General features: G+C 36.3%; 1 protein-coding gene and 1 pseudogene across 2 annotated transcripts; both read right to left on the bottom strand.

Annotated features, from left to right (window-relative positions):
* Nucleotides 1-14438: 14438 nt before the first annotated feature.
* On the bottom strand, nt 14439-62112 carry LOC110937110 (protein ZINC INDUCED FACILITATOR-LIKE 1). Of its 2 annotated transcripts, XM_022179521.2 has the most exons (17): nt 61466-62112; nt 26706-26746; nt 26560-26620; nt 26280-26382; nt 26081-26183; nt 25930-25983; nt 25710-25772; nt 25296-25345; nt 25121-25196; nt 23056-23235; nt 17416-17503; nt 16907-16992; nt 16679-16786; nt 15894-15938; nt 15707-15795; nt 15109-15152; nt 14439-14744 (listed from the first exon to the last, which is right to left on the bottom strand). In XM_022179521.2, exons 1-17 carry the CDS (start codon nt 61614-61616, stop codon nt 14653-14655), a joined length of 1434 nt encoding a protein of 477 aa, XP_022035213.1. In that variant the 5' UTR covers nt 61617-62112; the 3' UTR covers nt 14439-14652. The 2 variants fall into 2 exon arrangements, 1 of the variants encoding a protein (XP_022035213.1); XR_004867216.1 differs by lacking the exons at nt 14439-14744; nt 15109-15152; nt 15707-15795; ... (11 more) ...; nt 26560-26620; nt 26706-26746 and adding exons at nt 50438-50739; nt 51288-51371; nt 51532-51902 and having other exon boundaries at nt 61466-61575.
* On the bottom strand, nt 43340-46814 carry LOC110937111 (annotated as a pseudogene).
* Nucleotides 62113-72089: the final 9977 nt, after the last annotated feature.

The following is a 72089-nucleotide window of genomic DNA, read 5'->3' as shown; positions in this document are numbered from 1 at the left end:
ATTTTTAATTATTTTTAACCTACTCATAACCTACGGTTATGGCATTGATTCGGTAAATACCGAATATACCCTTTTCGAACATAAAATGAGTTCTACAAGGTATTTTAACCCGAATCCAGTTGCTACTGATTTTAAATAATAAATAGAGTATTTTGGACTTTATAAACTGTTCGGAAAACTCAGATTTCCTGTAGAACTCGGAAACCTCTTTTATAATCTTTAAAATGACCGAAATACCCCTACGGGGCGTATATTGGGATTAAACTCGTTATGGGCATAATGTAAGGTATCCTCCTAATACCACAACCTCTTTAGAGCATATTAACTTAGGAAACCTGTGTAGAACTCTTACGGTTACCCGTTACGCCTTTTACGCGTACGGTTCGGTTTATGTAACTAGTTTACATAAACTGGCCGAAACGGGTCAAACCTTATCGTCTTTACTTCAAAATCCAGAATGTGTATATATTACCCACATAAAACAAGTCTTCAAACTTGTTGGGTCCAAACGACATTCCATTCCCGGTTTTCGCCTTTCACGCGATTAAACCGTATTTATCATTTGAAACTGACCGGTCTAAGCTAAGTCTAAATTAAAGACCCGTTAGGATCCTAATAGGTTGTTATAAACCTTCGTTCCAGAATAGGAGACCAGTAAAAGATACTTGCATTTGTTTATTGAGGTTATTACTTGCTCAGGTAAATACTTTTAACTTATTTTCCGTTATACGGGCTTGGGTTACGGTATATAAAATACCGCTTGGTCGGGCAATTGACCCTAACTCATTACTAGTTGGGTATTATCGATGTGACCCGTTTAAAAATTCGTTTTGTTGGCTTTACGCCTTTGGGAGCTTAATGACCATGTCCCGGATATCCTTGGCAGCATTTTACGAAATGGCCACGACCTTGACACGCGGGTGTAGGCGTACACCCGACAATGTGTCTATATTTATAAAGGTATAACCGTTGGTTTTTCCGCCACGGCTTTATGCTATGTGGCGTGTCTATTAACCTTAAACCCGGTACGACCCGGGCGACTGAACGCATAGTGAACATGTAATTCTTTTACAAGATTTGATTGATTAATTATCCCAAGTTATAAAGAGTTTGTGCCTTATGCATTCAAATCAATTTTATTAAACCTTTTACAAAAGTGTCGGTTGAATGTATTTACCAGTGTAAACTGACGTATTTTCCCCAAAAAGATTAAATGCAGGTTCTACACGAAATAGGCTGGCCACTCCTTAGCATCGTTAGAGTCTCGCAAGCTTGGGATGCCACTATTTGTTGAACAATATTTCTATTTTGTTTTGATCCCCTGTGGATTTATTTCGACTACTTGTGATACTTGGATATTACATTCGATGGTTGAAATATATCTATCTTTATGCTTCCGTTGTGCATTTAAATATTGTGTGGTTTGACTATATTGTTGCCTTTCTTGTCAGTTTCGTTTCATTTTCCTTTCTCTAACCCGCGGTTCCTATTCTGCCATGGCTTTTTGTTCCCTCGGTTACTTCCATTTTCAGCAAAGAGTGCCTTCTCTTCCTCCTGCTTAATCGAGGTCCCTACAAACTGTTTTATAAGAGCTTCTTGTCCACTTAGGAGGTTTTCAAGTTTGGTTAACGAAGGTTGCGTCTGCCACCCTTAACCCTGTATCACTACAATAAAACTACAATAAAACATCCGAGCTTCTCTAATCCTTGCTTGTGGGTCAAGTCTTGCAATTTCACGACACAAGGTTTTTATCTTGTGAAAGTATTGAGAGATTGACTAGTCTTTCTGGCAGATTCCTAGTAGCTCGTTTTCAAATAGTTGAAGTTTGGTATCATTTCGTTTTGAAAACAATGAGGCCAAAGCATCCCACATCTCTTTCGGATTCGCCAAATCACGTATGTTATCAAGAAGCTCTTCTTCTATAGTCGTCTTTAGCAGAAAACGAAGCTTTCCCTGCCTTCACCTTCCACTTTGCTGTCGCCCCATTCACATCATTTCTTGGTATATGTATATCGGTTCCATTAACCACCTCCCATAGGCCTTGTCCCTATATAAACGATGTTATGCAGGTAGACCACTGTAAAGTTTTATGAATCAACAACAACAAACAATAACACAAGAAATAGCGACAAAAAACAGTGACAAAATCTTATTTAACCAACCCAAAGAACTTTACCCCCCAAATACCCAGAGGATCTTACCAAAGTAAGATCAACAATACAAGATACAATCTGTACAAAGATGATCATCAACAGATGATCATCAACAAAGAAATACAAACAAAATACAAATCAAACCAAATGAATATACTCTCAGATACAGATGAGAGTTATTCACAACCAATTTACAAAAACCAAGAAACCCTAATCGGAGCAAACGAACAGAGAGAGAGATGAAGACTTCAACTAACTCCAATAATGAAGTAACACTTCCTTTTATATGAAGAAACTTTAGAACTTCCAGACTAACCCATATCTCCAAGCAAGTGAACAAAATAGTCCCTGTATTTACACAAAACACCCTCCAGATATTTTGTTATAACCGACTTACATAAGCCCATATGTAACAACCATCAACAGCCCAAATAACAGCCCAAATATATAGACCAAACGTATAATATATAAGCCCAACCAGATGAATGATATAATAAGAAATGTAAACTCAAATGTTTTTAACATCCCCCCTTCATTCAACTGGTTTAAACAGGTCAACAAGACCCAGTTTTTCACAAAATACCTCATGTTGATCAACACTTAGACCCTTTGTAAATATATCTGCAAGTTGATTTTCTGAATCAACTTTGACTGGATTAATAATACCATAAGCAACTTTTTCTCTCAAGAAATGAAGATCTAACTCAAAGTGCTTAGTTCTTTCATGGAACACAGGGTTAGCTGCTATAGACAAAGCAGCTTGGCTATCACAGTTTAATAACATAGGAAGTTGACAGTCAACATTTAACTCAAACAACAAATTTTTCAACCACATCAATTCACATGTAGCAGAACACATAGCACGATACTCAGCTTCAGCTGTAGATCGTGATACAGTGCTTTGTTTCTTACTTTTCCAAGAAACAAGGCACTCTCCCAAAAAAATACAAAACCCAGTTACAGATTTCCGAGTAGATAGGCACTTAGCCCAGTCTGAATCAGCAAATCCATACAAATTTAACTTATTTGACTTCTTAAAAGTCAACCCTTTACCAGGATTTCGTTTTAAGTACCTTAGTAATCTCAAAGCCAAGTTTAAATGCACTTCTTTTGGCTTGTGCATAAACTGGCTTAGAAACTGAACAGTGTAACTAATATCTGGCCTTGTCAAAGACAGATATATTAACTTTCCTATCAATTTTTGAAATCCGGTTATGTTTTTAAGATCTTGCTGATTTTTTTCAAGTTTAGATGTAATTAAAGAACTTTGTTCAATCGGAACACTAACAGGCTTACAACCAAGGTACCCAAACTCACTCAAAAGTTCAAGACAATACTTTCGTTGACTTAGACACACAGTTTTGTTTTCATACAAAACTTCTATACCAAGAAAATATTTCAAAATTCCTAAGTCTTTAATTCTAAAAGTTTCATGCAAAATATGTTTAATACGCTTGATTTCAACTTCAGAATTACCAGTTATCACGATATCATCGACATAAACAAGTAAAAACACAGTTATCTCAGATTTAGACATCATAAACAGAGAATGATCACACTTACTTTGCACATAACCATTTTTAATTAAAACACTTGTAAGCCTCTCATTCCACTTTCTAGGTGCTTGTTTAAGTCCATACAAGGACTTAACAAGTTTACAAACTTTGGTTTCACTTTTTGAATAATAACCTTGAGGAAGTTTCATGTAAACATCCTCACTAATAGTACCATGTAAAAAAGCATTATCTACATCAAGTTGGTATAAAGACCAACCATAAAACACAGCAAGAGTAATAACAGTTCTAACTGTTACCATCTTAACAACAGGTGAGAATGTCTCACCAAAATCAAGTCCTTCTCTTTGGTTAAAGCCTTTGGCAACAAGCCTGGCTTTAAACCGTTCAATCTCCCCATTTGATCTATATTTTACCCGATATACCCACTTACACCCAATAGGCTTTCGACCTTGAGGAAGATCAGCCAAAATCCAGGTATTATTCCTGAACAAAGCATCCATCTCTTTGTTCATGGCTTCTACCCATCTGGGATCACTAGCAGCTTCCTCATAAGTTGAAGGCTCAATAGTTTTATTAAGAGTAGAGGTAAAACATCTATTTTCAACAGATAAACACGAATAACTAACAACTTTGTTCAAACTATACTTAGTTTTACTATTTAACACATAGTTTTCAAATCTTTTAGGTAATACAGATTTTCTACTTGACCTTCTAAAAGAAGGACTTGTTCCCTCAGATGGGTTAACCTCTTCATTTGAGACACTAGTGCCCTCTGCCCTACCACATCCTTCACTACTACTACTTCCAGTTCCAGGATCAAAATGTTGGTGATCAACATTAACATTCTCTGGAACGGCAGATGTAGAGGGGACTGGTTGCTGATCACCACCAGAAACCTCATAAGGTTTATGACTCCCCTCTTCATCATCGGGAACAGCAGAACTGACTGTTAATATTTCAGCATTATCAAAAAAATTTAAATGATTCAATTCAGTTGGAAAACTACTATCAAGATTACTTAATCGTTCAGACTTAAAAGGAAAAACACTTTCATAAAACTTAACGTCTCTAGAAAAAAATTCTCTTTTATTATCCAAACTCCATAACTTGTAACCTTTTTTAACATTTGAATATCCAATTAGAACACATTTTTCTGCGTTAAAAGACAACTTATCTGAATCATTTAAAATCGTGCTAAAACATAAACAGCCAAATACTCTAAAATGTGCAAGAGAGGGTTTAAAACCAAAAACTAACTCATATGGACTTTTTCCTAAAAGCACAGAGGAAGGTAACCTGTTAATTATATAAACAGCAGTTAACAAACATTCAGACCAAAAATTTAAAGGAACTCCACTTTGAAACAACAGTGACCTTGCCAAGTTTAAAAGATGACGATGTTTTCTCTCAACCACCCCATTTTGTTGTGGGGTGTAAGAGCAGGTAGTTTGATGTAAAATACCTTTGGTCTTACAAAAAATTTCCATTTTATGATTAACAAACTCTGTTCCATTATCACTTCTAAAAACTTTAACTCTTTTCTTAAACTGAGTAAGAAGAAGTTCATAAAAGCTCTCAATGTTTTCAAAAACTTCAATCTTACTTTTTAACAAATAACACCAAACAGTCCTTGAAAAATCATCAACAACAGTCAAAAAATATTTGAATCCTTCCTTACTAGCAACTTTATATGGACCCCAAACATCAAGATGAATAACATCTCCTACACCTTTTGACTTATGTTCACTTAAAGGAAAAGGACTTCTAACTTGTTTAGCCCTATGACAAGTTTCACACGTTTGTTTTGTAACATCAACAATACCTAAGTCATTTTTTAAAACTGACAAGACCTGGTCAGCAGGATGACCAAGCCTGCTATGCCACAGATTACTGTTGTTCAAACTGTTAAAACAAAAATTAACAGAATTACCACCTTTGTTTATAAAATATAATCCATTATCCTGTTTACCAGTCACCAGGATTCTCCCTGATTTCGAATCCTGAAGAGTACAAGTATTTTGATTAAAAACAACAGTAATTTGATTATCTCTAGACAACTTATAGACAGACAAAAGGTTAACACTATAGGTGGGAACATAAAACACATCAGTTAATATAACATTCTCAGCTAGTTTTATGTTACCAATTTTAGAAACTTTTGCCTTAGTACCATTAGGATGAGACACAAACAAATCAAACTCAGATACATCAACACTGTCAAACATATTTAAATCTGTTTTAACCATGTGTTGATTGGCACCTGAATCACAGATCCAGTTACAATCAAACCCAAAATTAATAAGACTAGAACAACAAACAAACTCTCCTAATGAATTAAAACTACAGTTAGACTCACCTCCCATGTTAGAAGGCTGAGCATCAGAACTGGTTTTTTCATTAACAAGACTCAAAAGTTTAGCCACCTGTTCAGGAGAAAAAGGAGAACCAGCAATAACAGATGACATATTTGTTCTACTATTAGATACACTTTTACCACTTTGACCTCCTGGTTTCTTCTTGGAACCTGAAGGAAACCCAACTAACTCATAACATCTATCAACAGTATGACCCAATTTATTGCAGTGAGTACACTTAAAGTTAGGATTTGGACCCCTAACTTCTTTTCTTTTTTGTTCAAAGTTCTGACCAGTTTTAGAAACAAAAGAAACGTTCTGAGTTTTGGTTCCTACACTAGAATTTCTATGAGATTCCTCTCTAGAAACAATTGAAAAAGCAACTTTGACTGAAGGTAATGGCTCTCTTGTTAACAAATTTGTTCTAACAGGATGATATACATCATCTAATCCCATTAGAAACTGCATAAGCTTGATTAAAGTAGAAAAGTCATTGTAATCTTTAGCTGCTTGACATGAACATGAAGGCAGTTGAAGCACAGCATCAAACTGCTTCCACATTGTATTCAGTTTGTGATAATATTCAGAAACTGAACTACCATTTTGAGTAATACAATTAATTTTTTTGTACAAATCATATACTATTGAGCCATCAACCTTGTCATAAGTTTCTTTTAAATCTGTCCAAACATCAGAGGCTAATTTAGAAAACACTTGTCCTAAATATAACTCCTCTGAAACAGAGTTTAACAACCAACTTAAAACTACTGAATTACATCTGTCCCACTGACTGCTTAATACTTCATCCTCAGTATTCTTTTTACACTTACCATCAATGAAGCCAAATTTATTTTTGGCTTCTAAAGCTAGTTTCATAGCACTAGACCAGACCCTATAGTTTTCAGTTCCTTTTAACTTTATACCAACAATAGTCAAGGAACTCGAATCACTAGGATGTAAGAACAAAGGATCACCAATATCCAACTTGCTTATCAAGGTCTGAGAGGACCCAGAACTATCACCCTTATCACTCATTTAAACAAGACAGCAAACACACAGAAACAGATGCAAGCAAACAGACCAACAAAACAGAACAAATACACAACAACTAGAAACCCTAAATGGCGAAGCTGAGTCAGTGTCAAGATTTCAGGTTCATCACTCACAGGTGCCTGAACATGTCTTAACTCAGAAGCCTTAACTCTATAACAGATAATATTGCCAAACAAAAACACCAAAAAGACAACAATGTATCACTAACAATAACGATCAAGAAAACACCAATCAAACAATAACAAATAAGTGCCGATCCTCACTACCCCGACTTCAACTAAATCAACCAACAGAAAGGAAAAGAGAGGAGTTAGAATGATCTCACAGTGGGTGCAAGCACTCCCAAATAATACCAGATCTAACAGATCTGATGTCAGAATCAACAAAAAACTGGTTAGTTTGCCCTAAATCTTCAAGGATTTAGAGACCAACTCAGCTCTTCAACCCAACAATAGAAACCCTAGGAAGGGTTTTATCCTTTCAACCAGACTTCAAGATCCAGAAGATCTCAACAGATAGAACCAGATCTGCAACTAATAGCAGACCTACACACAAAACAACACAAGCATCAGATAAACCAGCGGAAACAAGAACGGATCAAGAGCTCAGAGCTCTGATACCATGTAAAGTTTTATGAATCAACAACAACAAACAATAACACAAGAAATAGCGACAAAAAACAGTGACAAAATCTTATTTAACCAACCCAAAGAACTTTACCCCCCAAATACCCAGAGGATCTTACCAAAGTAAGATCAACAATACAAGATACAATCTGTACAAAGATGATCATCAACAGATGATCATCAACAAAGAAATACAAACAAAATACAAATCAAACCAAATGAATATACTCTCAGATACAGATGAGAGTTATTCACAACCAATTTACAAAAACCAAGAAACCCTAATCGGAGCAAACGAACAGAGAGAGAGATGAAGACTTCAACTAACTCCAATAATGAAGTAACACTTCCTTTTATATGAAGAAACTTTAGAACTTCCAGACTAACCCATATCTCCAAGCAAGTGAACAAAATAGTCCCTGTATTTACACAAAACACCCTCCAGATATTTTGTTATAACCGACTTACATAAGCCCATATGTAACAACCATCAACAGCCCAAATAACAGCCCAAATATATAGACCAAACGTATAATATATAAGCCCAACCAGATGAATGATATAATAAGAAATGTAAACTCAAATGTTTTTAACAACCACATATGGTAATTTGAGTGATTAAATTTTTTAAATCCTGCAACATACTGCAAATCCGCCAAGATGTTGAACGGTTTTGGGCTTCTAATATGATCTTCGGCTGTAGTTTGGATTGGAGACAATTAGCACATCAATTAGCAGTCAATCAGATGCGCTATTGTTCAGATATTATTTATAAAATCACAACACAAATGTCTTTTATCAATTGACCTTTAATCTATACAATATAATAAAAGAAACCATTGAGAGACACATGGTGCTCTATGGAATGATTTCAATTATATTTTCCCACCTAAATAAATAAATATTATGACTATTAATTAATTTAAGATAGTCTATAAGTTAGTTGAATTATCTTTTTATTTTTTACCCTTTTGTTTTTCCTATTTATTTATCACATATGCACTAAATTAGGAAGTGATAATTGTTATGTGGCAGTTGCAACGTTGAGAGGTGGGTTTTTGATAAACCAAATTTATGTAATTTGAAAACTCAATGGATGGAGATAAATTTAATTGGTTTAAAACTTTTTCTAAGATTATTAAAGAATTATTTAAAATAGATAATGATAATAATAATAATAATAATAATAATAATAATAATAATAATAATAATAATAATAATAATAAGTAGCTACACTAACGTACGGACTTTGGAATTATAATTGATATGCAAATCACAACTATTACAGTAATAATAAAATAAGTATAAATAATCTTTTTTAATACAAAATATAAGTGAAAACACAAGTAATAATAAAATACATAAATGATAACCAAGCAAAAAGTAAATTTTTAAAATATATGTCTTGCGACTATATGTATTAATCGATTACATTATATTCAACTCGTACAATACATGTATTTTTTAAAAATATAACTCTTTTTTATTTACTTAGTGTGTAAAATTATATATGTTCAAAATTATATCGTATGCATTCAATTTACATCTATGTACAAATACTTATTATTGTTATTACTAAATTTTCAAATAACTTAATTATCTGTTATAATTATTTAATTTACAATATTATGTACAAATAATTTTATTGTAGTTATAATTAAATTTTCAAAGGGGTAAGTTCAACATATGTTATATATTCATTTTATTATCATAGGTGGCATTTTTTATATAATGGAAGTCACGTTTTAATTGTAAGTCATCCAAAATTTGGTTTAACCGTCTGTTCTCATATTAAATATTCAATTTCACGTGTCAATTTCTAATGAACTACAGATTTTAAAAACTATATAACATGTTATATAATTAATATTTAAAAAAACATTTATTCAACCTTTGTAATACACAGGTCCCTAATCTAGTTGTTAATATATTTTGATTTCCTTCGTTTTAAGATATTGTTGTTACCAATTGACCTTTAATTGTTAATATATTTTAATTTCCTTTGTTTTAAGATATTGTTTTATTATTATTATTATTATTATTATTATTATTATTATTATTATTATTATTATTATTATTATTATTATACCTTAACTAGTTTGGGTTAAAAGTTGACAAACTTTATAGACACTGAAAATCCAACATAATAATAATATGTCACACTACTTATAACATTTATTATATTTGGGTTTTCAAAGTTTCGTATATTACAATCCCAATGAACGTTTTTAAGCGATATCTGGAGGAGTTAAACGACGGAATTGGATCTTCTGCGTAGGAAGAAAAAATGATGAAGTTTTACCTGGAATTGACGTGTTGGTCGGAGTGTCAGCGGGTGGCACTTTGGGAGTAGGTAACAGTGGTTTAGATGAGCCCAAATAAGTCCGGCCCATACCTTTCTCAAACTAGATCCTCCGTTCATGTAGTTGGGCCTTATCCATAGCGTCTTCTAACGTACTAGGCTGATGACAAATGACGGATTGCTTAATATTGGATCGAAGACCCGAGATCCAGCAGCAGGGCCGTCTATCAGGGGGTGCAGGAGGTGCCTGCGATCAAGGCCCAAATCAATATAGGGTCCGAAAAAATTTTAAAATTATATATATATATATATATAGAGGAAGGTTAACGTACATTACGGCTTAACGTACATCACGTACGACAGGTAATTACGCACATTCATTTTAAAATCACGCACATTATAACTCAAAATCCAAAATCACGCATGTTGAAACACAATAATCACGCATGTTATAGAACAAATCACGCACGTTGTCGTACGTGAAGTACGTTAAGCCGTAATGTATGATATACTTTCTCTCTCTCCCTCTATATATATATATATATATATATATATATATATATATATATATATATATATATATAGGGGACCGCTAAAATGAAAACCACCTCCAGTTGTAAGAACCGCGAGAACCAGTCTCAACCAATCAGGTTATGCCAACATAAAGGGTATGTTGGTCATTTACCACAAATGTCAAATCTTCATTCTCTCCTTAATTAAAGCCACTGACTCTTTATTTACTCTCTCCTCTCTCCTCTCTCCTCTCTCCTTTACCACCATTTTCTACCTCAAATCTGCACACTAGTATACTTAAAAACCCAAATGACAACTTAAACCAAACCAAAATCCTCTACACACACATCACAACACCTTAAAACACCCCCTCCCTCCGGTAAATACCTGCCAACACGTTCACTCTCTCTGGTCCGAGCTCCGACGAGTAGTTCCGATGGCCAATGATGATTGTGTTGCTGTTGTTGACGGTACTCAGCGCCACCGCCGCCGTCGGGTGGTCTCCTCGGTCACCGCCGTCTTTCATCATCAACAACAACTTCGTCACTCCATCTGCATCAATATCATCGTTCCCATCATCAACATCATCTTCAACATCAGTCTTCATCATCATCTAAAAGGAAAGGAACTGTTGGAAATATGGGGAAGAACCTTGTTTTGTGGCTGCTGGAATCTCTGTCATCGCCGCCGTGAGCGGCGGCGTCTTCGTCTTCCACCATCGCCGGGTCACCTTCAGTGATGACGACCGTCATAGGTTGTCGCCGGTCGCCGGCCAAATGCTCGACCAGAGAGAGAATATGAGCTAGATGTTTATGGTTTATTAAGGTGTATTGTTTGAGGTAAAATAAATATCTAATCGATTGAAATGGTTCTTTTTTTTTCTTATTTGAATCTGTTTACTTGAATGTACACCCATTAGGTATTGGGGGTGTGTGTGTTTTGGGGAATTGAATATATAATTTCACCCTCTGATTTCATGGTTTTTTAGTTACTTTTTCTTGTGGTTGTCTGGTAATTTTTTGCCTGTGTTTTTTATTTTTCTAGTGTTTTTTCGGTGGGTTTTGATGATTTTTCTGCTTGAAGTTTGGTGGGTTTGGTTGCACATATGTTGAAGGTTCGGTGGGTTTTGATGATTTTGTGCTTTTTGGTACCTTTTGATGGTTGGAAGTCAGGGATTGTGTATAAAACAGGGACCGCAAACTTTTTTAACGTAAAATGTAAAAATTTTAACGTAAAACGTAAAATTTTTAACGTAAAACGTAAAAAAATTTACGTAAAACGTAAAAAGTTTAACGTAAAACTTAAAACGTAAAAAGTTTAAAAAGTTTAACCTAAACCGTAAAAAGTGTAAACAACAGCGCGTTAAAAAAACGTCAAAAAACGGCGCGTTAAAACGACGTGTAAAAAACGACGCGTTAAAAAAACGTATAAAAAACGACGCTTTGAAAAAATGGCGCGTAAAAAAGAACGCGTTCAAAAAATGACGCTTGGAAAAGGCCGGCGTAAAAACGGAGCGTTAAAAAAATGTAAAAAATGACGCTTTGAAAAAACGGCGCGTAAAAAACGTCGCATTCAAAAAATGACGCTTGGAAAAGCCCGGCGTAAAACCGCCGGGTTAAAAAAACGACGCTTGAAAAAGCTCGGCGTTAAAACGTTAACGTAAAAAAACCGACGCGTAAAACGTAAAAAACCGGGGCGTCAAAACGTAAAATAACGTTAACGTAAAAAATTGGCGCGTAAAATGTTAAAAAAACGTTAACGTAAAAAAACGTTTTTGTAAAAAAAAAAATTAAACCGTAAACTTGTTAACGTAAACCGTAAACTTTTTATCGTAAAACGTAAAAACGTGAAGCGTAAAAAGTGTTACGTAAATTTTTTCGTAAGTTTTACGTAAAATGTAAAACGTAAAAAGTTTTTCGTAAAACGTAAAAAGTTTTACGTAAAACGTGAAAATTTTAACGTAAAACGTAAAAACTTTTACGTAAGACGTAAAAAGTTTAAATTTTTAACGTAAAATGTAAAAAGTTTTACGTAAAACGTAAAAACTTTTACGTAAAACGTAAAAAGTTTAAATTTTTAACGCAAAACGTAAAAAGTGTACAAAAAGGGGCGCGTTAAAAAAAGTGAAAAAAACGGCGCGTTTTAAACGGCGTGTAAAAAAACGACGCATTAAAAAACGTGAAGAAACGGCGCGTTTTGAAAAAACGACGCTTGAAAAAACGACGCGTAAAAAACGCGTAAAAAAACGGCGCGTTAAAAAACTTCGGAAAAACCGCGCGTTAAAAAACTTCAAAAAAACGCGCATTAAAAAACTTCGGAAAAACGGGGCGTTAAAACGGCGTGTAAAAAGCGTGTAAAAAATTTGGCGCGTTAAAAAACGTGGAAAAAAACGGCGCGTAAAAAACGTGTAAAAAACCGCGCGTTAAAAAAACGCCGACTGAGAAAAACGACGACTTAAAAAAACGGCGCGTAAAAAACGGCGTTAAAACGGCGTGTTAAAAAAACGCCGATTGAGAAAAACGACGCCTTTAAAAAACGGCGCGTGTAAAACGACGCGTAAAAACGGCGCGTGAAAAACGGCGTTAAAAAACGGCGCGTTAAAAAATCGGTGCGTCAGAAAAACATAAAACGTAAATTGTAAAAAGTATAAAAATCTTTTAAAAAAATCTGAATTTAAAAATGTTTTTAATAAAGAAATTATGTTTAAAAAATAAAAGTAATTAAAAGTAATTAATGAATAGGACAAAAAGACAATTAAATATAATATATATAAAAAGACAAAAAAAGTAATTTTACTTAAATACCCTTTTCAATTAAAATATTAAAGACATAATAAGACAAAAAATACTTAATATTATTTTTTAATACTTTTAATCTTATCCATTCATCATCTTGATCTAATGGCTAGAAAGTGGTTCACGCAGTTCTTACAACTGGAGGTGGTTTTCATTTTAGCGGTGCCCTATATATATATATTTAAAAAAATCCTGAATGTTTGTATAAATAAGGGCCTGCTAAAAGACCCAAAGTTTTCTAACTAAGGGCCTGCTTAAAAGTATAAAAAAACGGCCCAATTAACAAGCCCAAGTGACTAGTTCAAACAAAAATAAGGACCTGCTAGATCAGGGAAAGGAAACAAAACGTCACACTATCGCATGCAGTTTAGTATATCTCACATGGAATTGGGACGAGGGAAACCAGAAACAAAACGTCGATCATATGTTTTTGTCATTTTGATTTCATATGTTTTTTGATGTCATACCTTTTTGATTTCATAATATAATACTTTTTGATTTCATAATATAATAATATGTGGAAATCTTAATATGTGTGATTCTGATTTCATATACTATAATACTTCATGTGATTGATGTGATTGAATGAATGTTTTTGGTTAATATTTAGAAATTATGTCTCCCGTTCCTAAATACAAACACCTATCCGGCCATCAAAAACGTAAGAAGAGGAAGCTAGAGGAAGAGAAAAGAAAGGCGGACAAAGTAAAACAAAACCGAATACACAAGTTTTTTTCAAAAGAAACTCAAAATTCTAGTTCTAACTTGAGTGACGATAATGTGGGTGAAAAAGATGTGAACGTAGATGAAGAACCACACTGTTCGCTTACCAAGTAGGTTCGATAATTTGATCATTTTTGCTATACTATTTTTGTTAATTTGTTTTATCTATTTCATAACAATGATCATAGTATTATGGGTTTTTAGTATTTATATATTTGATTGAAATCACCTCAAATTTCGAGCGATAATCAGCCACCGTTGACACAAATAAATAGTATACCACATAAGAGCCAGAAAAACAATAACATTTAACATAATTATCCAACTATGGTGATTAAAAAGACGATAAGCATTTCAATACAATACAATACAAAGAAACTTTTATTTAACCCTTACAAACACATGATATCCAAAACCTAAACAAAATTAATGCAAAAAATAAGCTAAAGGTCCTTTTAATGTTAAGGTCCTTTTAATGTTACAACTTATATCGACAAAGCTGCATATGAATGTATTGCGACTGACCTGACCGACCAACTGACTGACTACAGTTTATCACACAAACACAATAGAATCATAGCTGGTGCCGCGGGTCGAGTGACTCAAGTCCTCCCAACTAGTAATGGTTTGTAACCAAAAACGGTTTGAACGTCAATAGAATGCCAATTCCTTCTATCAGATTCAAGAGGAAAAATATCATTTTGTCGCCTGCAGTTAAACAAACCCGTAAATCTTACTGTTATTTGAAGGGATTTTTCATAAACATTCTCTTACAAGTTGTAAATAAAGAGGTTTACTGTGCATATACTTAGGGATGGCAAATTGGGGGGGGGGGGGGGGGGGTCGAATGGGCTGGTTAACGGTTCACAATGGGTTCAGACCAGTATTTGTAATGCGGGTCAGGCGGGGCTGGGTTTTACAGAACCACAAAAACATGTTTGAAATATTCATTTTTATTTAATAATTATGAATGTGTATAATATAATTAACAACTACATTGTATTGACATATTTGACCCGTTTCCTTTTTAGTTCGGATATATTAGCTTAAACAATCAAGTGAAAGCTTGTACCTGGAAGAAATGTTGCATTAAGTCTCTTCTGAGACCATGATAAACTGCATAAAAAGATAGAAATGAAATTACATGTGATGTGACCAGAGGCGAAGGTTTGTTGATGCCCAGGGGTGCACCCGCCCACCCCAATATTTCAGTTAGAAGTGTATAGGTTCCGATTTTTCGTCCGGAAATTTTAAAAATTATATAGGATCGCCTCCCCCCAATTATTTTTGCTAAATATTTATACAATATATAAATTAAAGTAAAATATGTTACAACTTTGTATATAAGTGATGGGTAGTTTTGTAAATATATTTTAACTCTTATTTGTTTAACTCTAGGTTACCCACCACACAATAAACTTAATCACAAATTTTTATGTTTAAGAATGGGTCCTTTGAATGAATGAAATTTTTTAGTTTTATTTGGAACTATTATTATTTGACTTAACCCGAATCGATAGCCGACCCGACCTGAAACATAAGTACATAACGATAGGAAAAAAAATTTGGGTCCCATCACTTTACGCCCCCTCGAAACTTTTGGTCAAGCTCCGCCACTGGATGTGACATTAAAATTAAAAATGATATATGAAAAAAACCTAAGTACTCACAGTGCTCCACCACATGCAGGACCAATTGCTTTACATATTGACATCCAAGTCATGGCAATACCATTGGCTGCACCTCTTTGGCGTTGTTCCTGTCATCCATGTACAATTGTCTTAATATAAAAGTTAATCTATATGCTTGAACAATGTTTAAAGATGAAATAAAAACTTTAGAAACTATAAATATTACCACAGCTTTATTTTGCAGCATGCAGGTCCCAGTTATCATGGACAGCTGGTTCAAGAGAAACTATATCATGTTATAAGACGAATAATTTCAAATATTTTAATTTTGTAATATTGATCCATGTGATCTACCTTTTGATAATTCAACCCTACAACCTTACAGTCACATATACAAGCTTAAACAATTTGGTTATAACCATTTTTGAAATCCATAAATATATAAAACATTACACATGATTACAGAAATTGTCATAGTAATTTGTGACCTGTTAAATCAAAGTTCATGTGGTTGACCGGTTTCTTTTTTTTAATAAACTTTTTAAGGTATACAGATTTGACCTGTTTATATAAAATATAATTCAATTCAACAAGAATAGTAATGTTATGACCCTGAGAACCACCGGTTTCTTTTTTTAATAAACTTTTTAAGCTCTACAAATTTGACCTGTTTAAACAAAATATAATTCAATTCAACAAGCATAGTAATATTATGACCCCGAGATCTATGGACGTAGTTTTTAAAAATCTATCTATCTATCTCGATGTAAATTCATTTCTAAAATGCAAATTTGAAACAAGTATAATAACATAAAGTACGTGAAACATTCAACACATTTTGAGATTAAATGGTTGAAATTACCACGTCTACGTGTTCCTGGGATCAAAAGTGAGTACTTCATAATCTTACCAAGCACCATTGATGTGTTCATATCTTTAATGAAATAACAAATGGCAGTAAATCAAGTAAATTATATAAAACCAATAATATTAAGTCACTAAAAAACTCACCGATAAAACGTTCCTTACGACTGATGCACAATTTAATGTAAAGGATAGCATGAAGCCAGATAGCATCGCTATGTATGAATAACTTGTGAGTAGAGGTATAGACAAAATCTACGCGAGAAACAGTTGTGTTAACCGAAAAGCAAATGATAATTACAATTGCTAAGCAAGAGTTTGACTTCTAAAGTCAAAGGGAAGACAAATAATGAGTCAAAAGGAAGATTTGCTTACTCCCGATATGCGAATTATCATTATTGGCCCAAACATCCTCTCTACAACTGGATATAATGTGGTTTGGAAAAGGAGAAGTCCCGCCCCTAGAGAAGTGTCAAAAATATGTTTATTTAGTTACATTTATGATTTCAAATTTTGCCCAAAATTGCTCATTATTGCAAACTAAGGTATTTTGTTTGGCCTTTTTCGGAAAAATAATGATTGAGTTGCACTGACAAGTCAACTTATGATGGTTTCAAATATCAATAACCCCAGCTTGTGGTCCAAAATCAGTTAACATGTGTTTTGTTCAGTTATGTTCAAGTTTTTGGTTTAGGGTTCATCCACCTTTGTTATTTAATTTGGTTCTTGATTGTTGGTTGATTAATGATCTCTGGGGACCAAAATTCTCTAGTTCATCACATAGGGGTTCTAAAAATTTAGTATAAAATCACTAGTTAAATCCCCCCCAACCCCTTCACATATCAAGTCTTGCAGTTTGTTTTGTCCAACTCCAAGGTTCTCACCTGAAATAGATAGGATTGTGCCAACATCCACAGTAGTATAACCGAGTCCCCCCAAACTCTTAGGGCTCATAGCCCATAATGAGAAAATCTGAAGTTATGATGGGTGAAATTTATATGAATGAATAGTAGAACCACAGTTCTAATTAATGCATGGCAAAATGTGTGAATAATAATATTCAGACTTAGAGTGCATGATTCGAATCGATTGTATTTGATAAAGTAAACAACAAATTCGGTAAATACACGTTAAACGAATGTGTTGGTATTAGAACTTATAATATTCTCACGAAACTTCAAACAATGAGGATCAACTCAGGCTTTTTATTATTGTTGCAGTGAATGAAAAACAAGAACAAAGAGCTGCCATTATATAGGACAGCATACAACGGCTAGAATGCATAAACGGCTAGAAACAAAAGACTCGGACTCCCTAACAACTTAGACATATTCAAAACAGAAAACTGAATAAGAAAACTTCAAAGCCAACGTGCATGATCCTCAAACCTTCTAGAAGACACGTGCATAGGAGGATTAATCACATTTTAATACCCCCCCTTGATTGATACTCCTGCACTCCCAGTTGATAGCGAAACATCACAAATTTCTCTCTTGCCAATGCTTTAGTGAAGCAGTCTGCCACTTGTTCTTCTGTGTTGCAAAACTTGAGAGCTACTTTCTCTTGATTCACCATATCTCTAATGAAATGATACCTTAGATCAATATGCTTTGATCTACTATGCATGACTGGATTTTTTGACAAATTTATAGCCGATTGATTGTCACAATAGATTGAAGTTGCATGCTCTTGTTTGATACCCAGATCTTCCAACATCCTTCTAATCCATATGCCTTGACAAGTAGCACCAGTAGCTGATATATATTCAGCCTCAGTACTGGATAAAGCCACCGTATTTTGCTTTTTTGAGCACCAGGACACTGCACCATTTCCTAAGGTAAATACATAAGCACTGAGACTCTTCCTGTCATCAAGACAAGCTCCCCAATCACTATCTGCAAATCCCACTAACTCAATCTTGTCTGTTTTCTTGTACCATATTCCATAAGCAACAGTCGCCGCTATGTATCTAAGAACCCTTCTAGCTGCACCTGCATGATTTTTTGATGGAGACTGCATGAACCTTGATAACACACCCACTGCATAAGCAAGTTCCGGACGTGTGTGAGTTAAGTAGATCAGACCACCTACAAGGCTTCTGTACTTGGTTTCATTGACTCTATCTTCACCATCTTCAATCTTGTACTTTTCATTAGGACACATTGGAATATCTTCCAGCTTGCAATCACTCATGCCGAATTTTATCAACAAATTTCTGGCATATTTTTCTTGAGAAACAAAGATACCTTGATCACATTGCTTGACTTCTAATCCCAAAAAATATTTCAACAACCCCAGATCAGTCATCTCAAAAACTTTCTTCATTCCTTCTTTGAACTCAGCAATCAGAACATCACTTGAACTTGTACAGATAATATCATCCACATATAAGCATACATAGATGAAGTTACCTGAGTCGTGCTTGACATACAGAGTTGGCTCATTGAGACTTCGAGTGTATCCGGTTCTTGCAAAATAGCTGTCAATCTTACCATACCAGGCTCTAGGAGCCTGTTTTAGGCCATATAGAGCCTTATGCAACCTGTAAACCTTATCTTCTTTTCCTTTAACTTGAAACCCCTCTGGCTGCTCTACATAGATTTCTTCAGCTAGTTCTCCATTGAGGAATGCTGACTTTACGTCAAGTTGATGCACCATCCAACCTCTATGAGCAGCAACAGCAAGCACCATTCTTATAGTTTCAAACCTTGCTACTGGAGCAAAGGTTTCTTCAAAGTCTATGCCATATTTCTGAGAGTAGCCCTTAGCCACAAGTCTGGCTTTGTGCTTGATTATCTGACCATCCGGACCAACCTTTGTTTTGAATAACCACTTTAAACCAACTAAATTCTTCCCAGTAGGCAAGGAGACCAGCTTCCAAGTTCCATTTCGGTTAATGGCAGACAACTCTTCTTCCATTGCAAGTACCCATTCCTTCTTTTGAACTGCCTCATTAAAACATGTGGGATCTGATATGTTTAGAGCAAACTGACAACTTGAGTATTCAGTTGGTATCATCTCCTCCGTGTTAGCATACAAATCAGTCATCGATCTAACCCGGAGAGGAGCAGAGGAACTTGAACTTGACCCAGCACTGAGCTCAGCTTGATTAGATACATCTGGAGATGTGGGCTCTTCCTGATTAAATGAAGGACTTGCTGGATTCTCTGTGTTATCAGCCACATTCTGAACTTCCTCTTCTACAGGAAATGGATCAGCATACATCCTTTCATACACTTGTTTCTCTGACTTGTGCACTTCTTGCCAATCCCAAGCTGCATCCTCAATAACCGTTGTGTCTCCACTTCTTCGAGTTTCAAACTTCTTTGTGATGGGATTGAACAATCTATACCCATTGCCATTTGAAGAATAACCGAGGAAGATCATCTTGTTAGACCTGTCATCTAGTTTTCTCCTACCATGAGCAAACACATGACCATATGCAATACTCCCGAACACTTTCAGAGTTGAGACATCAGGCTTTTCATCAAACCACACTTGATACGGAGTTTTGTCTTGGACAGCAGATGTAGGGGATCGGTTGATGACATAGACAGCAGTAGCTACAGCTTCAGCCCACAGATAGTTTGGTAACTTCCTTTCCTTCAACATACTTCTTGTCATCCCCATGATTGTTCTATTTTTTCTCTCCACAACACCATTGTGTTGAGGAGTGTGGGGTTCCGTTAATTCTCTTCGAATCCCATGCATTTCACAAAACGAATTGAACTCCTTTGAACAGAACTCTCCTCCTCTATCTGTTCTCAATACCTTAATATCACATTCACTTTGTTTTTCAACTAGGGCCTTGAACACTTTAAACCTTTCAAAAGCATCGGACTTCTTTGTAATGAAATAAACCCAACACATTCTAGATACATCATCTATAAGCAGTAGATAGTACAAACTACCCCCTAGACTTTGTACCTGCATGGGTCCGCAAAGATCTGCATGCACAAGTTCCAGCCTTTTTGTAGCCCTCCATGAATGAGCTTTAAATGGAAGTCTAATCTGTTTACCCAGGATACACCCTTCACATATCTCTACCCCTTTTATTTTTGGCATGCCAACAACCATTTGCTTATCATATAAATTCTTCAAATCTCTAAAGTTAACATGTGCATATCTCTTGTGCCATAACTGAATAACTGAGGTATCACTAGGAGTGCAGTTACCTGATTTTGTAGCATCAAGGACAAACATATTGTTGTTTGACACCGGGATCTGCATAAGATTCACACCACGACTTCTAATATTGCACATGCCATCTTCAAACAAAAGTGAGTATCCCTTTCGCATGAGTTGCCCAACACTCAAGAGATTATACCCTAGAGTTGGAGCATAGTAGACATCACTCAAAAGCTTGAACCTGCCAGGACCAGTATTAATCCGAACTACCCCTTTTCCTTCAATTGCAAGAATCTTTTTGTTTCCCAACTGCACTTCAAGCTTGAATGACTCATCTAGCTCAGTGAAACTGGTTCTTGACCCTGTCATATGATTTGAACAACCTGAGTCAATGAACCACAGGTTGTTTATCTCATTGACAGGAGTTGTTTTTGTCATGAGAGCAAAAGGAGTTTCACAATGAGATGTGTAAGCCATAAACAAATATTGTTCTTCATTTTTGTCTCCTTGTTCATCACTTTCTGCTGCAACATTCACTTGTGCTTCATCATTATACCAGCAGTCTTTTGAAAAGTGGCCATACTTCTTGCAAGTATAGCATTGAGGCACTTTGCTTCTATCAAGTGTTCTGCCCCTTCCACGGCCCCTGAAGCCTCCACGACCTCTACCTCATGTGTTTGTTGGCTGATTGCTTTCTTGGATCACCTGTAAAGCATGATCTTCACTTTTTCCTGTTTTTTCTGTGGATCTACTGTTGAGCCTCTCTTCCTGGGATTGTAGAGATCCCATAAGTTTTACTGGTGTAAGTTTGGTGAGATCAAACGAGACTTCAATGGACGGCACAATATAGTCAAACCTAGGGGTAAGACTACGCAATATTTTCTCAACAATAGCCTGATCCGTTACAACTTCACCATATGCTCTTTTTTGACTCACAATTCCCATAACCCTGGAGAAATATTCTCCAACAGTTTCTCCTTCTTTCATGGCAAGATTTTCGAATTCTCTTCTTAGACCCTGAAGTTTTATAGCTTTTACTTGTGTATCTCCTTGATACTCCATTTTCAAGATTTCCCAACTTTCTTTTGATGATTCAGCAGCAACAATTCTGGAAAACAGTTGATCATGCACACCTTGTTGAATTATCGCCATAGCATGAGCATCTCTCTTCTTTGCATTCTTGAGTTTGCCTGCATCTGTTTCAGCTTCATTCACACCTTGTTCAACCATATCCCATAGATCTCTTGACTTCAGAATTGTTTTCATACGGATACTCCAGTGTTCATACCCTTCTCCCTTGAAGACAGGGATTGGAGTAGGAGCAGTGGGTAACGTACTTGTTTGTTCAGCCATAACAGATCTGATTTGCAGAAAGGGTTTAAACAGGGAAGGATTACACTCTAGCTCTGATACCACTGTTGGTATTAGAACTTATAATATTCTCACGAAACTTCAAACAATGAGGATCAACTCAGGCTTTTTATTATTGTTGCAGTGAATGAAAAACAAGAACAAAGAGCTGCCATTATATAGGACAGCATACAACGGCTAGAATGCATAAACGGCTAGAAACAAAAGACTCGGACTCCCTAACAACTTAGACATATTCAAAACAGAAAACTGAATAAGAAAACTTCAAAGCCAACGTGCATGATCCTCAAACCTTCTAGAAGACACGTGCATAGGAGGATTAATCACATTTTAATAGAATGAACCGACACAGATCGATTACACGGAAAGAGTTTACATCACACTTTAGGAGATCACCTCTTATGATCTCCTCTCAAACTACACTCACTCTCTCTTTCTCTCTCTAGAAAGATCTGACAATCAATGAATCAAATGATGAACCTAAAGGTTCTAAAACAATGCAAAGGATCAGGCTTATATAGGGTGGTCTAAACATGCAAGCTAATCACCCTAAACATTGAGCCTGAATTTAAACAATCAGCCTAGTCATTTGCTTATATTTACATAATTCAACACACACGACTACACTAAGCCTATTCGTACCGCAACAGACAAACTAAAATGCACTAACACAGACATTTGTAATCACTACTAGAACAGGCTTCATTTCCTACAAAAATTTCCTAGTAAACCAAATTCCGTCGGAAAAATTTTGGTTAGAAAATTGGTAAGAAACAGTCGTTTCCTAAAAAAGACCAAAACTTGCTTAGGAAAATGGGCTTTTCTAGTAATGAATGAACTCTTAGTTTGTAGAGTGATCAATTTTTAAGCCATAGTACTTGAATATCTATCAGCAACAAAAACTATAGTTTTTGCAAAAATGACCCTATACTTTGAAAGAATTGTAGTAATTGCTCATTTGTGAAAAGGATGATATATGTTGGAAGTCTGAATTTGACACTAAATGATTAGATGTTATAATCTACCTCTGAGTAAGCCATGTCATGGAAAGAGAAAATGCCATAGACAATGATAGAAGACATTAAAGGCCAGTTTTTGAGGAGGCTTAAAAAAGTAGAATCTTTTTTCTCATTTGTTTTTTCCTCAGCATCATGTACATACGAAGCAGCCTCCAACTCATTATTTTTGTGAAAGTGTAGCGTTTCCTGTAGATTTTCATAAATTCTATGATACGACCCGAACCGCAAGCCGACCCGTGAAGATCCATTTCAACACCACATCCTTTATTTTAGCATGCATACATACATCTGCACGTTCTCATATTTGCTATTGCATATTTGCATTTCTTCCATGTTTCCTAATTGTTAGTTAAATTAAAGTAGTGGGTTAGTGGGCCATGTTTAGGTTAGTTATTTGATTGTTTCTTTGTTTTGTAAGCCTTTAAAAAGGGATTCGTATCATTAATGGAAGTAAGAAGAAAATTGATATAAAAAAATGTCTTGTTCTTTACTTTATTTCTTGGGAGTGTTTGCCTACTAAAAAAGGCTAAATCTGTTGGGAGATTGACCATCTCGAATCGGTCCCTATCATTTGGTGCTTTCATTCTCGATCATCATGCCTCCTCGTACAAGCTTCGAAGAAGGCATCACGACCTTAGTTGACATGGTCGGCCGACTAGTGACCCAACAAGAAGCTGTTGCCGCCCAACAAGCCTCGCATACCATGTCAATGCTTGACACCATGTGGAGTTTTCTAGCGGTACAACAACAACAACTCTCGCTTTTTTGCGCCCGACTCGGCCTAGAACCTCCACCTCCATTGCCCGCTCGACCACCATCTCCACCTCCACTCCTCGCTCGACCATCACCACCGACACCGCCACACAACCAAAATCCCACTCCCGTTTTACCTGCTCCAAACCCATACTTGAAACCATCTACACCACCGCCACCAACACTACTAACTGAAACGTTGTGCCACACCTTGAAGTCGGAAAATAAACCGCCACCATCGCCACCACTCTACACCGTTGCAAATGTGTTTGTTCCTCATTATAAGTCTATTGTTTCAAACCTGCATGGGCCTTCCTTACTTGCATGTACTTTGGTCTCCAACAACAACCAGCAAGAAACTTGTTTCCTTCGATCAAGTGGCCAACAAATATCAAGCACTTTTTTGGTCTCCAAAAATGTTCCATGCAGACGTTTCGAGGATGAAGCCCGGCAACGACGTGAGTGGCGCCCGCCATGGCGACCACTAGAGCGCTACGTCGCGACTAAGCCAAATGCCACCGGAAGACGTGAGTGGCGGCCACCATGGAGAAACCATTATGTCCTTGAGGACAAGGACGATTTGAAGGGGCGAGGAGTTGATACGACCCGAACCGCAAGCCGACCCGTGAAGATCCATTTCAACACCACATCCTTTATTTTAGCATGCATACATACATCTGCACGTTCTCATATTTGCTATTGCATATTTGCATTTCTTCCATGTTTCCTAATTGTTAGTTAAATTAAAGTAGTGGGTTAGTGGGCCATGTTTAGGTTAGTTATTTGATTGTTTCTTTGTTTTGTAAGCCTTTAAAAAGGGATTCGTATCATTAATGGAAGTAAGAAGAAAATTGATATAAAAAAATGTCTTGTTCTTTACTTTATTTCTTGGGAGTGTTTGCCTACTAAAAAAGGCTAAATCTGTTGGGAGATTGACCATCTCGAATCGGTCCCTATCATTCTATAAAACAGGTTCATGTTAAGAGCATGAAATCAAACAATATTCTTATGATATGTTATAATTTAGTTTTTGGTTAACCTGATGGTTATCCGCGCATTAGTTACAGCTCAGAGTCAAACACTCATTCTTTTTTACTAAAACAATCTAAAATTAACCTCAAATATGTCTTTAGATCACCATCATTTCTAATTTTTATTAACATCTCATAAATTTTTCTTACTTTTCCTGATTGTATTGGAGAGGTGGCTTCACTATTAAATGGAAACTTAAAAAGTAGATTTGGTTCAAAATTTTGAATGGATATGTTGTGAAGAAGCAAACTAATGAAAATATTAACAAAATGTTAATTAACTGTACCGGAAGCCAAATTGCACCAATGGTAACAACAAGTGCGAAAATAGAGATGCAAAGGCAAGGCAGTAAGTACGGAAATCTGCATCACATGTCACAATTGCACTTTGTTGAATTTGCATAACTATATCAAATAGAATATTTTCAGCTAAAAAGAAGTTAACAAATAGGTTAACACTACCTCCCAAATAGAGAATCTGAAGATACCAGACTTGGAAATTTCTCTGCAGGCTTGATTTCAAAAGAAGCACAAATCGAAATGATATAGTAAAGATTCGATTTGTAAAGTAGTAATTCAAACTTTTTTTCCCAATCAACATCACCACTAGTGCATTCATATCAATTTAAGATGGTTATTTTCTGATAATATTATTCAACTTGCATCATTTTTTATTTAATAATTTGCAAGATACTCATAGCATTAGCGAATTTGAAAATATTTTTATACTCTTAAGTGATCAGTAGTTAGATGCTATCTGCACATTGGATGTGTGTGTATACATATATATCTAGACACACACACACACACACACACACACACACACACACACACACAAAGCAATATAGCATATGAAATAAAATTTGAGGTATAAACCTGTGCAAGGAAACCTCCCAAAGCTGGGCCAATGACTAGTCCTATCCCCCATGAAGAACTAACCTGAATTAGATCATTCAGTTTGTAAACTTTCAGGTAAGAAAACAATGCGAAAAATACTAATGGAATATTATAAACAATATTGACTATCTAAAAATGAAGCAACTTGAAGTTGAAGTCATAGGGAATTATAGAAAAGTCAATGGCCTGAAGGCTTTACAGATGACAATCCTATAGCTTGATGTTCCTCCCTGAAAAGTTCACAAGCATATGCCTGTTTATAGGAAATGAATCAGCAGAGAAGGAAAATTAATAAACAAAATCTACAAATCATCTTCTAGTCGTAGTATGAGATGTAAGATAAGGATTACCTTTATAGGTCCAAGTAGTCCATTTAAAAAGCCAAGAAGAAACCTTGTAATGATAGCCATCCAATAATTGACACTAAAACCGAAAAGCGTGTTGAAAATAACCCTGAAGAGGATAAAAGTTACCAGCTTTAAGAGAACAATACATTCAAATGATTTATGAAGCACCATGGGCAAAAAAACTATTGGAGTAGTTACGAACACAGTTGAAGTTCCTATAAGAATAACTGGTTTTCGACCATATCGATCAGCACACAGCCCCCAAAAGACAGATGTTAGAGCCCTTCCAACCATGTATGCCGCCCCTTCAAAAAGTGGAGTATCATATGAGATGCTATCAGTGGATGATCAACCAACACCATTATTCATTCCTAAAAGATAGCTTGTTTACAACTGATCATCTGATTCTAGGTACAAAATATCACATAATCGCTTTGAGAGCGCATATCTAAACACCCCCATAGTGGGCAAAATTGGCTTACCTACAAAGCCTGCGTAGTAACTAATGTCTTCCTCTGTCTCTGCAATATTGAAATCCCTAATCTACAATATAATCAAAATAAAGAAGTCCAAATGTCAAAATATGGAGAATGGGAAACAAAGTAAGTACATAACTGAACATACTAACCATGAAATAGAGAAACGGAAAGAGAGACGATATTGGTAGTGCTGAGAATGAACAATGGAATATATGTCAGGCATGCAACATCAAGATAATAACATTACAATCTCCACAAGGTGTAAGAGGTTATTTTATGATGCATGGTAAGATAGAAGATTCTTCAAAATTGTCTTCTAGAACATAATAGTACAACATATCTTCTATATTTTCTATAGGTAATTGTACATCATATACAAGCCACAACCAAGGGGCGAACCTTGGAGCAATGGTAAGGTTGCTGCCATGTGACCTAGAGATCATGAGTTCGAGTCGTGGAAACAATCTCTTGCAGAAATGCAAGGTAAGGATACATACATCAAGCCCAAGTTGGCATGACACCCCCTGGATGGTACATGTGGCAACCTCGTGTATCAGATTTTCCCTATTATACAAGCTATAACCAAATGGTAAACATGGCATGCATATAAACTATGTTTCAATCTGTTGAGCCAATCTTTATTGTTGCAAGCAAAAATCGTCATACACTAATAAGGTGTCATTATACTGGTGCAAAATATTGGAAGCTTTTAATATGCAAGAAATGTATGTTACCACAAATACTTTACCACCACAATTAATAGAGATAACAGAAGACGTCATAACAGAAGATGTAATACATCAAACAAACAACTTTCGTTATGTATATCAAGTTTGATGTGTCGGTTAGCCACAAGTTTTATTGAACAGTTGGCGTGCAATTAATAAGCCAACCCACATAAAGAAGCACTTTGGATCAAAATAACACAACTGTGGTTCGATTGGTCTACTTACAGTTCCACCAATTTCATAATATTGTCATCGACTCCAACTTCTTTCAATTGAATCTATGGTTGTTCAAAAAGCTCGTAGCTCAAAGCTCGCTAAAATTTAGCTTGGAAAAAGCTCGCTTGATATGAATCGATTTGAAATTGGGTCGACATGACTCCGGTCTGTTAGAAAGCGAGCGATTTCATTTAATGATAGGAAAATTACGTAAGAATGACAGATAAACGGGCAACAAATTGCGCTGCAACCCTCTTTTGATTAGCAGATCCAGTTCTACCAAAACAAAACTCTAGTTTTGTGGCATCGAGAAATTGTTGTGCACGACCCTCTACACTCTCTGTTTTGGAAACCGACAGCTTCAGGAGCAAGGAAACTAAAAGTATCAAAGGCAAAGGGAACGAAGACATATTGATTCTCAGCACAAGCTTTTTCATGCTAATCATTTTTCCATGATTATGCCTTCAACAAAGCCTGACTAAGCACTGAACTGTTTTCCCTAAGCCCAACTATAACGCCCCATAAAAATTTCCGTTTATGATATTAAACACTTTGTTTACGGCTAATTTTTGAAAAGGCCTTATGCCTAGGCGAATCAGAAGCCTAATATCGATGATGTAGAATGTACCCGTGTTATGATGGAAAGGAGACAGAAACCCAGCCAACTAAAGGCCATCCGCTGATAGTGACGCCTGAAGTTAGAAACAAATTATTCATGTGCAGAATGAAGTTATGAAAGACGTATGAATCAATAAAGAGAGTATAATTAGTCGGGATAAGTTCTTTGAGAACAAAAACAAAGAAGTGAAGCTTGGGCTTGGAGAAGAGCGAATATCTTGTTTTGGGAGTTTGAACATAAGAATATGGAAGGGGCTTTGGTGCCTCCTAATGACTCCAAGATTGATAAGAGATTGACAGAGATTAAAATATCGTAGTAGTCGTTGTCAACTTACAAGGAAGGAGAAAGCAGTTATGATTAAAAGTTATTTAGTAACTGAAAATGCAACGAAATCATTGAAGTATTTTGAGAGCATGCTCACGGTTTTCTTTACGTAGCAGGATTCGAGGATGAATCCTATTGTAAGATGGTAAGACTTGTAACACCCAAAATTTTGAACCTTTGATATAGTATCTCTTACTTAAAACAAGTTCTTGATTAAACCAAGAGCCACGACGACAAATCTTCAATTATCTACAAGGAGATGGTGCTCTCTTGGATTTAGCCCGGAAAAAGCTCGCTCGATATGAATCGGTTTGAAACTGGGTCAACCGACTCCGGTTGATTAGAAAGCGAGCGATTTCATTTAACGATAGGAAAATTACACAAGAATGGCAGGTAAACGAGAAACAAGCTACACCACAACCCCGTTTGATTAGCAGATTGAATTCTACCAAAACAAAACTCTGGTTTCTTGGAATAAATTGTTGTGCACGACCCTATACACTCTGTCTTCGAAATTGTCAGCTTCAGGAGCAGGGGAACCAAAAGTATCAAGGCAAAGGGAATGAAGACATATTGATTCTCAGCACAAGCTTTTTCATGCTAATCAATTTTCCGTGATTATGCCTTCAACAAAGCTTGACCAACTACTGAACGGTTTTCCCTAAGCCCAACTATAACGCCCCATAAAAATTCCCGTTTATGATATTATACACTTCGTTTACGACTACATTTTGAAAGGCCTTATGCCTAGGGGAATCAGAAGCCTAATATCGACGATGGAGAATGTACTCATGTTATGACGGAAAGGAGACTGAAACCCAGCGGGGTGAACGCTCATCGCTGATATTACGCCTGAAGTTAGACACAGATTATTCATGTGTATAATGAAGCTACGAAGGACATATGCATCAATAAAGTAAGTATGATTAATCGGGATAAGTTCTTTGAGAACAACAACAAAGAAGTGAAGCTTGGGCTTGGACAAGAGCGAATATCTTGTTTTGGGAGTTCGAATATAAGAATACAAAAGGGGCTTTGTTGCCTCCTAATTATTAGCAGAAGAAATATAAGTTAGATTTTATATTAGATTAGATAGTTAATATATTTTATGTATAATATTTATAAGTCATGACGGTTATGAAGTTCGTTTCATAACCCTCGTATATATATCATGTAACATCGTACAATTCAAGTTACCAATTCAATAAGAACAATATTTATCTTTACTCTGTATTCTCTCAATAACCAAAACCCTAGAGAAACTTCAATCAATTCCAACAAGTGGTATCAGAGCCATCATCGATCCACATCCCCTATTCACACAAAGTAATCTAATCTATAACCAGTCTCAAGAACACAGAAGATCCGCAACATGACGTCAAACGGTGGAATACAAACACAGATTCCAAAACTATATGGATCGAATTATTTCCATTGGCACATACAAATGAAAGTCTTACTAGAATCACAAGATCTATGGATCATAGTCGAAGAAGGATATAATCAACCGGCATCTGGGGCACCCGAAAGTGATCAAAACACATATAAAGAGAATATTAAGAAAGATAAGAAAGCGCTGCATATCATCTTTCAGGCGGCAAGCGATATGGTGTTTGAAAGAATTGCAGTCTGTCAAACATCCAAAGAGGCATGGAATGTTCTGCATAAAACATACAGAGGCGAACAACGAGTAAAAATGGTAAAACTTCAAACCCTAAGATGAGAATTTGATGCCTTACGCATGAAAGAAAATGAATCTATAGAAGATTTTGTAAACCGAACAACAGTCATAGTAAATCAATTACGACAAAATGAAGAAAACGTTAGTGAACAGCGAATAGTTGAAAAATTATTAAGGACCCTGACACGAAAATATGAATCGGTCGTTGTCGCTGTCGAAGAATCAAAAGATTTAAGTAACATGACTGTTGAAGAATTACTTGGTATTCTTCAATCACATGAACTACGTCTAAAACAATATGATGAAGCGCCGATGGAACAAGCATTTCAAGTGCAGAATTTTGAAAGGACTCGACAATTCAGATATGAAAATAATGGAAGAGGACGAGGCAGAGGGAGAGGAAGAATGAGCGGTCAAATTAGATGTTATAATTGTCAGAAACTAGGGCACACTGCACGTTTCTACAATCAGAGAAAAGATGAAAACGAAAGAACAAATAATGCATTACTGCATGAAGAAGAAGGAGTGAATGACAAGAATGACGATACAATGTTCATGATATTCAATGTAGAGGAGATACCAAAGAACGACTGTTGGTATCTAGACAGTGGATGCAGTAATCACATGACAGGAGATAAAAGTCTATTTATCACTCTAAATGAGTCCGAGAGAAGAGAAGTAAGAACTGGTGACGATAAAAAACTCGAGGTACTAGGAAGTGGAGATGTTGCCATATCAATAAAGGGAACGGAAAAAAGGGTTCCGAATGTGTTTTATGTAGAAGGACTTAAGCATAATTTGCTAAGTGTAGGACAATTAGTTCAGAAGGGATATGAGGTGAAATTTAGCAATCGAGAGTGTAGAATCAAAGACAGGACAGGGGAGACTATAGGAATAGTCAACATGACAGGAAACAAGATGTTTCCTCTGAATTTAAGTCAAGATTTGATACCTCGTGCATACAGTATGATAACTCAGGATCTATCAGCACTATGGCATCAAAGATACGGACATATAAATTTTGACACATTGCATGACATGGGAATGAATGAAGTAGTTAAAGGTTTACCGAAGATATCAAAGCAACAAAGTAAAGTATGTGAAAGTTGTATGCTAGGAAAACATGCGAGGAAATCATTCTCAAAGAATCCAACATGGCATGCAAGTAAACCACTCCAACTTGTACATTCAGACATATGCGGCCCTATGCAAATATCATCAATAAGAGGTAATAAGTATTTTATAACCTTCATTGATGATTTTTCGAGAAAAACTTGGGTATATTTCTTAAAACTCAAGTCAGAAGCACTCTATTATTTCAAAACATTCAAAAGTTTGGTAGAAAATCAAATGGATCAAAAGATAAAATGCATAAGAACAGATAGGGGAGGAGAATACTGTGGGAGTGAATTTCAAGAGTTTCTTAGAGAAAACGGAATTCAACATCAACTCACAACAAGCTACACCCCCCAACAGAATGGGGTGGCCGAGCGTAAAAATAGAACAATCATGGAACTAGGACGAAGCATGATGAAAATGATGAACGTATCTAATAATCTATGGGCAGAGGCAGTAGCATGTGCAACTTACATACTGAATCGGACAGTAACAAAAAGGATTCCAAACATAACCCCTGAAGAATCTTGGAGTGGAAGGAAGCCAAATATAAGTCATCTTAGAATATTCGGATGCATTGCATATGCCCATGTTCCAAAACAGATACGTACGAAGCTGGATGACAAGACAGAAAAAACAATCCTTGTTGGGTACAGTGAACAAAGTAAAGCCTATAAACTCTATAATCCAACAACAGGCAAGGTTATCATCAGCAGAGACGTTGTATTTGATGAAGGTCAAAGATGGGACGAAGTGAAGCCTGTCAAACAGGGAACATATGTTCAAGTAAATGATGTAGACTCGAATGATCATAAGGAGGAAGGACACAACATAACAGCTGCACCAGAAGATAACAATCCATTAATCAACACAAATGATGAACAACTAGAAAATGAACCAGACGATGGAGAATATTCATATACGTCCGAAAATGAAGAATTAAGGACTAGAAGTATCACAGATATATACCAGGAAACACAGCAACTTACCGATGCACAAGTGAGGGATCTGTATGAAAGGAATCAAACAATACCTGAAAATTCAGTGGCCAACTTTGTTCTGTATGCTGATGCAGACCCCACTACGTATAACGAAGCATGCAAGGATGAGAAGTGGAAAGACGCAATGGACAAAGAAATGGAATCCATTATAAAAAATAAAACATGGACATTAGTGGAACCTCCAAAGAATCAAAAGCCCATCGGAGTAAAATGGATCTTTAAAACAAAGTACGATGAACATGGAAATGTAAGCAAATACAAAGCAAGATTAGTAGCGAAAGGGTATAATCAAAAGTATGGAATTGATTATCAAGAAGTATTTGCTCCTGTCGTTAGATTTGATACAGTAAGACTCGTTCTTGCATTAGCAGTTCATTTTGAGTGGCACTTGCATCAAATGGATGTCAAGACTGCCTTTCTAAATGGAAAGCTAACTGAAAATGTATACATAGAACAACCAACTGGATACGTCAAGAAGGGAGAAGAGCACAAAGTTTGTCAACTTAAAAAGGCCTTGTACGGATTAAAACAAGCCCCGAGGGCATGGTACAGCAGAATAGATGGATACTTTCTATCACAAGGATATAAAAAATGTGTTTATGAACACACATTATATTTCAAACATTCAACAAGTACAAGAATCATAATATGCCTATATGTGGATGACCTCATTATTGCAAGTGACTCATTAGATCAAATTCGCCAACTGAAAGAATCTATGGAAAAGGAGTTTGAAATGACTGACCTTGGAATATTGCACTACTTTTTGGGAATGGAAGTCAATTATAATGAAGGGAATATATCCTTATCACAACAGAAGTATGCAAGGAACCTGTTAAAAAAATTCAACATGGAAAATTGCAAACCAATATCAACACCTATGGAGTATGGGATTCGTCTAACAAAGGAGGATCCAGAAGAAGATTTCGATCAAAACATGTATAGAAGCTTGATGGGATGCTTAATGTACCTAACAAACACAAGACCGGATATAGCATTTGCTGTTAGTAAATTAAGTCGCTTTATGGAAAGACCCAAAAGAAGTCACTGGGAAGCAGGAAAAAGAGTATTAAGATACATAAAAGGAACTCTAAATCATGGTATAGTATACTCGAAAGGAAGAAAAGGAAAACTCACAGGATATAGTGATAGTGACTATGCTGGTGACACAGATGATAGCAAGAGTACATCAGGTTATATATTTCATCTAGGCTCAGGTGCAATTGCATGGCAATCAAGAAAACAAAAGGTGGTAGCCCTATCATCAACAGAGGCGGAATATATTGCCTTATCAATGGCCGGATGTCAAGCTATTTGGCTGAAGGGAATCCTAAAGGAACTTCATATACATATGGACTGTACACCTGTGATCCATTGTGACAACAGATCAACTATCTGTCTAGCAAAGGATCCTGTCTATCATGGAAAGAGTAAACACATAAGGGTAAAGTATCATTTCATTCGTGACCTGCTGAAGAATGATGAGATTGAAGTTCGTTTTTGCACAACTAAGGAGCAAGCTGCAGATATTTTTACAAAAGCCTTACAACCCAAGGATTTCCTGCGAATCAAGACTCTTATTAATGTAGAAGAACTCTAACTTAAGGGAGGGTATTAGCAGAAGAAATATAAGTTAGATTTTATATTAGATTAGATAGTTAATATATTTTATGTATAATATTTATAAGTCATGACGGTTATGAAGTTCGTTTCATAACCCTCGTATATATATCATGTAACATCGTACAATTCAAGTTACCAATTCAATAAGAACAATATTTATCTTTACTCTGTATTCTCTCAATAACCAAAACCCTAGAGAAACTTCAATCAATTCCAACACTAATGACTCAAAGATTGATAAGAGATTGACCAAGTTAAAATATCGTAGTAGTCGTTGTCAACTTACAACGAAGGATAAAGTAGTTTTGAATAAAAGTTATTTAGTAACTGAAAATGCAATGAAAGCATGGAAGTATTCTGAGACCATGCTCACAGTTTTCTTTATGTACCAGGATTCGAGGACGAATCCTATTGTAACAAGGTGAGACTTTTAACGCCCCAAATTTTGAACCAAGATATAATGTCTCTTACTTAAAAACAAGGTCTTGATTAAACCAAGTGCCATGAAAACTCGAGGGCTCACATAAATCTGCAGTAATTTAAAAGGAAATGGCGCTCGCTTGGATTTAGCCTGGAAAAAGCTCGTTTGATATGACTCGGTTTGAAACTGGGTCGTCGACCCGACTCCGATCGTTTAGAATAGAAAGCGAGCGATTTCTTTTATCGAAAGGAAAATTACATAAGAATGGCAAGTAAATAGCAGATCCAATTCTACAAAAACAAAACTCTGGTTCCTCGGCATCGAGAAATTGTTGTGCACGGCCCTCTAGATTTTGTCTTGGAAACCGACAGCTTCAGGAGCAAGGTAACCAAAAGTCTCAAAGGCAAAGGCAATGAAGACATGTTGATTCTCAGCACATACTTTTTCATGCTAATCAATTTCCTTTATTATGCCTTCAACAAAGCCTGACCAACCATTGAACGGTTTTCCCTAAACTCAGCTGTAACGCCCCACAAAAAATCCATTTTTATAAGGCACTCGCCAAAGTATCTTAGGCCTTTGGAGGGGCCTTAGCGAACCTACCAAGATTTAGATCGGGGAGGGACCTGTGCAAGCTACCTAGTGCACACCCATAATCGGCGTCTAACCCATCGTTACCACTGTCCCACAGAATGTGGTCCTATAACTCCCAAATTGTGCTCTCGAGGCCACAAAAACGTATGTTGGTACATCTTCTGCCGAATATAGGCCTAACCCCCAAAACGGATCGGTAAGGATGCCAACCTCCATTGAAAATCTCCAAAAATGGACCCCCACGAACCACAATATCTTTGATTGCATCCTTGAGGCCCTTGTAAAAAACAGATACGACTTCCTTAACAAACATAGGCCGGTAGGTTGGAAGGCCAAACAACAACTTAACAACCCCCATACAAGAGCGCAACAAGCCGGATTGGCTCGGTTTGGCTCGCTCGTTAGCTCGGCTATTTGGGTTGGATTATTTTACTTTAAATGTATTTTTTTATATTAATAGAATATATTATTCAAAACTGGTTAGTATTTTCGGGTATTTAGGTATGCAGACGAATATCTATGAATATTTAGGGGTTGATCAGGATGTTAATGAACTTATTTAATATTTCTTTGAAATTTAAAACTTATTTTGTATTTAGTTGATTTTGATTTTGGTTATAATGTAATACGTTAAACTTATTTTGGATATGTTCATTTGTAGTATTGAATTATATTTTAGACTATTAAATTTTGAAAGCTATGAATTAATCCTTATTTTTAAATCCAAGCCTAACCAAGCCGAGCCGACTCGGTTAAAAACGAAGGCAATTTCGAACTTAGATTTTCAGCTCGATTTCTAATCCAAGCATAGCCGAGCCAACTCGGTCGAGCCGAGCCCGAGTTTACCCTAACTTGGCTCGGCTCGGCTCATGAACAACCCTAATTGAATCTGAGTATAATATAACTGGCGATGAGGGAGATAGACGTGATGGACGTAAATCCCTCTCGAACATAAGATAGTGTGCGTTGGGTCGAGTATGCCTATTTAGAGTTGTGGAATTGGGTTAATTTATTAATCAGCTAAAGATAAATTATATGAGTTTGTGATAGCTTAATTAGATTATTTATAATTATGTGGGTTTTATTTTTTGTTTAATTAGGAGTTCGAGTCCATCTCTAATTGTATCAACTCATGTTTATATAATTTAACCAACGTTGTGATTACGGTTATGAGTTTGTAATCGATTTAGAGTTATATTTTTTTCAGTGGCTAAGGTATCAGGGGTCATCTATTGGCTGAGGCTCCTCGCGACGGCAATATGGATGGGAAACTAAACAAGTCAATCATACTTGTTCATTCCAGGGGTAATGGTTTGTTGGAGCAGCAGGGTAGGTACTATTACAATAGTGGGCAACAAGTAGGCTGTTCGTGCGGCCATAACTCAGAAACAATGGATTTCCAATCAGTCTGTTGCATAGGGATTTTAGTTGTGTTACGAGAGTTATTTGTGGCTAGTTATGAGGAGAGACATGCAGACGGTTCATGTTATAGAAATTGGTGGTATCTTGAAGTGACAACGTTTTCAAGTAAGATCACAGAGCTCAAAATGGTTTTTCTTTTGTGTGCATAGAAAGGCTTTTGTTTTATGAGAGCTACGATTAAAATAAAAAGAGTAAATTATAGTTTTCGTCCTTTATGTCTGTAGCGGGTTGTAACGGATGACCTTTAACTTGAATAATTACAGTCACAGTCCTTTATTTGGAGGTCCTTTAGCACTAACCATGTTAATTTTTAACGTCATGTGCACCCCATGTGAGGGCAAAATAGTCATTTAATATATAAAACAAAAAGAATTTAAAATTTATATAAAAATCTCTATGAACTCATCTCTCTCTATTTTGTTAGGTATCGGTCAGAGCAACACGCAGCGGAACACACTATCACACACGCACACGAAAGCAATAAACAACACACGAGAATTTACGTGGTTTGGATTCGGTGTGAATCCTACGTCCACGGGCTGCAACTAGATATATTTTTATTATGCTCAGCACAAAGATTACAATACAATGAGTAGGTATATAAAGAGATAAAACTAGGGTTTTATCATGGCCCCCAAGAAACCTAACATGGGCTAAAATGGACCCAAAGTCTCTAAGCCTTCACAAACCCAACAATCTCCCACTTGAAGGCTTGCGATAATCTCCACGCCCTCCAAGCACAAAGCAAACCCAGTCATCCAGTAATCTTCAAATCCTCTAGTTGCAGCCGCCCCTCATCATCAAGTACCAGAAGGGCCAGTTGAAGCTTCCCCGAGCTCCAACTCAGTCGTAGCTAAATCCGCTAACGACCCATCCTCTGTCTCAACCGGTTTGGACACTCCACCGGATCCAGAGATACATCAAGGATCACCAACACTCTCCAAACTCAGCAAACAATCCACAGGAGAGAACTTTTCAGTTTTAGTCTTCAAAACCCAACGGTTCTTCGTAACTGTACCCGGAACACGCCCCATGCTCCCACTGCCACTAAATCCCCTGAATGGTTTAGACTTTCGAACTCGTTCAGCTAACATTCCTGCTCCAGACTTCACGTTTGCAAAATGAACTCTCTTAGCAACAGATTTAGCGAACCGGATTTTGTCATGCTTAACCGGGACGGTCATACTTCCCTCAGCAGGTACCTCAACCATGTATAATGACCCACACTTCATACTACGAGCAATAACCAGATTACCATTGACCACCTTCCATTTACCTCCACCAAACCTTACTTCCAGTCCTTGTTCATCCAGCTGACTAACAGAAATCAGTTTCCTCTTCAGACCCGGAATCACCCTAACATTCTTCAGGTTCCATGTAGTTCCTAATGGAGTAACCAACTGAATGTCACCGATGCCCGTTACCTCAAGAATCTCGTCAATTGCTAATCGTACCTTTCCAAAATCACCTTGTTTCAGATTCACCATCGTTTCTCCGCTGTCCATGGCGTGAAACGAAGCCCCTGAATCCATGACCCAAGTGTCCACAGAGCTCTCGATACTAAGTAACAATACCTCATCATCAGAGACATCCCCAACAGCACTGTTAATCTCCTTCTTCTTGGAGTTCGGACACTCACTCTTAATGTGTCCTGCCTCATTGCAGCCCCAACACCTCACATTCTTCTGAGTTCTAGATGAACTCCTTCCCCGACTCCCACTGTTACCGTTATTTCCCCGACCTCTACCAACATTCAGTAACTCACTATTTGAACTATTTGATGATTCACCCGAACTTCTCCTTCTGACATCCTCACTCAGAATGAGATCCCGAATACCTTCAAATGAGAAACCAGTTGTACCTGAAGAACTTGAAATTGCAGTCACAGTTCCAGACCAACTGTTAGGTAGAGATGATAACAGCAATAGAGCCTGAACCTCATCCTCAAACTTAATCCCAACTGATACAAATCTTGCTAGGATTGAATTGAGGTTGTTAATGTGAGCAGTCACTGAGCTTCCTTCTCGCATCCTCGTGTTCACAAGCTCTCGAGTTAGGAATACTTTGTTAGCAGCTGAAGGATTTTCATACATGTTTGAGAGTGCATTCATCATACCATACGCAGTAGTCTCCTTCATGATATTGAATGCCACGCTTTTAGTAAGTGCCAATGTAATAACAGCCCTAGCTCTTTTATCTTTCAATTCCCAATCAGCTTGTTCCATCTTCGCAGGCTTATCCTTCACCATAACCATGTCCAGATCCTTTTGACATAACAAAGCTTCTACTTGCATCTTCCACCAACTGAAATCGGTTCCATTGAACTTGTCAATCTGAAATTTCCCGTCTTCGGCCATAGCAAACGAGATAAAAAACCAATAATCACAGTCGATAATCACACAAAAAAAAGAACGACCAAATAAACCGAACCCGATACTTCTGTCGACAAATACCCAGCCACACAATCAAAGCAAAAAACCCGAATAACGACCCCAAACTTCGCACCCAAAACCCGAATAGACCAACCCAATCAAAACTCTAATCAGAAAAGAAACAAGAAACGATTGAACCTGGTTCTTTCTCCTAATCAGCAGTTGAGAATAAAATGGTTGTAGACGGTGGTTCCCGGCAAACGTTCAATGGTAGTCGGAGACTCGTGCAGCAACAGCGAAGACTGTCGGAATTAATCCTTGCCGTTGGCGATTTCAAGGGTTCAACCCTAACGCGGCAGCCTTCACGGATAGCAACTCAAGGGTTTATGAAAAAACCCTAATAGCTAGCTTGAAGAAGACGACACACTCTTTTTCCTTTTTTTTTTGTCAAAGTCAAAATGAAACTTTTGGTATTCTTTTCTTTTTACACAGCAAGTCACAAAGAAGAAAAAAAAGGAATGGCACTTTCCTTCTTGGAAACCGTGCAGCACCTTTCTCTCCCCCTTTTTTTTGTTTGCTTCCAATGTCTCGAACAGCCTTTAACCGAAGATTAATCCACTCTCGTCTCAGTGCACCTGTGTGTGACAGAACCCGTGCTCTGATACCTATTGTTAGGTATCGGTCAGAGCAACACGCAGCGGAACACACTATCACACACGCACACGAAAGCAATAAACAACACACGAGAATTTACGTGGTTTGGATTCGGTGTGAATCCTACGTCCACGGGCTGCAACTAAATATATTTTTATTATGCTCAGCACAAAGATTACAATACAATGAGTAGGTATATAAAGAGATAAAACTAGGGTTTTTATCATGGGCCCCCAAGAAACCTAACATGGGCTAAAATGGACCCAAAGTCTCTAAGCCTTCACAAACCCAACATATTTATCTATATCTCTCCCTCCCTCCTGTACTCTCTCTCTCTCTCTCTCTGTCTCTACATCCTTCTTCTTCTACAACCATCATCAAGCCACCATAACCCACACCATCGCCCAACATTGGCGACCCCTGACATCGTCACCATCGCCATTGTAATCAACAGTGTGAAATTCAGAATCAAGATTACAACATTAGTGTTAATTCAGAATCATAGATCTGATTAAAAAAACAAAATTGTTTTTCAAGCTTGTTATTTGTAATCATCTTCTTCATCGTTTTTGTCAGATAGAGAAACAGGTTGGTCAACCGACTTCCTATCTAAGATTCCGTCAAGGGAAATGATCTTTTCTGACAAACTGATTTTGGAGTGAAATTGTGATTCCAAGTGAACCTACCTAGTTATTTCCATTTCCCATGAATTTTTCGAGTTGTAATTGTGGACTCGTGGTTTAATTAGAGAAATCGAATATGGGAGCGGTTGTAGTTTTAGGGTTAAAGTTGTTTTGTTGCGTGAAAGATAAACAAAGGGGATTTTGAATTGTCTGGCTCATACAAGTTTGGTATTTTAATTTTAAGGGTAATGGTAGATGGTGGTGGTAGAGGTAGTGGTAGTGGTGATGGTTGGGAGAAAGAGGGGTGATGGTTTCTGGTTTGGCAACCAGATTCGTCTAAAATTGGATTGAATTCATGATATAAGGTCAAACATATAACATTAATTTCAAAAATTGACAGGAAAAAATGATGTAAAACCTTGTTTAGATTTATAATTGAGGAGAAAAGATGATTGTAAACAGATTGTGGATAATCGGATGAAGTACTTACAGATGTAGGTAGTGATTATTGAGATATTGAACTAACCTAATTGCTTTTGCATTTGGACCAGGGTAATAACACCGCTTGACCTAGTGGATCTCATAGTGGTGGCTGGTGGGTTCATGTGTGGTGGTTGTAGAGAGAAAGGATAGGTTGTTGATGCGAACATGGTAATGGTTTCAGGTGGTGGTGATGGTCTTAGGCAGTGGCAGAGGTGGTGGTGGCAGCGCTGTGGTGGTGGTAGTGACGGTCGGATCTTGTGAGCTGTGGTAAGAGAGACAGAGTATTGGTTTCTATATAAATAAATGGGTAAAATTACAAGGTTTAAAAAGACATAAATGCCCTCACATGAGGTGCACATGATATAACTTAACGTTTAAAATTAACCTACTAAATGCCAAAGGACCTAAGGTGTAATGAGTTTTCCTAATAAAGGATTGTGCCTATAATTATTAAAGTTAACGATTATCCATTGCAACCTGTTACGGGCGAAAAGTGTAATTTACCCAATTAAAAACAATGGATAAGTCAACAAAGTTTTTTTTTTTTTTTTTTTTTTTTGTTATTCAAGTTTAGTAGCTTGATTTCTGATACCGCGTAAACAACTAGGTTTATATGTGAGGGGGTAAAATTGGTACTTCCTAGCAAGTAGGATTTCATGCCCATCAAGTTTTGTTGCTTTTGCGTTTGTTTTTAGTCGACAGGTAGGTTGATTTTTAGTGTTGATTGCAAATAAAAAAGAGAGAAGAACATTTTTTTGGTGCCTTACATTTTGTCAAATGGAAGGAGGGTTTTTGTTTGACTGCTAAGGTTTGAATCAAAGGACTTGAATATCTAAGGAAGAACTGGCCGGAAGGATCAAGACCGACAAGAAGATTGGTAAGAAGATCAAAGGTCTGATCGAGTTTCTTTAAGAAGCCGATGTTTTTTGTCACAAGTAAAAAATGAGCCTAAATTCTAAGGGAACATGTAATGATCCAAGAATGTAAGTGTTAGTTCAAGATCGCAACCTAGTTAACGATGGTTAGTGTTCTTATGACCAAAGGACGAATCTCGGACAAAGGATTAGTCGGGTTAAAGGTCGCAAGAATGTTCGAACTCGGAAGGAGCCGCTGAAAAACAAAGTTAACGATCAAGAGGGGTTCCAAAATATCAAAGCAAAGAAGACCTGTTTGGACTTTATGGATTACCTATTCCGAGTCTGAAATTAGAGGGTGAATGTTTGACATAATTCCGTCTTGAACACAAGACGGAGTCGGGTTGGGTCGAGTGGGTCAGTTTAGAGGTATGGAATAGGATCAATTAATTAAATCATTTTGGGATTAATTAAATGAGTTATATTTGATTTATGGATTATTAGATAGCTATGCGGGTTTTATTCAATGTTTAACTAGAACTTCGAGTCCATCTCTAATTATATTGAGTCATGGTCTATGTAGACTAATCGTCGTGTGTTATTCAGTTTTATTGTCGATTGGGACTTGAAGACGAAGAGCTAATAATTTTTACAAAGTGTTGTTTGTAAGGGAGCCTTTCTTGCTATTTTGGTCGAGTCGTTTTTAACCAACCCGTTTTGTGCACCCACTGAAGAGAAATCATGTACCCGCCACTGGGCACAAACATCTATACCCTTTTGGATGCTCTTTGTATTATAAGCAAATGAGTAAAATGGTCACTTAAAACTAACGACAAAGGCTAAAGGGCATCCATGTTAGGGCTGAGAAACAAGATAGCCGATTGAATGCTAGAAAACATAGGCATAACTTTTTAAGTTAGGATGAAAATTGAAAAGTAGAAATTTTTTGACATACCACTAGGACGATTCACTTAATTTCTCAAAGTGAATAGATTCAACTTGAAATAACAACTCTTGCAATGCCCAATAATAAGTATGAATTTTTACCTGATTAGCAATGTAAATGAGTTGAGGCGTTTGTAAATACTCAAGATTGGCTTGCTAAAAACTCCAACCAAACATAGCTTAAACGAACTTGAGGTTAAAATAAACCACATTTAATAAACTAGTGCGAGCTCGATTATGCATCTAAATATGCCATCATTTATACATATTTTTATTGCACAATTTTCCCCGTACTTGACCATTTGGTTGAATTTCACATGATTTTGTACTTAATCAATTCCTTTGTGAATTGGAGTAGCATTTGGATTCTCATTGATAGACGAGCGAAAACGATAAAGAAAAATCATGAAAATCACTTAGTGACGCAATGCAGAATCTTGTATCATGGATGCACGCTCATGACCTTCTAAGAGGGCCTCAGAAACTAACCCCATAAAAAGCACACATTTGCCGATAAGAAGCGTTGACGCATGTCTGTGCCTGCTCACATGCACGTTCGTGCCAATACAAATCGTACAAAATGGCATGGTCATGCGTCCATCTGCACGACCGTGTACGTCAGAATCTGCCTATAAATAGACACTACTAGAAAACTAGGTTTTTCCGACCGCAATTTTGGTCGCAAACCAGTCGCAATTGCCCTGTTGCGACCGTTTTCCGACCGGAACTGCGATCAGAAAAACACCCGTCGCAATTGCTCTACTCCGACTAACTTGCGACTGCTGCTATCTTTTGCGACCTAGGTTTTGCGACTTTAATAATGGTCACAAATATTGCGACTGCTCTTGGTTTTGTGGGACTTTGGTTGCGACGGTCTTGATGCGACCGTATTCCGACCGCATGCCTTTTACAAATTGCGATCGTTTACCGACCGCATGCCTTTTACAAATTGCGACCGTTTTCCGACTGCTTGCCTTTTGAAAAGTTGCGACCGTTTTTGCGGTCGCAATTTTTATTAATCATAGCCATTTTCTGTTTTAACCTGCATATAATATCAGTTTTAAAATTTACATATTATCAAATTTTCATAATTATAAAACATTCCACTTAAAATATCAAATACCAAAGTTATCATAACAAAATACATATTCAAAACAAAGTTGTTATACGTTTTGAAACCTAAGTCAATGATTATGCATTTTGAAACCTAGCCTCTTTTTATTACTTCAATGTTTGCCATTCTTTCATGCATAGCCTCTTTCTCCGCCTTATCTTTCTCCACCACCAACCCCGCAATAATATCGTTCAACCTTTCTTTTTCTTCTTTTTCTTTCACTATATCTTGGACTAGTGGGAATGCCCGCGCGTTGCCGCGGGTGTCCAGATGCATGAGTCGTCGTGTGGTCGTCTTCTGTAGAAATTACAACACGGGTGCTCGCTATCGCATCAATGCCAGCTGTAACCGCAACATCGAGTACTCAAGGAGTTTTACAAGAGCCTGTAAAACAGATATTAGAATCAAATGTAAATAACTTAGAAATTTTGACCCGATCCGACACAACCTGCTCATTTTGACAATAATAAATTGAAACATCAAACCTTAACAATGAGATCAACCACCTTATAAGCTGCATCAACCGGTCCTGTTCCAGTAGAACAGGCGATTTGTTTTGTCCCGTCATCTGCTATTAACTTAACTGTTGCGGTTGAAAGACCTAAAGTCCCGCACGTCACCTGTAGATTATAATTAGTTTCAACACGTTTAAAAAATAAAAACTATACATATGCAAACGCGGCCTTATACGTACCTGTACATCTCCAAACTTCCAAATAACGGTGGGCTGGAAAACCTCATCGGATACCAGTGCTATTAAATCATCATCGGTAATAACCTTTTTAATTTCGGCAACCGATTTAAACCGCCAAAACAAATCATTAAGTTCCCTCCCATCAATGTCATAACCAAGCTGAACATACAAAATACATAACAACAAAGGTGTCAGTTTCTTCATATTTAGAGATCAATGTGTTCATATATCATAACTACACTCTACCTCAAATAGTGTAGTTTTCAAAGCATGCTGTCCACTAATCAATAATATTTGAAAATTGTTAGACTACTATATTTCAATAACTCAAAAGAAAGAGTAAAATGCCATTTGCGTCCCTGAGGTTTGACCACCTTTATGACTACTATATTTCAATAACTCAAAGGTTTGGTTTTCCGCATCTGAATACAAAGATTTTAAATGTTGCCATATTCACCCGACTCGTTAACTCCATCTATTTTTCTCCATTAAATGATGGGCATTTCCGTCTTTTTAGACATTTTTATTAGAATAAAAACACTATAAGTAATAAAGATCCACCTCTGTTGACTTTCTCCCCATCCAAATGTTTTAATCATCATAAAAAAATGTCTAAAAAGATGAAAATACCCATGACTAAACGTTAAAAAGATGGGTTAATGAGTTGGATGAAAATGGCAATATTTCAAACCTTTTGGATCCAGGTGTAGAAAAACAAACCTTTGGACGAAAGTCGCAAAAGCGGTCAAACCTCAGGGACGAAAATGGCATTTTACTCCAAAAGAAAATACAATAAAAAGTAGACAAACTGTAATTTTAATTACCTAAGTTTTCCAAGTGTAAGACCAGATTCGCTAGATCTAAAAAGTCCAATATCTTCAGAAGACATGATTTCGTATGTATTTCTTTTCTTTAGCATTCCATCTTGATGGATTCCACTTTCATGAGCAAACGCATTAGCACCGACGATAGCCTTGTGAGGCTGCACCTGCAGTCCACTGTACTCTTCCACCTAAACACAATATTAAAAGTAAACGAGACATCAAATGTTAAGAATCATATGTATGTAAACGAAATTAGGAAACGAAAGTAATAAAAAGTAAAATCGGAAAAATATGTATGTAAACGTACCTCTAAAGTATTGACGGTAGAAAGTCCTAGATCATTCTGGCAGTGGGTAGAAACGATGACATTCTCGATGCCCGGCGCATTGGCCTTTATGTCAGCAATGAGCTGCCCAAATTCAAGGCAAGATAGGTGGCTCGGGTAATGGGTGACCATCAGAGCATTTTTAATTACTTTTTGATAAATAATTTATGTATTTAGTTTTTATAACAAAAGCACTATAATTCAATCATAACCTGAATCGTTGAGAAATAGACTTAGAAGGATGTATGTATTACAAAAAAGACTAAGATGACTATCAACATGTTCAACCCATTTACCCACTTGCGATAGAAAACAACCCAAATGAACGAATATTGAGTAAATTGGTCAAAACTACCACCTTATTAATAGGACTGATTGCATATTTCAGGCCTAACTGGGCTTAAAGGGACCAGAACTTTTGGGCTCTGATCAGGCCTAGGACTTTGGGCCAAGCCCAAATGTGTATTTATAGGACCAACTCAAATGCTGATGTGTCCGCACTATCATTTGTAACACTGCTAAAATCTTTCGACTATAACTCACGTTTATTAATAACGAACTCATTAACCCTTTTGTGACAAGCCAAAATAAGTTAGGCTGGGTGAAGAAGCATATATAATGAAGAAGGCATATTTCAGAAGGCATATATAATGAAGAAGCCAAAAATGCTCCATAACCAACTTGGCATCAACAACCCATATATCACAGTTGTAAGCATGTTCAATACTTTAATCAAAAGTTCGAATATCATGAAACAAAACAAGCTATTGCTCGGATACTAGCATGAATCCTATAATGTGGTTTTCTAGTTGTTAGGTGACGATTAATCTCTTCCTTCAGCTAAATTAACAATAATTTAGAGTTCCAATCCGTATTCAGATAAATATTTAAACACAAATCATGCAACGTAATAATACGTTTGAGAAAAAAGAAAAGAAGAAGCATAGCATGATAATACACAAATCGTGCAACATATAGCGCATCTTCGCTGTACAAATAGCCATCAGATTCCACCCTCTTGAAACCCTATCCAAAACAATGTATCTTTGCTATACATATTAGAAAACTTGAATTGGAGTGAGACGAGTACTTTGATTTTTGAAAGTTTATCCCTAAGCCTTTGAAGCTGAACTAGCAATTAACCAGACAAAATCAACGAATTTGTATCAACTCGAGTTACAAAATCAACGAATTAGAGTTATCGATTAATTTCATAGTGAAACAACGAATCTGTATCAACCAGAGTTATCTTTCAAATCTGTATCAACGAGATAGACGAAGTTTATACCGAATTTGTACCAAAATCTGCGATCAATTAACCAGAATCCGCATCGTGAGCGGAGTAATCAATTAACCAAAATTTGCGTTGTGAGCGGAGTAGTGGAGGTTGAAGCGGCCATCGATTAACCAGAATCTGTTTAAATTGATTTTGAGCCTGTCAATTCACCACAAAACTGAACATATACTCATATAGTTCGAAATAAGAGTTTATAAAAAATTAAATTGACAGTAAACCCTAATTAATCCTTGTGTAATGATGTATATAACTAACAAATATAAATTATACTCACATTTCTAATATTAACCTAAAATTAAACTCAATAATCTCACTTAAACCTTAAAAAACACAATTAAACAATAAAAACACTCACCGCTTTTCAATTCCTGAAGAATCCGTCGTTTGTGAGAGCCAATGGTTGTAAGAATCACGGTTGTGAGAAGAATCCGCCGGTTGCGAGAGTCGCCAATGGGAGCCGTCGGTTGTGAAAGTCGCCGGTGTGAGAGTCGCCGGTTGTGAGAATCGCCGATGGATTCACAAAGATAGAGCGAGAGATGGAGAGGGAACCCTAGATAAGAATTTGGGGGAAAATGCGGTGTTTTGCGATGTTATATTAGAACGGGCGGGATATTTTTGGTGGGGAAGGCGTGAGATTTGGTGGTGGTAGTGGAAATGGAAAATGAGAGTTATTCACTAAACTAAAATGTTATTAGTAAATTCATATAAATTAAGTTGTACGTTGCTTTATTAAAATAAAATAAAAGTTAATAAAAATAAGTAAATTACTTTATAATTTAATATGGATATGTAAACCATAAACTATATATATTTTTAATGTTTTTTCAGACCGATATTTAAACCTTAATTTTGATACCGATTTGTAAACCATAAATTATATATATTTTTTTCGTATTTGCGACCGCCTTAGACAGTCGCAACTTTTGTTGTTTTATATATTTCTCGTATTTGTGACCACTTTAAACGGTCGCAACGTTTGTTTTTTATTTTTCTCGTACTTGTGACCGTTTTCCGACCACTAGTCAACTGATTTCCGACTGAAAAAATGCGGTCACAAAATTTGCGACCGTTTTTCGACCAAACTCGGATCGGTCTTTAAATTTGCAACAATTTTGGTTTTGGTCGCAAACCGGTTGCTAATTTTGCGACCGCTTTATGTTGGTCGCAAATTGTGATCGCAATTGCCTAGTTTTCTAGTAGTGAGAGGCTTTCCCACCATACTTGGAGGTTATCAGTTTATCACTCCCACACCGCCAACAATACTCTAGGGGACGTCCCCTACTAGTTCCATCCCCGTTTCTACTCCATTCTAGTACCACAACATCAAGAGAAAAGGGTGTCATTGCTCATCTAGTATTAAGAAGCATTTTTATAACTTTCACTAGTCCTTGGTTGATCATTAGTGATCACACCATGATTATACCACCAAGTGTTAGTTCTTTCACGTATATAGCCACTAGTGGCTAGTCTTTTTGTATCATTTTGATAAAGATGAACCTTGATGTATTTAATTGATATTTAATATTTATTTAAATGGTGAGTTTATATCTTTAAATTATCAAGCCAGGATTATTCTTAATGAATATGGATATTTGATCTTTATTAACTTGAGTATTGAACATTTGTATGTTAGGAGACTGTGGGTCATGATGCATTCTAAGTTATTCCACTAGAGATGGTGGATAGAGTTTTCAAAACATAAAGTTTATGCATGGACTTTATACTTTACTCATCCCGTCCTTTTTCTTAAGTATTTTCAACCTTTTTTGAGCATTCCATTCCACACATATGCATGCTCAAAACCATAAACTAAGATTATGCATGACAATGATTTGAGCAGTAGGATCACCCCATTTGTCAGCTCTTTTACTTTACCATTTTATTCACTACGCATATGTTACATCTAATTAGCCAAATTTAGCCCCTTTTTTTTTTAATTTTAAACCCATTATTTTTGTTATAAAGTAGTTTTTGTCTAAATGGCTTGTTCGTAATATTGTAGCTCTTTTTTTTTTTTTTTTTTTTTGTTTAGAGAATTTTCTATGTAATGAGCAACATATTTCTTTTCTCATCTTAGCTATAAAATGAGCAATTTTGAAAATTCACGTGAAAAAATTCAAGTTTATCTCATTGTTAATTTTTGCTTTAGCTAGTCAAAATTGTTTTACCTTTCGTTAGTCACGAACTACACCAATAAGCCAAAAGGATTTTTAGCTTTTAGCCAAAGCCTTTAACCCTAGTCAAATTACAACCTTTTTAAAAGTCCTATTAATTCATGCATTAATCTCAAGTTATTTGGTGGAGATTTAATTTTTATACAAGCTTTTGATTATCTTTGCTTTATTTTACTCGTTCACTATTTTACTTAAAACTCATACTTGTTAGATATTTTAATGTAATTGGGATTGACTTGGTGATCAAAATGAATAATAATACACATCCAGCAAGTTAGGAGGTGTAGGATTGCACGCTTGTTTGAGTTATTATAATTTGAAGTGTACGGCCGGAGCCCGTACTCTACGGGGGTTCTAAGGGGGCAACGCCCCTTGGCGGTGGTCCGGGAGCAGCGCTCCTGAGAGCAGGATCCAAGGGGCGGCAGCTCCTGACGGGGTCCAAAGGACAGAGCCCCTAGCTGGGGTCGAGCTGAAAATACCATAATTTCGAAACGTCAAAATTATAGCAGTTTTTGGCAGTTATGTCTTAAATTTTGGGATAACTGCCTGATGGCAGTTAATTATCCCCAACCCCAAATTCGTAGACAGATTTTTGGTCACAACTTCTTCTGGTTTAGACAATTTTCGCATACAACACATGCCCTGGTTCTATTTCTCGAAAATCAGAGTTGTATCCGATTAAATTTTTCGGAAGAACCACCAAAATAATTTGTTACTACACGCCTCTCTGATTATCCGGTAATCAGAAAATTCCCCAACAATACTTATACATATAATTAGCCGGGTGTTGGGTGTTGTGTGTACATGCGTGAGATGTTTAAAGTTTTTGAATAATCAAATCTTTATTAAGCATGTTACCCGAGTATGGATATTGTCATGATTTAGAAAACCACAAACAACGTTTTGGTATTCTTCTTTGATTGTCGGTGTATGCTCTATATTTTTCATCATTCATGTTTTTCTTGAAGCAGAAGAAAGGAATTGAGAGAACAAATTGAAAGATTTTCATTACCCCCTATCTCTATTACAAACTGTTCTTATATACAGACCTTGAGTTAGCCCTAACTAACTAACAGAAAAACGTTTATCTAACTAATTACAGCCAATAAAAAATAAACAGAATAAGTGTGCACGTGTAAAGTCAATAAAGTCAACATCCCCCCTCAAGTTGGAGATATGGAAATCCCCAACTTGGACAACAAAAGAGAATGTTGAGACCTTGGTAAACTCTTTGTAAACACTACTAGAAAATATGGCTTTTGACACCGCATATTCGGTAGCAAAACGGTAGCATTTGCCCTATTGCCACCATTTTGTAACTGCAAATGTGGTGGCAAAAACACCCGTGTCAATTGCTCTATTGCCACCAAATAGCCACCACTTTCATACTTTGCTACCAAACTTTTGCCACCACTAAAACGGTCAAAATTATTTGTGACCGCTCCACGTTTTCTACTCGTTGGCCTTGTTTGCTACCAAGTTGTGACGGTTTTTTTTGCCACCGTTTTGATACCATTTAGCCGGCCTTGTTTGCTACCAAGTTGTTATGGTTTTTTTTGCCACCGTTTTGATACCATTTAGCCACCGATGTTGCCTCCATTTAGCCACCGTTTTTATTGAAAATTTGCTACCATTTAATGACATATTTGCTACCATTTCATTAAAAAATTTGCTACCATAGCGGTTTCTCTAGTTTCAGATTTTTCATTTTCCATGCTTTTTTCATCATAATATATTTCTATAATATTACAAATTTATATAAAATAATCAAATAAAATTACAAAATCCCACAAATATATAAAATTATAAAACATTCTAATATAAATGCCAACTAAAACATCAAATTACCGAAATTATCCTAATATGATAAACATCAAAACATTCAAAACCAAGTGTTTATAGCCTATCTTCGAACCATAGCGGTTAACATAGCTTCAATTTGTGACATCCTATTAAGCATGACATCTTTGTCCGCATTATCTTTTTCAGCCAACAAGCCCGCAATAACTCCATTTAACCTTTTTTTTCTTCATCCTTTTCCTTAACGAGCTCCTTGATAACCAAGTTTGACTTTTCAATCTACAAAACAAACAATGAACAAAATCAAGAAATCAGAATTAAAAAAAACGTACAAATTTACACAACCGGACAAAAGAAGACAAGTATTGGTGAGAAATAAGGCGCCTATGGCTATCGTTGACCTATTTAATGGTGTGCTTCCTTTCCTACAATGTGATTGCTTATGCATCGCATGAGCTAACAATTCATGCCCAATTATTTATGAGCTAAGATAAACTTGGTGAACAGGCAACCTAATTCTATTAGAAAACTAAAACAAACTAATAATAATAAATATTATATACAAATAACACCTAACAAACTGTCAACCTCTTATCATCAAGTAAGATCACAATAAGTATGACATGATAATCCCATTGGATCTGAATTGGAGAACTATGAAATAACAGTTGAAGATAAACATTGTGTACTCTAAAAAGGTAGATTGTTTAGCATTGCGTACCAAGTACCCGGGACACTCAATGTAAGAATATCATCACTAGTGAGAAATTAGGTGTAAAACTAAACTTACAGTAAGGATAGAGTAAAGCAATAAAAAGATCTTTTACCTTATCATTTTCATCTGTCATCACATTTGATGTCATATTCATCATCTTCTTCTTTTTATGCTCAGACATTTCTAACAGACTAATCTGTCAAATACACAGAACAGAAGTCAATTTACAAACCACAATATAGTTAAAAGCTCAATTTTTTATAAAAATTGTGTAACACTTGTATATCCTTTTCTCCAAGATCAATTGAGCCTTTTTACATTCAACATTCCACTCATATTCAAGATGAAATACTCACCCCTCCTTGACCACCCCTAGCAACAAGAATTTTGTCACCATGCTGAGCTAGATCATATAGAAACTTGCCTCTTTTATGTTCTACAACAGTACCTGTCAACATATCAAATAACGAGAAAATGAAGGATAAAGTCTTTTTCTTTGTCCTGTTTGCTCTGTGACTTGGAATTGGCCTTTTGATTGTTCATGCTAAGAGTAGCACCATGGCCTCCATCTCTGGCGCGAACAGTTATGATTGCTTGATCGAAATACTTGTGAGGTTCTCGTGTTAGGCTTTCGAGGCTTGGAGAAGCGACTTCTTTGGCCTTTGCAAGTCGACACTTCGATATATGGTGTTGAAAAGTATTGGGAATGTTTTTTTGTTGATTCCAACTGCAGATAATGTGGATTGAGATTGTTAACACTAGAAAAACAACGTCGATGTTAAAGGTAATGAGTAAAGTTCTTAGGCCTCGCTTTTTTGCGCCTTGTGCCTAGGCCCCAGACGAGGCCTATGCGCCTAGAGCCTTTAATAACTATGGTAATTCTAACTGTATTTTCACAAAGCATAAGAAATTAAAATGAAGAAAGGGAGCGTTACGGATTGTGTTTTGAAAGTGATTATGTGATATAGGATTATTGGAAACAAATGTCTGTTTCTAGTCAGGATAATCAGAAACTCAGTTGTTCAGAGTGTTTTAAAACTTTTGTTTATTGACCGTTGCATCCTGACGGCTCTCGGGACATTTCGCCCTTCTATTGATGGGCGTCGCCTAGTTACACTTGAATACTGCCTCTCATAAACCGAATGACAATCGGTCGGCCGCTGCTTTGGCGCACTGTGGGACCGTACTTTTGCCCTTGATGATTGCGTGTTCGCCATATAACTTGGGAACTCATGGACTGATTCAGCATATTTGAACCCATCAATTAAACTAACATGGCAAAAATACAAACATAAGTTGCAAAACTGAAAACCCTAACATCGTTGTTATGTGCAGACAAAATCTGCAAAACTTCTAACAAGCAAAGCAATTAACAAAATGAAACAACACAACACAAACCTTCTAAACCCTAATCGAGATACGAAGCCCTAACTAATACCTTGTTATCGAAATCTGCGACGCTCGAATCGACACAGAGCCTTAACAGAGACGTGAAGCCCAAATGGAACCTTAATCGACACAAATCCTTAACAGAGACGTTGTTGCCGCTGCTCAACCGCCAGAAAATATCCACAACGCCTTCGTCGACTACCACAACCTCACTATCTTCATCTCTACTGATCTATTCCACCATCATCGCCGTTCTAAGGTGAGGAAAACAGAAACATGGATACGCACAGTAAGGAGATTGTGGCCTTTGGGAGTGGGTGTGGAATTTTGAGGAGAGAAGGGACAGAAAGAGGCGGTGGGTTTTCAAATTATTTCACCGGGATTTCTATGCTTTTGGGTTTGTGAGATTCGATTAGCGATTTGAATTTTAAATTGTGACCATGTGACGGTGGCAAGCTGAATGACCTTAAAAAAACGGTGGCAACTTCTATAAAGCGTTATATGTTTACATATTTGTCACCATTTTACGACCGTATTATATAAATTATTATTATTTTGGATATTTGAAATGCATTTGCTACCAATACTATTTTGGTTAAAAAATGGTAACTGATTTTGCTACCATTTTCTTTCGGTTGCAAATTTTGGTGGCTATTGCCTAGTTTTCTAGTAGTGAAAAAGGTCTGCAAGTTGATCTACAGTCCGAGTGTGTAGTAAATTGATTAGACCCTCTTGTAATTTCTCGCGAACAAAGTGACAATCAAGCTCTATATGTTTGACTTTATAAACCCATTTAGACTTGATGGCCTTTTTTCCAGGGGGCAAGGGTACAACTGTCCAAGTTTTATTAGCAACAAGAGCATCAAATTCTTTCTACATAGCTGTTATCCAAGCAGGATGTTGAGCAGCTGCTTTATAAGACAAAGGCTGAGAAACAGTTTCAAGATTATTTAACAATTGTTGATTATGAGAGGAAAGTTGGTGAGTATTTGCATTAGCAGGAGTAGAACAATCGTTGGTAATGGTGTGAAAACAGAAATGCAAAGAATCATCAATGGTGATGGATGAAGCAGCATGATTACACACATAATCTTGCAAGTATGAAGGTGGATTAGTAGGTCTAGAAGATCTTCGAACAGGAAAAACTGGTGGATTAGAATTGAAAGAAGAGGAAGTGGATGAATCCGGTATAGTAGAATTTGAAAAAGAATCAGAAGAGGTTGAAGAATCATTTGGAATTGTTGTGGGAATAAAATCAAAATCTTGAAAAAGTTGAGAAAAATAATCAGACTCATTGAAAAAATGAGAAGATTGAGTTTTATTGATCGAAGGGAATATATGTTCTAAGAACACAACATCCCTAGAAATGAAAACAGAATGAGTAGACAAGTTATACAACTTGTATCCTTTCTTTCCCATTGGATAACCAATAAAGATACAAGGAATTGCCCTTGGTTGGAATTTATCACGTCCAGACTTCAATGTAGAGGCATAGCACAAGCATCCAAAACTCCTCAAATTATCATACGAAGGAGATTTGTCAAAAAGAATTTCATATGGAGACTTGTTATTGAGAAGTTCAGTTGGAAAAAGATTGATAAGGTGAGTAGCTGTAAGAATACAATCACCCCAAAATTGGATTGGTAATTTTGATTGAAAGAATAATGCTCTAGCGGTTTCCAATAAATGTTTGTGTTTGCGTTCCACTATGCCATTTTGTTGTGGAACTCCAACACAACTGGTTTGATGCAGAATGCCTTTAGACTTAAAAAATTCTGCTTGTGTAATCCCAGATCCCAACTCAAAAGCATTATCAGATCTAGCTGATCTGATGCTTTTGACTTTGGTTCCAAATTGAGTTTCAACCATGGTTAAAAACCCTTGAAGTATATTGAAAGCATTGCTTTTGTGAGATAAAAGATGAGTCCAAGTTGTCCTACTAAAGTCATCTACAATAGTGAGAAAATACTTGTACCCGTTATAAGTGGCAGTACGATATGGAACCCATGTGTCAATGTGTATCAGATCAAGGATCTTAGTAGTGGACGTGTGACTTTGTGAAAAAGAAAGACAATGTTGCCTTGCTTTAGGACAAACATTACAAGTATCAAATGGATCAACATGTGCATTAGAAAACATATTCAGTTGCTTGAGTTTATAAAAGGGCAAATGCCCAAGTCTACAATGCCAAACTTTGCTATTAATAGCAGAATTACAAGAAAATTGACTGGGAACAAAGACAGAATTTGACAAACAATCAGGTTTATTTGAATGAAGAACATAGAGCCCTTGAACCAATTCACCGAGTACCATTGGCCTCTTCATCGAAGGGGCCTGCAATATACAATGTTTGTTAGAGAATAATAGCAAACCATTTGTATCATTGCAAAGTCAAGAAATAGAGAGCAGATTGTGTTTGAATTGTGGTACATAGAGAACGTTAGAAAGAGAAAGATCAGGACTAAGATGAATTGTGCCAAACTTTGTCACTGTTATATGGTGACCATTGGGAAGAGATACAGAAAATGGTTTGATTAGCAACTGAATATTTGAAAAAAGTTTGTCATCACAACACATATGATCATTAGCACCCGTGTCTAATATCCAATTAGACTGCACTTTGAAAGAATTACAAGCCAAAGTACCTGCAAAAGTTGCATAGTTGACAGATTTTGTAGAGAAAGCAGGATGGTTTTCTGATGACGCGGATCCCAAATGTGTCTTTTGCAACAGTTCAATGAGTTCTTTCACCTGTTCTGCAGATAGGCTATTGCTTATACTAGCAGGTTTTGGGCCAGCAGCATTCGAGTCATCAAATATTTCTTGTACATTAGTAGAGACATGTGCAGCAAATCTTTTTGGCTTAGTTAACTTGAAGTCTTTTGGAAAACCAATGATCCTGTAACACTTATTAGATGCATGACCTGATTTCTTACAATGAGAACATACAAGTCCTTTCTTGTTCTCAAATCTATTCTGTTGTGACCCTTGAAACTGGACATTAACATTCATAGATGCTGATTCAGCCAAGAACTGATTAGGAGAATGGATTTCCCTTTGTTTCTCATCTCGAATTAAGAGTGCATATGCTTGACTTATAAAAGGCATAGGTTGCATCATTAGTATGTGACCTCTTATAGAATCATAACACGAATTAAGTCCCATTAAAAACTGAACTAAACGTTGATCTTCTTCTCTTTTTGCCAAAAGATTAGCAGAACCACAATTACATGAGGGGATTAGGTTTAATGAATTCAATTCATCCCAAATACTTTTCATCTTTGTGAAATAAGTAGCAATATCATTGTTACCTTGAGAACTTTCACAAAGAGATTTCTGAAGCTGATAGAATTTGGCATCATTACTTTGACCATAACGATCATTGAGTTCATTCCAAAGCTGAGATGCAGTGTTCGTGTATAAAACGCTTTCACTGATTTCTCGAGACAGTGTATTCAGTATCCAAGATATAACCATATCGTTGCAGCGTTGCCAGAGATCAAAATTAGCAGAATCGACGGTAGGTTGAACAGATCTACCATTAACAAAACTCAACTTGTTCTTCGCAGAAAGCGCAATCGTCATCGCTCGCTTCCAAGCTGCAAATCCAAATCCATCAAACGATTTTGAAATTAGTGTCATTCCAGGATGACCAGAAGGATGAAGGTACAAAGGATTTGAAGAATCAATTTGATTGTGGAGTGATCTTGGAGAATTCGTTGAATCTGACATGATTTTTAGGTCAAAATAGAATGGTGAAGAAGATGATCGAAGAAAAATAAGACTGAGATGAGGTTGAAGAGCTTAATCTTGCTCTGATACCATGTTTTTCTTGAAGCAGAAGAAGGGAATTGAGAGAACAAATTGAAAGATTTTCATTGCCCCCTGAAGGGGTATGGCCCCAAAAAAGCCGCGCAAGCCTTCATCAAGGCTGCGCGCAGGGCCATACTCCTTATTCAACAATTCTCTTAGTAGCAACCTCGCGCGAGCTACGCCACATTCCACTAACAAGGCGCGAGGTCCAGCCAAAAGGGAACTACAATTACGACACTTAGCATTCTGATAAGAGTCCTCAGTACCTGTAAAACTGCGCAACCTAGTTCCATGATCAGCAAGAATCGCGTAAAGGTTGCAGCGCAAGACCAGAGTCGGAAGGTACAAAAGGTCCAGGTGGCAGGAAAAAGGAGCCAATCCGCATCCTGTAGGCTCTGTTCAATCGTGCACCACGATCGTCTGACGTGCAGAAGACGAAAGGTACATAAGGACGCCTACGTGGCACCAATCAAAGGGCAGAGACATCTGCCCCACGATCTCCACTTGTCTGCTAATGGCAGAAGGACAGCAAGGCCGACAACAGCGACACGTGGCTCCAATCAAGGCGCGCCAGCGCCGGAGAACTTCTAGAAGCCACTAACGGTCGACACCAGTGAGACAAGGAGCATATCCGCTATGTTGTCGCCTTCCGGCCTAAGGCCCATCAGCCCACATCCTCTTACACCTCTCCGGCTATAAATAGAGAGCTCACTTCACAGGTTAAACATTCCATTCCCTCTACTCTCACTCTTAATACTTAATTACCTCCCCCAAAGCAGTCACTTATTCTCACGACGGAGCCCGGTTAAGAGGGAAACCCCATATTCCCCTCTTAACGAGTAATGGTGTTCTGTTTTGCAGGATTAGACGTTCCAGACGAAGCTTAGATAATCATTAGAAGATTAACCACTATGATAGAAGCATAAACCCAACTGATTAGTCCTATAATTAGTTCTGTGTTTCTTCACCCCCTGTATCTATTACAAACTGTTCTTATATACAGACCTTGAGTTAGCCCTAACTAACTAACAGTACCCAAAAAAAAAAAAGAAAAACATTAATCTAACTAATTACAGCCAATAAAAAATAAACAGAATAAGTGTGCACGTGTAAAGTCAATAAAGTCAACAATTCATGCCTTTGGAACTTAACCCCGTTTGGATCTCTTATCTTTTTCAGTTCTTCCTTTTTTCTTTTTGGGTTAAATAAACATATGAGTTTATTGTGCTATCATTTATACGTTTTTATATTGTACAGTTCTCCCTATACTTAATTATTTTATTTTGCATTTTTTACCTTATCTTTTTCACAATAGTGATTGCCTTCTGGCTAAAAGGTGCAATATGGAAATAGTGATTCCCTATTAGCCTAATAAATTTACGATTTTATCTCTTTTTAAGTTTACAATTTTGCCATCAGTTCAAAATTATGTTTTTGCCATCACTTAACAATAAATTTACGCTTTTACTCCCAGTTAAAAAATTCAATTTTGTCCCCAGTTAAAAATTACGACTTTGCCCCGTTTCAATTTACAATTTTGCCATTAATTTTTTTCCCTTATAATTACGATTTTGCTATCAGTTCAAAGTTATGTTTTTACACCCACTTAAAAATAAATTCAATATCTACAAAACCCATGAGCGGCAATAGTGATTGCCTTCTATTGGGTAAAATGGGCGGCAGGGGAATAATGTCAGGCAGCTGCCTGGCACTCCCCTATTGGCCCAACAAATTTACGATTTTATCCCTCTTTAAATTTACGATTTTGCCATCAGTTCAAAATTATGTTTTTGCCCCCACTTAAAAATAAATTTACGTTTTTACTCCCAGCTAAAAAATTCAATTTTGCCCCCGGTTAAAAAGTACGACTTTGCCCCGTTTCAATTTACAGTTTTACCATTAGTTTTTTTCACTTAAACCACCCGTAGTGGGGCATTATTTTTGAAAAAAAATCCAAAAAAACGCCCCCTCCCTATTACATAGGGCGTTATGGGGCAGTTTTTTTTTTTAAATTGGCTTGGCGTTTTTAAAACCACGCCTAAAAGAGATTGTGATGGGTTGACTGGGTTTGACTGGCCAATGAGAAACTAGCTTGCTTTTTAAAAAAAAAACGCTTAAAAGGGATTATTGGGCATTATTCCCACCACGTCACTTTTGCAATAACATCCCATGCTGACTGGACTGCCACGTGTCGGATAATGCTCCATGGTGGGGGCATTATTTTTCTTAACCACTACACATGGTCTTATAATTACGATTTTATCATCAGTTCAAAGTTATGTTTTTACCCCCACTTAAAAATAAATTAACGCTTTTGCTCCCAGCTAAAAATTCCAATTTTGCCCTCGGTTCAAAATTACGATTCTGCCCCGTATAAATTTATAGTCTTGCCATTAGTTTTTTTTTCCTCACAGCCAAGTTACGATTTTGCCCTCAACTTATATTTACATTTTCTCCATCGTTTTTTTTTCCTGGTGAAACTACAATTTTGCCCCCAATGTAAAATTACAGTCATGCCGGAAGATTCCTGGCACTCCCCCATTGGTCCATTAAATTTACGATTTTATACCTGAATTAAAATTATGATTTCGCCCTCAGTTAAAAGTTACTTTTTCCCAATCGTTTTCGTTTTTTTAACAAAAGTAGAAAACATTTTTTTAATTGGTTGACTTAATTTAATTTTTTTCCGTGTCAAGGAGCCGCCTAACACTCGCTCATTAGTCCTGAAAAATTACAGTTTTGCCCTGATCCGGAAAATATCGTTTTAGTTTTTTTTAGCAAAATTATAGTAATGTTTTTTTAATTGATTAAGAATTATTCGGCTATCGCCCCGCAACGCGGACGGGGCAACAACTAGTTAAATAGAAATAGAGGCTCCAACCACGCTTCTCCTATAAATTTAAAATGAAGATTTGTGTATGAAAATGTTATTGAAAAATATATACCCTTTCACAAGCATCATTTCAAGTATATATTTTTTGTCGGACATGTTTTGTTTTTGTCTTTTCTGTTATAAACGTGTGCAGAATCGATTAAATAAAAAGAGAGAACCAAAATTTTTAAAACTGAATTAAAATATATATTCAAAATCAAATTGTGTTTTTGGATTTCAATTCGATTTTAATAGTCTGAATTCGGTTCAAACCGAACAACAAATATGATTAATATTTAACTTTTTTTACAGCCAATCTAATTACAATTATAACCTAATCTTATTTAGCCCAACCCAGTTTAGTAAAAAATTATATTTCTTTAGTTTTTTTCTTCAACACGGAAAAGACTAATTCTACAATAATAGGATTATTTATAACTAGGGTGCAGATACAATAGAAAGTTTATTTGGCTAGGAATGCTAGAAAGTGATCTTGACTATCCATTAAGTTAGTCAAGGGCTAAGATTAAATAGGGAAATTGAAAGTAAGAAAAGAGGCGCGTGAGTTTGTTCAAGGGCATTCTAGTCAATTCAAGCCAATAGTTTCTTTCTCCTCTAATCCCCCCCCCCATTTTTTAAACGTTAATAATTCTTTCATACGACATTATTTTTTTATAAAAATTGCACCAAAAAAACGAGCGTTTTTTTATCTTTAAAACGAGTATACTATTGCTATATTTAAAAAAAAATTTAAACCCAGTTGTGTAAAACGCAATAGAAAAACCACCAGTTACGTAAAATGCAATGAAAAAAAAACCTAAAAATTGACATTTTTCTAAAACGCAATGCACCAAAAACACAAAGAAATGACTTATTTGTAAAACGCAATGGCCAGAAAACACAAACAAATGTCTTATTTCTAAAACGCAATGGACTGAAAACACATAAAAAAAGTGTTTTACCTAAAACGCAATGCACAAAAAACACAAAGAAATGTCTTATTTGTAAAACGCAATGGCCAGAAAACATAAAGAAATGTTTTATTTGTAAAACGCAATGGCAGAAAACACTTAAAAATGTCTCATTTCTAAAACGCAATGATCTAAAAAAACAAAAGAAAGTGTTCTCTGTAAAACGCAATGGACTGAAAACACTTAAAAATGTGTTTTACCTAAAACGCAATAACTAAAAACACTTCAAAAATGTGTTTTACCTAAAACGCAAGGACTAAAGATACTTAAAAATGTGTTTTTTCTAAAACGCAATAGCCAGAAAACACATAAAACTCTCTTGGACCCCGCCAGGGGCTGCCGCCCCTGGGACCCCGCTACCAGGGGCTGCCGCCCCCGGATCCCCGCCAAGATCGTAAAACGCAATAACTAAATAAAAAACCATATCGTGAAAATGAAATTAAAGAATTTCTTACATGGATCGAAGCCGTTTCTTCATCAATTGACGAATTTGAATGAAAGAAACACTTATCAGCGATTGAATCGAACAAATCGAGTGATTATCTTCAAAATCACCAGAAAAAACGAGTTTTTGAATGAAATTAAACTGGGTTTTCTTCGAAAAAAACTGAAGAACACGTTGATCGGGTGGTTGAATCATTGATTGATGACGAAAATCACACTATAATGTAATGATTATTGAGATAGTAAGTGAAGAAAAGGTTGGAGATGATGGGTTTTGAAAATGATGGGTTTTGAAGTAACTAGGGAGAAAAAGGAAGAAGAAATGATGAGATTGACTAAAATACCCTTTCTCTTTATTTTAAAATTTACCACGTGTTATAATTCTATGACTTCCTATCCTTCCTAGCCAAAATTAACTTCCTATTTGATATTTTCCCTCTATAACTAATCTTATTCACACTAACAGGATATAGTTATATCATTCACAATAATAATCCTTTCACGCATTTGATTTTAGTTAATTATAAATTTTATTATCTATAACTAATAAATAAATAACTCTTGCGTCAGGTATCATATTTTTCTGAGCTAAAAATTAATTTTCCCGTTTTTTTTTTTAATTTCATACATTTGTATTCTATTACTTGGTTAAAAAAAAAATATTGTTTTATAGATCTTAATCTTCATTACTGACTGTTTAATATGTCTTTTATTCCATATGTGTGATACACGGGTTGTTAACAAAATGAGAAAATTAAAGACGACCAAATAACCAAATAAAAACGTGAATGATATACTTACCAACACATAACACCACGATCCATATATAAACAAGTTGTATGATTGGTAGCCCGGTTTGTGTTTGCTTTTGTCGTTCCACCTTACAACCCGGACAGTTCTCGTGATATACTTGCTCCAAAAGCTCATCCTTTAGTTCGTCACAACTCGTCATTCTTTGGATTTACAATAATTTCTACTTTTATATAGACAATCCCAAGTTCAACCGGAAATTGAGCACAGCCCGGTTATTTCTTCTCGTTTCTCTCGGTTGTAAAGGAGTGAGAAGAATTTATTAGATCGGCAACATGATAAGAGAGCTCCAAAATAAGTTCAATATACTAAAAGAAATTTACAACAATGGTCCATGGTTTATTGTTAGATTTCCAACTTTTATCCTTAAAGGGGTTATGCTTCTTGTCCTTGTATAGATGATATGAAAGTGGCGTAGGTGTGTATAATAATTTAAATATAGGGTTAAGATATAATAGAAAGTTTTTTTGGATAGGAAGGTTAGGAAGTAATCTTGAACATCAATTGGTTTAATCAAGGGCTAAGATTAAATGAGTGAAATTGAAAAAGAAAAAAGAGGCGCATGGGTTTGTGTAGGGGCAATCTAGTCAATTCAGGGCAATAGTTTCTCTCTCCTCCAATTCTCCCTCATTTTTTAAACGTTAATAACTCTTTCATAATATTTTTTTTATAAAAATTGCACAAAAAACGAGCGTTTTTTATCTTTAAAACGAGTATACTATTGCTATATTTTCGAAAAAAAAAATTCGAAAACCCAGTTGCCTAAAACGCAATGGACAAAAAACGTAAAAAAAATGTCTTTTTTCTAAAACGCAATGGATCAAAAACACAAAGAAATGTTTTATTTCTAAAACGTAATTACCAGAAAACATAAAAGAAAATGTTCTTTCTAAAACGCAATAAACTGAAAACACATAAAAATGTGTTTTACCTAAAACGCAATGAACTAAAAACACTTCAAAATGTGTTTTTCTAAAACGCAATTGACCAAAACCACATAAAAATGTTTTTTTTTTTTTTTTCTAAAACGCAATAGCCAAAAAACACAAAAGAACGTGTTCTTTCTAAAACGCAATGTACTAAAAACACATAAAATGTGTTTTACCAACGCAATGAAATAAAAACACAATAAAACGTGTTGTTTCTAAAACCCAATGGAGTGAAAATACAAAAAAACGGTGTTTTTTCATTACTTTATAAAACGCAATGACTCAATTGAACAACACTGTTACGTGCTTTACAGATAAATATAACCCAAAATTTATCATCAGTATTTCCATAAAACGCAATACCTATTTCATAAAACGCAATACCTATTTTATCAATAAAAAACTACTTGCCTTTAACCATCAAAATTTCCATAGAACGTTTTGCACACATTATTCCATTAACGCAATGTGATTTCCAATACATACCTTTATTAAATGCAAATAACCTCCTCTGCGAGAAGTAAAAAACTAGTGGCTAATATTGTCGGTGTAGTATAATTTGAGATGCACATCCTTCTTTTACTTTATTCATTGCCAAGGAACAAATGACAGAGATAAGGCACACCTATTTTTCAATTTTTGCGACACGTACTGTAAGAAGGCAAATACAATCAATCAACTGTAAATTAAGCGGATCTGTGGACAGCGACCGAGTGGTGGGGGTGGGGTGGTGGTGGTGGTGGACGGCGGTGGCGGTGGCGGTGGACGGCGATGGCGATGGTGGACGACGGTGGCGGTGGCGGTGGCGGTGGTGGGCAGCAGTGGTTGTGTGAGATGAACAATAAAAAATGAAAGATGTACTGGGAATTTTTTTGATATGAAACTAAGTTGTGATGGACCAAAATACTCCTTCCTCTTGTTTTTCTACCTTGCCACGTGTAAGGCTAAGATAACTTTCTACCCTTTCTAGCAAGATTAAATTTTCTATTTGATCTCCACCCTTTAAATATAATCATAATAAATTGAATATAATGGTGAATTATAGAATCATAAATCTCGTTGGAAATTTGTATAATAATTTAAATATAACTATAATAAATTGAATATAATGGTGAATTATAGAATCATAAATCTCGTTGGAAATTATAGTTATGCTTACTAGAAAATAGCTTGGAATTACATTAGGTTTGATTTATCCGAAAGTTATTTTATAAAAATTTTGAATTATTTTCTTCGAAAAGGTTATTCTACATAATCTTAAAGGACAAAGTCGGTGGGTTTTTCACCGGCTTTGCCTTATTGCCCCTTCTATTTTTATGATATTTCAATTTTAGTCCCTTAACTTTATAACTTTTAAAATTTCATAAAATGACAAATTGAGTCCCTAAATCTTCTAATTTGAATTTTCAAAACCACAACCTCATCTTTCAAATTTTGTCAACATTAACCATCTTCTTTTACATTTCCAACAACACCACCTCATCTTTTAAACATTTCCGCCACCACCCCTATACTTTTACACTTTGTCTTTTTTAGACTTTGTTTTTTTACCCCTTGCACTGTTACTCCATTTTTACACCCGCCCAACTTTAAAAAATTGCAATTGTAACCCTTAGGCTACAACTTCTACTTTAGCAAATGCCAATACATTGTGTTTTACGAAATGTCTTAGACATTGTGTTTTACACTTTGTGCCTACCTTTGTGTTTTACACTTTTTTTGTAATTGTCTTTTACGTACTGCGTTATACGAATCGTGTTTTTGTCTTAGTATATGTTTCCATCCGTCAAAAGACAAAGTCGGTGGAAACTCCACCGGCTTTGCCTCCCCATCCCCCATACTTTCACGATGTTGCAATTTTAGCCCCTTGACTTTGGTACCTTCAAAGTTTCATAAAATGACAAATTTAGTCTCTAAACTATTACTTCATCTTACAAATAATTTGCTTTTAACACCCCAACTTTGTGGTAGTTTCCTTTTTAGCTCCAACTTTGTTATAGTTTCCTTCTTACCTAAAAAATTTATCAAATTTTATCTTTACCGTTTCTTAGCCCTAAAGTTTAGGAAATGCAATTTTTAACCACTAAACTTTTTATAAACTTTGTAAATGGTACTTGACCCCTCGAGAGTTTTTGGCTTGACGATATAAATTCGAGTTATTGTGATTGTACGATACAAATTCGATTTACGTTACGCTTTAATACAATCGCAATGCAACTATAGGATACATTGACTTCGATCGGATACGTCAAAACGTGCGTTTTCATATGGTTAACATATCACATAACGCTTGGACTAATCCGTTCAATATTTGCGAAGTACCCGCGCCGCAATGCGCGCGGCTCTTATTACTAGTTATCATGGTTTTTCAACGAGATCGATTTACGTTACGCTTTAATACAATCGCAATGCAACTATAGGATACATTGACTTCGATCGGATACGTCAAAACCTGCGTTTTCATATGGTTAACATATCACATAACGCTGGGACTAATCCGTTCAATATTTGCGAAGTACCCGCGCCGCAATGCGCGCGGCTCTTATTACTAGTTATCATGGTTTTTCAACGACATCAACTCACACTACTTTATAATTCTACTATAAAACTAAATCTGTTTTTATTTTATCATTCTAAGCAGTGGTTAACTCAAGATTTTTCCTAATGAAGTCCACCTTCCTAGGTGTTCAACATTTTCATAATCAAACATTAAAATTTTCGGATCGATCGTCGTTATGATTATGGTTAGGTCGTGGAGAGAAACATATAACAAAAATGCCTTTTTTTTTACCTCTTTCATTACATTAGGTTTGATTTAAAGTCAGCCAATTCTTCATTTTTTGCACATAAAAAATGTGTTAATAATCTTTTCTTTATCAAGACCGATATTTTCTCATTTATTTCCCTTTTATTGACATTCATTTGTCTATTCTAAAATTTATTGAATTTCTACCGTGATTTGATGTATATTAATTGTCACGCCCCATCACTATCCTCCTCCAAATAAAATGTTTTCTAGGGTAAGCCGGTCCGTGTTGTTATTCTAACAAACTAAATCGTTTTGATTAACCAACAAAATCGATTTGATTAACCAACATCACTATCAGTATCAATATTATCATAACCGACATCTGTATTTGTTTCTTTGATTTTTGAATTTATGTAAAACACATGTAGATATTTTTGTAGGACATATGAGGACTTTGTTTTTTTAGTTTCCTTTTTTAATTACCATAGCAAGTTTGATTTGTCTTTTAGTGATTTTATTGATTAAAAAAGAATAAATAGTACAAAAAAATGTATTTTGGAAAATTTGATTTGTTTACTATTTATGTTAAATTGTCAAACTGACAATCAAACGTCATAGATTACATCACTCTTCATGTCAACATTAATTACGTTTATCTATTTAAAAAAATTAATTATTAGATATGATTTTTATCCAAAAAAATTATACTAAATGTGTAAAAAGAAAACGTCTTCAATCTTTGATCTTAATCTTCCTTTTTTGTTCGCTATCCTCATTATTTTAACGTAAAACCCCAACACCTACGAAAATTAAAGAAAAAAACAGAGCGTTTACATTCCACAAACGTTTAGAGTAGCTCGAGCAAGCGATCAGGGGCGTAAAAAAACATTTTTTTTATCGTGCGCAATAAAAAAACTTTTTTTTACATTCGACCCCATGCATGAATTTTTTTTTACATTCGACATCGTACAAAAAACAATTTTTCACACGTATGTAAAACCTAAATGTAACACCCCGAAAACGAGTTTGTTAATTAAACCACGTTAATACTAAAAGATGGGTAAAGTACCGTTAGATGTAAAATTTACCCGGTGCATATTAAGTTTTTTTTTTTAACAAATAGATCAAATGTTAAATAAAAAGGGGAGAAGGAATGTTTACGAGAAAATAAAATTTTGAGAGGCCCGAGTTAACGGGATTTAGAATGGAACGGGTTATAACCCCCGGAACCCACCAAGTTAACTAGGAATATTGAACCTAGTTAATAATAGAGAATATTGTTAAAAATAAGTAGGATGTGGCCTACTAAATAACGAACCAAACATGAGGGGTTAAATTTGGATAACTTAATAAAGTTATTTAATAAAAGAAAAATCAAAAATAAAACACACACTTGAAGTGTGTGTTCTAGGATCGAACAGGGGCGACACCAGGAGCCAAACCCTAAACTCTCACAAATCTCTCAAATTGAAGGTCCAAATCAAGTCTAAATCAAAATCCGAGTACGAATTAGTGATCTCCACTGAAAAAGGAGTCACGAGGTATGTAAATTTCATGAGAAATCTCAAGTTGAATTTCTGAGCAAACCTAGAGAATCCGAATTAGATGATTGCATGCTTGTTATATGATGAAATAGGAACATTGTAGTGTCCAGGAGTAAGCCCTAGACAAGTATATGATGAAGTAAGGCCTAATTCTTGTGAATTCATGATCACCATTGAAGGTGATAAGTGGGTTTTCGTATGAACATGTTAAACACTAGAAATTGATAGTTGTTCTAGTGAAATTTGAATTTTTGTAAGTAAATTCTGATGTAGTAGATGCAAAAAATTGATATGAGCATGTTAATTGATGTTAAAACTTGGTTAAAACAATAACCATGAACTTGATAATAGAAGAATACAAATTATGCACATTAGGCGTTTGTTAAAATGCCTAAATGAGAACTAAAGTGTTGAAATTTAGAGTGAAAACGCGTATTTGAATGATATGTCAATTACTCGTAATATGAAGTGATAAGGGTTCTAAATATTATGTTTGTCACACCCCCAAAATACCACATGCGGAAACCCCCGCGAGGCGTGTGACATACCAGGATCCAAGCCACCAATCACATTGAACTCATAAATGTATTTAAATAAACTTCATTTATTAACATAAGGTGTTACAAATGTTACATGTCATTCATTGTATACAGCGGAAGCATAATTCATTTGTTAAGTATTTCGTAAACCGTGTGTACATAAACCATTAAGCTTGTATGGAGATTCTTTGTTTCTCGACTCATGACCACTCCAGCCTTCCAGACAGCAAGTTCCACAAGATATAACCCTATAAACCTGCAAGCATGCAGACAAGTGTGTCAGACGACGCTGGTGAGTTCAAAGTTTTGTTAACGCGTTTAGTTACCAGTTGTGTGTTTAAAACAGTTCAATGTTTTGTTTTGATGTTGTTATTACTCGATTACCGTATATGGCGACTAGATGTGAATGCCCAACCCCAATGCCTCCATTTAGGCATTGGTCATGAGGTCAAGGTATCAAACAACCTTGAATAGATGTAAGGGGTCTTATATATACACGATGAGAATGCCCAACCCCAATGCCTCTAACTAGGCATTGGTCATGAAGTCCAGGTAATTAGTTCACGCCCGTCCTTTCGGCCAGGTGTGAGGGTGCCAAACCTAATAGCGCTATCAACTAAATACCTCGTTGCTTCTTTAGCAACAAGGTAGATGTACGGGGTCTTACATGATTTATACTGTGTTCAATAACCAACATCCCAATTAAACAGTTTACCCAGTATTCCCTTCAGAAACGTTTACCAGATGTCCCAAACCACCGGCACGCATGCTTAGAAAAGTGCAGTGAACTCACCTTTGATTTGCTCGGTAGAATTAATTACGGGTTCAAGTTGCTCAAATCAATCCTAACATGGTTACCATTAACAATCAGTTTCGTGATACTTAAACACAAATCCCTTTTAATGCAAGTTGTACCACATATGACACAAGTAACATGCACTTAACTTCATACAAATTGTCACAGTTGATCATACAATGCAATTTATAACATACATCTTAGTATCACATAATAGGTGATTAAATCCTCCAATATCCGTTTGTTTACATGACTACATTTTGAAATCACACATTGTAACAGTGTGCAGTCCACATGGTTTGTCGGCGGCCTAACCTGACTGGCCCAATAAGGTGGCGTGCGAGTGGGTTCAAGGTGCGCGGCCCGTTTGACTCAAGGCCCAACAAGGGTGCTAGTTTAAAAGACCGTGCGGCCCAACAACAAATTGTATGCACACCAGGGAGTGTACGGCCGAATGTTTGTAACTTTCTTCTTTTTAGTGTGCGACTAGAGTATATGTGTGACCCAATATTCGTGATTTGGCCACTTGATTTGTGCAGCACAAGACATGGCCCAAAGCAGTGTTCGGTTGGGCTTTAGGCGTGCGACCAGATTATTAAATGTTCAACAAATTAAAAGTGTGTGACAATTTGTGTGACAATTCTTATGAGTGGCCCCCACCACTGTATGGTTCCCATGAATACAATCACTGTGCAACATGTATGCTACTCATTCATCATTCATACTATAAATCACATCTTCCTCTATTGAGTTGTAACCTATGCATACACATGTGTACATTCCCTAACAACTTTTCAAAAGATATACATACTCACTTGAATTAAACAGATAAGACAAACATTATTTCACACATAATATTTGAACCACCCAACATATTTAAGTTGTACTCTATGCTTGTAAGCTTGTACATCTCCATTAAAACCCAGCTCAAGAATTTCGAACTCATACATTCATGTTTCATATAATACACCTATTCAACCATTTGCATTAAGAACCTATATCACCCTTAATATTAATCACAAACGGACACCCTCATCATTATCATTTCTAGTAGCACAACAGAAGCCATAGTAATCATTCAAAGTTCAACAAAGTTTATCATAATCACCACTTACACAACCAACATATTCCAACGTCAAACATAAGCTTATTATTGTCACTACGAGTATGTTGGGGCACATTATCAAGAACCTGACAATAAAGACACCAACATTTATATATCATCGACATCCCCCTATTGATAGCGTTTTATGTATTTATTAAACAGAATCCTAGTGTTTCCAGCATCGAAAGTTGTTATTATTAATCATGCAACCAAGATAATCGACCCAACTTCCAACATTACGCAATACATGTTCAACTTCTCTATATTATCACGTATTATCACATAACATCAAGAATCAAAACAACTTAATAAGATATTACCTAGCAGTAAATAAGGAGCTTATATCCCACTTATTCTTGACCCCTATTTGCGTGAACAGAAGAGAGGTAGGAGGGGCTGCCGTCGCAATCAAGTAATGGGGTGAGGGTTGTTTTAGGGTTTGCAATAGTTGTGGTATCTTAAGAATTATTATACATAATTAATAGGTAGAAAGAGGTGGGCTCGGTTTGGCTGAAAGTCAAAGTGCATGAAAATAAAGGGGTCCTTGGGTCTTGGGCCGATTACACTTCACATGGACATGGCTGGCAAACAAAGCTCATTGGACCGATTCCATTTAGTGGACTAATATTTCATTAGATTGTTTCATTAGATTGGCCGATATATTTGAAATCACATGGATTGGACTAATATTTACCATCTACTATATAACAAACACCATTTGATCATAATTATTAGGTACAATTAAACAAGTTTAACGGCCACGGCTTTACGGAACGTAGACATTATGATGACGTATAGTAGAACATGAATCGTAGCGAAATCTGGTTAAACAAAGTTAACCTTGAAAGTTTGGGTTGTCACATCATCCCCAACTTGAAAGAAATTTTGTCTCGAAATTTGACAAGTAAGCACAGATAGGTGAAGCGATAGAAACTCTAATTAAACTATATGTAATACTACGCCAATAATAATCACAAATAATAATCAAGCATTACACACAATCACTAAGCATCCAGATAACTGCACAGACACCACGTAAACCAAATTGTAAAAAAAAACAGGATTGCGAGGTCAGTTGGGTGCCACATCATCCCCAACTTGAAAGGGAATTTCGTCCCGAAATTCGCCAGTGATAGTTCGACCCCTTGTGCAATTGAGGATATTAAAGTTTTGATAGATCCTTACGTTCCTATGTGAACTCCAGTCCACGTATTGAGGTTTAACAAGCCCTCACGATTGTCATACGACTTATGCAAGCGAACCTTGACTTCTTTAGTCCATGTTTTCGATAGATTCCCTGATAAATACAACTGATCCGATGACTTCAGGTTCCGGTAAGGGTATCACGAGGGTTTCATCGGACAAACACTGCCTTAAATCCAGGGCATACATACCATTAAGATAGTTATCCCGTTTCATCAATTAGCCCGAGTTTGTGAGCCATGTTACCGTTTCGTTCCAGTAATCTGAATGTCCCCACGCGTCGTAAACTAAGCTTGCCATGTTTTCTATAGTGTACCGCACCCTCCCAGCGTGATATTCTCGATTATGACATGTTCGCCTACAACAAACTCCCAATGTTTCCTAAGCTTATCAGCTTTCCTAGCAATCACGCGTTGCCATCAAACAATTTCCGATCTAAGCAATCTTCAAGAGTTTTGAGCTCAAGTCTTGGACCTGCGATTACACTGTCAACCACCTTAGTTCAACAAAGAGATTAACGTTACTCTCCAGGTTAAGCCTCAAACAGGGCTGTGTGCATACTATCACGGTACAGCTGCATTAGAGCTTCTCCAAATATAAGTGTCCTTCCCAGACGTTTACTAAAGTCAATCATGCACATGCTCGCAGCATGCCCTCATGTGTTCAGATGGTTCGTCACTCTGCTCGATTGTCCTACAGTGATAAGCAATGCTCATGTCAAGACGTGAGCCAAGGGTGTACGCCATGCCTGCCTTAAATCAGGTATGGCCCAATACCAAAGGTAATAGGAGTTGGCACCTCGTGCCTATAATCCGTCTCTTCCAGAGAAATATTCACAAGCTGAGAAGGCTCGTCAGCTCCCTTGACTGCAAGGAGGTGTGCTGGTTACATGCGGCGATCAACGATTGTTAATGTTTGCGTTTCCGTTTCGAGTTGTAAGTAGACTAGTGGCAAAATTCATAGCAGTCTGCTCCCGTCTTCCATATCGGTGTTGCTGGTTTCTTATACTTCGCATTGACTTTCCCCCAAGTCAAACGTTATACCCATACATTGTTAGGCGGGTTTTCATGCCCAATCATTAGTATAAGATTTACAGATCCAGACGTCATTCTTCAAGACCCAGATGACTAGAATTTCGATGTCGGTGTGCTTTGCTAAACACAACTTCCCTTCCGTTGTCGTGAAATGAGATTCACAATCGTTCCATGAGTTAGTGAATATCGTCCGTTTTGCCAAAGTTGCTCCTCCATGCCTCGCATGGACTCAACTTGAAAATTCTCTCCCATTAGCTCTCTAGTTTGTACAGAACGATTTGGTTCAGGTGAGTTAGAATCGATAGCGAGCTGCAAAGTTCATACACGTTCAAGTTCCGCAGTCGAAACCCTCCCAAAAGTCCCATCCAACGATGCCATTTACTGATTTAGCTCTTTCGAAACCAGGGTACACGGGAGGCCCTTGTGATCGGTCTAAGTAACGCATTCGGTACCGTCCAAGTAATGCCTCCAAGTAAATCCAAAGACCACGATTTCCACCACCAATTGTGTGTCATGCAGTTCTTCTTTGTATTTCCATTACGTAAGTCGTTACTCTCTCGTGTTGCGTCGACGTGTAACTAGGACTCTGATTCAAACCATAATGATATACCACTGAATCACCCGCGCCCTCGGGTAAAAACGAGGCTTAGTGCATTACAGAGTTAGGATTCGAAAGCTGAAAAGACGTCCTCCTGTTCTGTCTTTCGCGAACACGG

The sequence above is a fragment of the Helianthus annuus genome, chromosome 9 (assembly GCF_002127325.2).
Source record: "Helianthus annuus cultivar XRQ/B chromosome 9, HanXRQr2.0-SUNRISE, whole genome shotgun sequence".
NCBI classification, from domain to species: domain Eukaryota; kingdom Viridiplantae; phylum Streptophyta; class Magnoliopsida; order Asterales; family Asteraceae; genus Helianthus; species Helianthus annuus.
The sequence above is the reverse complement of the archived record's forward strand: the minus strand, read 5'-3'. Positions and strand labels throughout refer to the sequence as shown.

What these genes read in the sequence shown, in the direction of transcription:
- LOC110937110 (XM_022179521.2), bottom strand. Translation starts at nt 61,616, where the DNA reads ATGACGAGTTGTGACGAACTAAAGGATGAGCTTTTGGAGCAAGTATAT. An exon ending in TTGGTGCAATTTGGCTTCCG is followed by an intron (nt 23,236 to 25,120) that starts GTACAGTTAATT and finishes GAAAATCTACAG; the next exon opens with GAAACGCTACACTTTCACAA. An exon ending in TCGTAAGGAACGTTTTATCG is followed by an intron (nt 15,939 to 16,678) that starts GTGAGTTTTTTA and finishes CTCTTGAACCAG; the next exon opens with CTGTCCATGATAACTGGGAC.